Source organism: Carcharodon carcharias, chromosome 2 (genome assembly GCF_017639515.1).
Source record: "Carcharodon carcharias isolate sCarCar2 chromosome 2, sCarCar2.pri, whole genome shotgun sequence".
NCBI lineage: Eukaryota > Metazoa > Chordata > Chondrichthyes > Lamniformes > Lamnidae > Carcharodon > Carcharodon carcharias.
Genome location: NC_054468.1, coordinates 17,423,105 through 17,495,193, shown reverse-complemented (window position 1 = coordinate 17,495,193; position 72,089 = coordinate 17,423,105). Strand labels below are relative to the sequence as shown.

At 44.7% G+C, this 72,089-nt stretch overlaps 1 protein-coding gene across 1 annotated transcript; it reads right to left on the bottom strand.

Moving 5' to 3' along the window:
- Positions 1-39,389: 39,389 nt before the first annotated feature.
- LOC121274211 (succinate receptor 1-like) lies at positions 39,390-60,243 on the bottom strand. The gene is made up of 4 exons (XM_041181412.1): positions 60,076-60,243; positions 50,708-50,849; positions 45,205-45,257; positions 39,390-40,978 (listed from the first exon to the last, which is right to left on the bottom strand). Exons 3-4 carry the CDS (start codon positions 45,235-45,237, stop codon positions 40,025-40,027), a joined length of 987 nt encoding a protein of 328 aa, XP_041037346.1. The 5' UTR covers positions 45,238-45,257; positions 50,708-50,849; positions 60,076-60,243; the 3' UTR covers positions 39,390-40,024.
- Between the last annotated feature and the right edge of the window lie 11,846 nt (positions 60,244-72,089).

Here is a 72,089-nt window from a genome sequence, read left to right as displayed (position 1 = left end):
GACCAGAAAATCCTGGCCCAAGTTACGTTGCTGTATGAAAACTTTCCAATTTGGAAATTCTTGTTACTCAGCACATGTCACTGGGGCAGATGTTTCCAATGAACTGCCTGCTCGTTGATGGATGCTAATGGTTTACCCTGCGAGTGTGGAATCTGGGGGTGTCTGATAATTTGCAGACATTCTAACGCCCCGGGGAAAGGAAAGAAACTGCAATGTTTCACTCTTCCATTATCTCGTCACAATTTCTCCCACAAAGTCTTAGGATTGACTCCAAAGATGGGCGGTTCTTTCTCCAAGTCTTTTGACAGCTTCTGCTTGATGCTTTGAATTAGATACACATCTTTGTGAATCACTTTCCCATATCTGAGATCCAAAGCTACTTGATGATATTAATGTAGGAACGAGGATTAAGGTTTGTAATCCTCAGTGTTTGAATTGTGTGGAGGAGGGTTACCATGTAGTTCAAAGAATGGCAGAAGTTTTATTTCATGTATTTCTCTTCACTGTTGAAAGATTAAAGTTGGGCCTCCCAAAGCTGATAACACCTGCATGCAATTATGCTCCAGACTTTTAAATAAAGCTAGTCTGGTGATAGCAGCTCGCATTTATATAGTGCCTTTAACACACCAAAATGTCCTTAAGATGCTTCAAAGGGGCATTATCAAACAACAATTGACACACTGAGGAGATATTGAGACAGTGTTTGGTCAGAGGTATAGGTTTTAAGGAGGGTCTTAAAGGAGGAGAGAGAGAGAGGCGGGGAGTTTTCAGGAGGGAATTCCAGAGTCGAGAGCCCATACAGTTAAAGGTATGACCACCGATGGTGGGATGATGAAAATTAGGGATGCACAGGACACCAGAGTTGGAAAAACGCTGAGATCTTAGAGGGTGCAGGCTGGATGAGCTTACAGAGATAGAGAGGGGTGAGGCTAGAAACTTACTCATACGCATCAAATTTCTCACTCTGCAATTTTATTGAAGGCATTAGCAGGGCAGCAGAGGGGGCAGGAAATCAGGTAGGACCCAGAAATGTCAGGGGAATGATTTTGACAGCAGTAGGGGTTTACATCTCTCCATTGAACTCAATGGAAATAACCATCAGGAGCGAGGTAGAATGGCGGCTGACACAGAATTGCCTGAATTACATTATCACACAAGATCAAAATTATCCCCCAGGTCTCTGCTCCAGCAAAAGAGAGGACATCCCATCGAGGGATGGGGCAAGTGCTCATGGAGGATGTGATGTAAGGAACAATGCAGAGATGGTATCCCTGTCAAAGTTCCCATGGCTCCCACAGCTTGACAACCAGTTACATGGCATTCCAGTCAACAGAGGCTAGCAAGCGGAAGTCACAGGGCGTTCAGGCCTGGTATATGTGTGGACTGCAAAAATCCCAGGTTGGCATAATGAAATCGATTCTCTTAGAGAGGGGAGCTTTAGATTTTCAGCTTGTGCAATCCACACTCAAGTGGCTATGAAGACCCTCAGCTTGCTCACAGACCCCTCTAAAACGCGCCCAAGATGCGCACCTCACTGGAGGCCTCCTGAATTACTGCCTTCAGCTAATCTCAAACTGAATCCAGGGGCTGGAGTTTACGGCTGCAAATCCAGTGCGCTGTGCTCCTGCGCTGACCTGAAATATGGCGTGATGACATCGGTTTGGCAATCGATATTATGGACGGTGAGCAGGAGCTGAAGTAAGAAGCCCACCCACCATTTTTACTAAACCAATTAACTGGCAACTGACCTTGTTCAAGGCCCAATCGACTGCAATTTTATGTCGCCCACCCCACTTTTCATTAGGTACACAGGAAAATCATTGGGAATGAGTAGCATTAGGTACGAGGAGGCAGATAAAAAGGTAAGCAGAAGCATGGCTGCATGTAGCAATAGACTCTGTTGGTGAAGGTGGCAGTGTTTGGACCTTATTAAACTTTATCTATTCACTGTTTTTAAGCTGCCATAACAAATAAGGAGAGAATGAGAGGGAATTGGGGGCCTAGAGACAGGGATATCTTGGAAGTTCAGGACTCCAGGAGAAGAACAGAGGAGGTCGCTGTGCCCAATGGGCATTGTGCACTTCGGAGGAGGCGTCAGTGAGAAGGAAGAAGACAAAGGAGGCTCGCTTGTCCAGGGACAGGTGCACCTTGCGGTCCAGCTTGGTGAGGGACCTGCTGCTGCGCAAGGGCCCGCACATGTCTTACAGCAACAGCAACCAGCCTGTGGTTGGAAAAGACACTGTTCTGAATGAGACACTGATGGCACAATAGTCATCAGAATGGGAGAACACTGCTGCTCCATGTTTTACTGTCTGCGATAGGTTCTGCCACCTTGGCAGGTTGATTTCAAACCCTGTGGATCACCACACGTGCCTTTCTCCTGCAGCTGCCGCCAACATGACACTGGCATTGGCATTCCTTGGCACGTGTGACCCTGACTGCCTTCCGGTTCATGGCCCACCCCCTCTCCCGCTGGACATCCAACCCTACATTCACGATTGGGCTCAGAGCCCCTCCCCTCTCACTTCGCAGCACTGATTGGCCACCTTCCCACCTGGCGGCCACTAAGAGGCCACGCGATGCTTGATTGTCTGTGTTGAGATGGCAGGGACGGGTACAAGTGAACTGTCCACTTCTTGTTCTGCCTCCCTCAACCCTCCCAAAACCGTAAAATCCAACCTCAGGATACTACAGCGGGATTAAATAAGAGCATAAGAACATAAAAAAGAGGAGTAGGCCATTCGGCCCGTCAAGCCTGCCCCGCCATTCAATAAGATCATGGCTGATCTTCTCCAGGCCTCAACTCCTCTTTCGCACCAGTTCCTCATAACCCTCAACTCCCAGATATTTCAAAAATCTACCTGCTCCTCTTTAAGTACTTTCAGTGATCTGGCCTCCACAACTCTCTGAGGTAGGGAATTCCAGACATTCACTACCCTCTGAGAGAAGAAATTCCTGCGTATCTCAGTTTTAAATGAGTGTCCCCTTATTCTGGAACCATGTCCCCTAGTTCGAGATTCCCCCAATTGTGGAAAAATCTTCTCAACATCTACCCTGTCAAGCCCCCTCAGAACCTTGAACATTCCAATAAGATCACCCCTCATTCTTCTAAACTCTAATGAATAAATGCCTAAGCTGTTCAGCCATTCTGGATAAGTCAACCCCTTCATCCCAGGAATCAGCCTAGTGAATCTCTTTTGAACTGACTCCAATGCCAGTATATCCTTTCTTAAATATGGGGATCAAAAATGTACACAGTATTCCAGGTGCAGCTTCACCAACACCCTGTACACTTGTAACAAGACTCCCCCTATTTTTAAACTCCAACCCCCCTAGCAATACAGCCAAAATTCCATTTGCTTCTTAATTACTTGCTGCACCTGCATGCTAACTTGTTGTGTTTCATGTACAGGAACACCCAGGTCCCACTGTGCTACACTTTTTTGGAATCTCTCTCCATTTAAATAATAGTTTGTCTTTTGATTTTTCCTATCAAAATGCATGACCTCACACTTTCCTACATTGAACTCCATCTGCCAAGTTTTTGCCCACTTACTCAACCTGTCTATATGCCCTTGCAGATTCCTTATGTCCCCATCAGAACATGGCTTCCCACCAATTTTTGTATCGTTAGCAAATTTAGATAAATTACACTCTGCCCCCTCCTCCAAGTCATTATTATAGCTCGTAAATAATTGAGGCCCTAGGACTGATCCTTGTGACGCTCCACTAGTTATGTCTTTCCAACCTTAGGATCGGAGGTTCATCCTGGCATTTCACCCCTAGAATGCTTAAGATTGTATCTTGTAAGGTGTTTGACATCCAATGGAAGAAATCTAGTCTTGGCAATAATATTCTTATTTACCTGGTAGTCGCCTGGCCAAGATGTAATATTTAAAAAAAGGACTTACATCTCCATCATGACTTTCACAAACCACAGGCTTCCCAAAGTGCTATGCAATAGGAAATGTGGCACCCAATTTACACACAGAAAACTCCAACAAACAGGTTGAGATAATGACCAAATTATCTATCTTTTCAGTGAAATTTGGTTGGGGGAATTAATATTGGCCACGACAATGAGGAGAACTCCCACACTCTTTCTCATTAAGCCAAGAGGACAGACGTGGGGCTGCATTATCCTGCGCCATCAGGAGTCCCACCACTGAGGCTGGCATTTCAGCAGCCTGAGCAGCGTCATTCTAGCGGTGGCCAGATCTGAGGCTACAGCTGCAGTGAGAGCCTCAACCCTCGAGGAGGGGTCAGGTAGGTTGGGCGAAGCTGGCGCAGTCAGGCCCCAGTGATAGGGGGAGGCGGGGTTTATGGAACATTGGCGGTACCATTGGCACAGGGCCTGCCGTTCTCAACCATAGGTTGGGGGGAGTGGGGGGGTGGGTGGTGGTGCGGTGGTGAACTTTCCATGGGTCCTGGGGTGCCTATGAAGAGGGCTTCCCACCTGAAGCTCACTGGGAGGCCATCAGGTTTCACTGGACAGCCTCTGCATGAAGTGGAGGTGGAGGGCCTTCCGGATGTGAATAAAATGCCCATGGAGTGGGGAAGTGGTCCTTACTCGGCCACTTGGTGGGAAGCCAATCTGCCAACTTTCATGCTGCTGGCAATATGGCATGGTGACAGGTACCCCTCCTGATGCCTTCCCCCACCAGCCCTCTGGTATCCCAGCCCGTTGCCAAAAAGACCTGGAAAATTCCAGACAGCTGTGGCCTTGGCTCAATGTCTCACCTGAAAGACAGCACCTCTGACCGTGCAGCTCTCCCTCATTACCTGCACTGGAGTGTCAGCCTAAGTTATGTGCTCAAGACCCTGGAATGAGACCCAGCCCCATAAGCTTCTGACTCAGAGGTGAGAGTGTAACTCAGTGAGCCACAGCTTACATCAGGTCAACAAGTTAATTAGGAAAAAAGACAGGACGTGCGAGTTTGCAAAGGGAGCAGTTTCTCTTCAGGTTTACAGTAATGCAGTAATTGGTCGTGAGGGCTAAACACCTGGGTTGCCTTCCTCTTTCCTGGGGTATAGGGAGTCGATTTTGTACAAACAATGAAAGATGATAGGTTGGGATGGTGGACAATACCATGTTCTTGCATGCTATTGTAAATGATTGGTTTCCACGAGAAACTACGATTTTCGAAGTCTGCCAAGTGTGTCCCTTGAAGATGTACTTTTACTGGATTTGGGGTCAGGCCATTATGAAGTTACTCTGAATTTTAAGAAGTTGAAAATGAAACAGCTGCAAACAAGGAAGCGGTTTTCGCCCTCTGAGATTTTAAGGTGTTTCTTGACATTAACCTAACTGTACTGTGGCTTGGTTAATAGTGTTTCAACTGTCATCTGCTCCCACAGGTTTGCTGCATTTCTACTGAGTCATTCTCTTACTATTTTTAAACTTCATACAAAAATGAATACATTAAAATCCCTTATATATTCCTAAAATTAATTTGTTAGCCTCTTCTGGAGCAGTTTAGGGACTAAATTGAGGGATTGATTGCAATGGGTAAAGTATGGAGCTACCAGAATTGTTTGGGGCAAATCCAGGTCAACTCTGCTTATATCAGTTGGACCTCAGCTTGCTTTGGATAATGGGAACATAGGACTTAAGAGACAGGGTAGACCATTCAGCCCTTCGAGCCTGCTCTGCCATTCGATAAGATCATGGCTGACCCGGTTATGGTCTCAACTCTACTTTCCTGTCTGCATCCCAAAAACCCCTAACTCCCTTGTCTGTCAAACATCTGTGGTTGCGAAAACGATATTTACCTCGTCAGAGAGTAGGAAGTCAGGAACTTCAAATCCCGACAGACCTTAGAGTTTCCACACATGTGCTGACCAGGCGGTGGGCTGCGCACGCACAGTTCTTACTGTGTAAGTTCTTTGGGCTGAGGACAGACCCACCACACCTGTGCATAAAGGAAATCGGCGCTAAAACCCGGTCAGGTGATGCCATTGAAAAGAAGAACCCCAGGCACGGAACAAGGCGAGGGAACAGTGGGGGAGGCTGCAAAGGGAGAGGGGACAGGGAGCGGTCCCAAAAGCGGAGTCCCACAAGGGGACAGGGGCAGGACAAGGTCCAAGTTCTGTTAGAAAGAGAGGAGCAGAGAAAAAGGCTCCAAGAAGAGAAAGTCTGCTAACCGCAAAATGGGGAGGCCTCAGGAGAAGCCCCAAAGATCCAAGAAGGCAGCAGAAGGTTGGTAACGCTGTGCTGTGGTCTGTTGCGGCGAAGGTACCCTTTTGGAGCTGTAGTGTTCTGCTTGGTGCAGCCAAAGAGCTGAAGCTGTGCTTGTGGGTTGGTGCTTGAGGGCTTCCTCGGGAGTCCAGGGGAACAGAATTCCAGGAGACTAGATTGAAACCCTACAAAGTGGGACATCACTGATGTTGTCTGAGTTGGCGTAATTTTTGGAGAGAATTCCAAGAAAAGATCTTTGAAGTTAAGCACTGGAATCACTTGTGAGAGAGAATGTCAATGAGATTGGTTGACTCACAGTGTTTACTGATGTCTGAGTGGATTTCTGAGAAATATGTGGAATCTGTCTTGGTTGCATATGGCAAATATCATGTAATGTGTTGTGTTTGACCTCAGGTTGCCTGTTAATTCACACGTACCTCATACTTATTCTGAATGTTAGGGTATAAATTGTTTTATCTTTCTGACCTTGTGTGGTATTGTTTGTTCAAAATCCGTGAAACCTTATGGCTTTATTCACTCAGGAAATGACTTGAATTCTCAAACTTTGCCTACCTTAAACATAACATTATTGATCCCTAACTGTATCTTACCAAAAACTTGGTCTGGTCAAGGATCATAACACTATCTAACTCAGCCTTAAATAAATTCAGTGAACTGGCCTCCGCTGCTTTCTAGGGGAGAGAATTGCACAGAATATTGACACTCAAGAAAAAAAAAATCTCCCCATATCCATCTTAAAAGGGAGACTTCCTATTCTTAAAATGTGTCCCCTAGTTCTAGTCTCCCCATAATATATCATCTTCCTGCAAACACAACACACAACCTAAAGGAATGGGATTTCTTTTTATATGTTAGTTGAACTTCATAAGGGGATTTAAGAGCAACAAATTCCACGTTTACTCTGTTCTCAGAAGCTAAAGGAGACGAGGGAAGAATGTTATGGGCCTCAAATGTTGATCAGGGGTCCTGGCCCACACATCTCCACTCTCTCCGTGATTTTACTGGCAGCCGGGGAGGCATTGGGTGGGTCACCATGCTCCCACCCCCAGCCCCATGGCTCAGTTAAGGCCCTTAATATGGCAATTAATGCCTAGTTAAGGGCTTCATCCCACTGCTCTGATATGACAGATGGGCAAGAGAGGTCTGAGCACAACATGTTAGACACTGCAGGCTGCTTGTCAATAAAAGGGGGAATGCCTGCTTTCTGGGCTCCCTGTGTCAACTGGAGGGCCCTCTCCCACAGTTTGCCTCCCTACACCCACTCTCCTCCTTTATCCTGTCCAACAGGATAAGGTCCCCACATCCCCATCGGAGCCTGATCTCAGCAGGATCTCAAACTTCACTGACTGTCCGCGTCCATCCCTGAATACCACATCCTTGGCCTTCCTGCAGTATCAGCAGTGGGCACTGCTGGTGTGCAGAGCCGCCAGCTCATTATGGTGGGATGTTCTCATGGCAGGCATCCTCCTGGAGATGGACAGAAGTTTCACCTCATACGAATTAAAGGGCCAATATCCAAAGCATTAAAATGGCCAAGGGTGGGTGGGCTTGCCTCTGAATATGCACTGCGGAAAGAGGACCCCACCCACAGTATAAAATCCAGTGCTGGGTTGCAATGATATTGGTGTCAGATTCAAATGTTTTTACAATCATCAGTATTAAACCATTACTACTGCCCATTAGTTCCGCTCATTGCTAGTGTTACACCATCATTATTGACATAACTACTGTAATTTCTGTGCTTGTGTGCTAAAGGTGTGCTTGCCCATTTCTGACCTATTACAGGCATGAAACTATAAAACCCTCATTACTTCCCCACATGGCCATTGTTCACGTGTGTTATTCTCTGGGGTATCACATCGAAACCTGATCATTTCCACATCTAATGAGCACACAGATCCAATACGTGCAAGGGACCCTGGCTAACAATCGAAAAACTTAGACTGAATCCAGCCTGTCTAAAGCTGGTAAGTGATGTCGGGGGAGTGGATAGTGATCTTTTTTTATTCATTCACAGGATGTGGGCATTTACTGCCAAGCCATTTCAGGGGTTATTTAAGAGTCAACCACATTATTGTATCTGGAGTCACATGTAGGCCAGACCAGGTAAGGGTGGCAGATTTCCTTGCATAAATGGCATTGATGAGCCAGGAGCGTTTTTATAACAATCGATGATCGTTGTCATGTGTTATCGAGACTAGCTTTTAATTCCAAATGTTTTGTTAATTTGAATTCAAATTCTTTCTGCAGCTCTGGTGGAATTTGAGTCCATGTTCCCAGAGAATTAGCCTCGGGCTCTGGATTACGAGTCCAGTGACATTACCATGACAACACTGTCTCCGCTTGAGAAGATTCTAGCTCATAATGACGCACCAGATTAAACCCAACATCCCCTCCAGTTCCATTGCTAATACTATTGAATTTGTGTCTTGTGGTTACTGTTCCTCTTGAAAGTGGAAACAGTGTATCCAAATTTTATTCAAAGATCTACCACATTGCTCCATGTCATACCACTTCTCCCTCTGTCAGGATATTTCTTAAACAAAGAGTAATTTAGCGGCTTTTACTGTACAGTTCCTGATTGCGCTAACTGCATACGGAGCTACTCCAGATTCTGTGCTTGTGAATTTTAGGTTCTATGAACTCATGTGCAAAGGTGCAGTGGCGGGGGTGAGGTGGGGTGGGGTAGGGTCGTGTGAGGTGGGGGTGGGCTGGGACAGGGTAGGGATATGGGGATTGACCCAATACTAGGAACAGTACTAAATCCAGTGCACTCCTTCTGATCACTGATGTCAGTTGACAACTTGAATGGGATTGGCGATGGTGTAATGGTTTTGTCACTGGGCTAGTAATGCAAAAACCCAGGGTAATGCTCTGGGTACCCAGGTTCGAATCCTAGCATGGCAGAATTTGGATTCAATAAAATTCTTGAATTAAAAGTCCAATGATGACCATGAAACCATTGTCGATTGTTGTAAAAGCCCATCTGGTTCACCAATGTCCCACTGGAAGGACAGACCAAGCAGAGGTACTGGCACAGTGATATACAATCGGGAGGGAGTTGCCCTGGGTGTCCTTACCATTGACTCTGGACCCCATGAAGTCTCATGGCATCAGGTCAAAGATGGGCAAGGAAACCTCCTGCTGATTACCATGTACCGCCCTCCCTCAGCTGATGACTCAATGTTCCTCCATAACGAACACTACTAGGAGGAAGCACTGAGGGTGGCAAAGGCACAGAATGTACTTGGGTGGGGGACTTCAATGTCCATCACCAAGAATGGCTCGGTAGCACCACTACTGGACAAGTCCTAAAAGACAGAGCTGCTAGACTGGGTCTGTGGCAGATGGTGAGGGAATACCATACTTGACCTCATCCTCACCAACTTGCCTGCCACAAATGCATCTGTCCATGACAGTATCAGTAGGGGTGACCTCCGCACAGTCATTGTGGAGACAAAGTTCTGTCTTCACATCGAGGATACCCTCCATCGTGTTGTGTGGCACTATCACTGTGCTAAGTGGGATCTGGCAACTCAAGACTGGGCATCCATGAGGCACTGTGGGCCATCAGCAGCAGCAGCAGAAATGTACTCAAACACAATCTTTAACCTCAGGGCCTGGCATATCCCCCACTCTACCATTACCATCAAGCCAGGGGATCAACCCTGGTTCAATGAAGAGGGCAGGACAGCATGCCAGGAGCAGCACCAGGCATACCTAAAAATGAGGTGCCAACCTGGTGAAGCTATAATACAGGACTGCCTGTGTGCTAAATAGCATAAATAGCAAGTGATAGATAGGGCTTAATGATCCCACAACCAACGGATGAGATCTAAGCTCTGCAGTCCTGCCACAATCCAGTCATGAATGGTGGTGGACATTTAAACAACTCACCAGAGGAGGAGGCCCCACAAATATCCCCATCCTCAATGATGGGGGAGCCCAGCACATCAATGCAAAAGATAAGGCTGAAGCATTTGCTACAATCTTCAGCCAGAAGTGCTGAGTGGATGATCCACCTTGGTCTCCTCTGGAGGTCCCCATCATCACAGATGCCAGTCTTCAGCCAATTTGATTCACTCCACGTGATATCAAGAAATGGCTGAAGGCACTGAATACTGCAAAGGCTAAGGGCCCTGACAATATTCTGGCAATAGTACCGAGGAATTGTGCTCCAGAACTTGTCGTGCACATAGCCAAGCTGTTCTAGTACAACTACAACACTGGCATCTACCTGGCTTTGTGGAAAATTGCCCAAGTATGTCCTGCACACAAAAAGCAGGACAAACCCAACCAGGCCAATTACTGCCCATCAGTCTACTCTCCATCATCAGTAAAGTAATGGAAGGGGTCATCAATAGTGCTATCAAGCAGCACTTGCATAGCAATAACCTGCTCACTGACAGTTGGGTTCCACCAGGGACACTTGGCCCCTGACCTCATTACAGCTTTGGTTCAAACATGGACAAAAGAGCTGAACTCCCAAGATGATGTCAAAGTGACTACCCTTGACATCAAGGCAGCATTTGGCTGAGTGTGGCATCAAGGATCCCAAGCAAAACTGGAGTCAATGGAAATCAGGGGGAAAACTCTCCACTGGTTGGAGTCATACCTAGCATAAAGGAAGTTGGGTGTGGTTGTTGGAGGTCAGTCATCTCAGCTCCAGGACATCACTGCAGGAGTTCCTCAGGGTAGTGTCCTTGGCCCAACCACCTTCAGCTGCTTCATAATGACTTCCCTTCCATCAGAAGGTCAGAAGTGGAGATGTTTGCTGATGATTGCACAATGTTCAGCACCATTCGCAGACTGCTTCAGTATCTGAGGATCATGTCCAAATGCAGCAAGACCTGGGCAATATCTAGGCTTGGGCTGACAAGTGACAAGTAACATTCATGCCACACAAGTGTCAGGCAATGGCAATCTCCAACAAGAATGAATCCAAAAATCACCCCTTGATGTTCAATGGCATTAACATCACTGAATCCCCCACTATCAGCATCCTGGGGGTTACCGTTGACCAGAAATTGAACTGGACTAGCCATATAAACACTGTGGCTACAAGAGCAGGTTAGAGGCTAAGAATCCTGCCATGAGTAATTCACCTCCTGACTCTTCAAAGCCTGTGTACCATCTACAAGGCACAAGCCAGGAGTGTGATGAAATGGATGGGTGGGTGCAGCTCCCACAACACGCAAGAAGCTTGATACTGTCCAGGACAAAGCAGCCTGTTTGATTGGCATCCCTTCCACAAATATTCACTCCCTCCACCACTGTTGCACAGTAGCAGCAGTGTGTACCACATACAAGATGCACTGCAGGAATTCACCAAGGCTCCTTAGACAGCACCTTCTAAACCCACAATCATTACCATCTAGAAGGACAAGGGCAGCAGATAGATGGGAACACCACCACCTGGAAGTTCCCCTCCAAGTCACTCATCATCCTGACTTGGAGATATATCACTGTTCCTTTACTGTTGCTGGGTCAAAATCCTGGAACTCCCTTCCCATCAGCACTGTGGGTGTACCTACACCACATGGACTGCAGTGGGTCAAGAAAGCAGCTCACCACCGCCTTCTCAAGGGCAAGTAGGAATGGGAAATAAATGCTGGCCCAGCCAGCGAAGCCCACATCTCGTGAAAAAAGAAACAGAAATGGTTAAGAGACAAGATAAGGACTCATAGATTTGGAGGTAACATATTAGTATGGACTGGTTAAAGGACAGGAAGCAGAATGTGGGCACAAATGGAGTGCTTTAAAGTTGGCAGGCATTTAATAATGCAGTGCTGGAAGGATCAGTGCTGAGGCCTCAGCTATTGCGATCTATGTTAATGGCCCATAACCTCTGAGCTTTTAGGCATTCTAACATGGGGGTATCCCAAAGATGTGCTGGAAAAACTACACCCCCACCCCCCCACCCCACCACCTCTGCTTCACTCCGGAAATCCTCAGGTAAGGATTGCCTGCTAATTGCCTGGGAAATTCAAATTTCCGTTGGGCAATTGCCCTGTAATCTGAACCATGCACCAGTGTGATTTAAACTGCAAATTTCAGATGGTTCCAAGTGTCTTACAGTAACAGTTACCCAGAAGACGTTAGAGCAATTAAAATCACTTCTAACCTTCCCCACTGATCCCCTGACTCCCAAACACGCGACCCACTCCACTGACCATCTGACACCCCTCGACCGAACCCCCCCCCCACACTGAACACCCAACCCCCACCCCCCCTGCTGACCACCCAACCCCTCCCCCGACCAACCAACGCTCCCTGATTGATCCCCGTCCTCAATCTGGCACCCCTCCCACTCCACCCCACCCCAATCCCATCCACTCACCTTCTCCCTGGCTTGAAAGTGGCTGGACCTTTAAACTTACCTGCTTTACCATATCAAGTGCCATAAAAAGGGAGCATGGGCTCCTCACCTCCATGACTGAAGGTCTCAGCTGCGGTCTGCCCTACACAGTTCTAGCCTGACTTGAGTCAGAAGGCTGGGTGGGAAAGGATTGCCTGGACTTTAAGGTAGGAAACCAGGAGTGGAGTGGCAATCAAGAGTCAGATTGCCACTCTGCTAATGTTCAGGCCCTATGATTTAGATGAAGAAACAGTGTACATGTATCTAAATTTGCTGACGATGTAAAGCCAGGTAGAAAGGTAAGCTGTGGGGAGGACACAGAGAGGCTGCAAAGAGATATAGGCAGGTTAAGTAAGTGGGCAACAAGATGGCAAATGGAGTATAATGTAGGGAAGTGTGAAGTTATTCACTTAGGTTGCAAGAATATAAAAACAGAATATTTTTTAAAAGGTGAGAAATTGTAAGTCTTGATGTTCAAAGAGACTTGGTACAAGGAGCGCAGGAAGTTAGCATACAGGTGCAGCAGCCAGTTAGGAAGGCAAATGGCATGTGGTCTTTGCTGCACAAGAATCAAGAAGTCTTGCTATAGTTGTACAGGGTTTTGGTGGGATCACATCTGGAGTATTGTGTGCAGTTGTGGTCTCCATATTTAAGAAATGATATATTTGCATTGGAGGCAGTACAACGATGGTCCACTAAATTAGTCCCTAGGATGAGGGAGGGGGTTGTTCTATGATGAGGAGCTGAATAAATTGGGTCCACTTTCTCTGTAGTTTAGAAGAATGAGAGGCGATCTCATTGAAACCTACAAAACTCTGAGGGTTTTGATAGGGTAGCTGCTGAGAGATTGTTCCTGCTGGTCGGGGAATCTAGACATGGGCACAGTCTCAGGACAAGGGGCTGATCATTTAGGACTGAGTGCAGGACAAATTATTTTATTCAAATGGTTGTGAATCTCCAGAATTGTCTACCCCAGAGGGCTGTTGATGTTCCATCGGTGAATACACTTAAGGCTGAGACAGATAGATCTTTGGTCTCTCATGGGATTAGGGGACATGGAGAGCGGGCGGGAAAATGGAGCTGAAAGCCAAGATCAGCTATGATCATACTGAATGGTGAAGCAGGCTCGGTGGATCATGTGGTCTGCTCTTGCTTCTATTTCTTGTGCTCTTGTCATTGTGTTCTTGGATACGCACTTGGAAAAGAACAACTTTGCAGGGGACTGGGACTAACTGGGCGGTTCTTTCAAAGAACCAGCACAGGCATGATGGATCAGGGGTCTCCTTCTGGGTTGCAAAGTTCAATGATTCTATCAAGTAAACTTACCTCGCTGAGTGTGGTGCAGTTTTCCATTGTCATTGGTTGGTGATACATTCAGAGTCTCAGGTCCATCTGCCATCGTGAATTCTCAGATTTGTCCCCAGCCAAGCTCTCCCAGTATAGCTGCTTCTTCTTCAGCTTTTGGCTTCTTCCATTTTCACTCGAGAGTCACCACAATGCTGGCTGCGCACGTTCCTCCATCTCCTCCTGTCATTCACCCAGTCTCTCGCAACCGCATCTTTCCATCTGACCTTAGGCCTTTCTCTTCTCCTTCTTCTGAGCAGTCCCATCTCCATCACTCACCTTGCCATTTTCCCTCTCTTTCTCTGACCAAACCATTTCAATCTCTTCAATCCCTTCAGTCCCTTCCCAGCTACTTTGATGCTCCCACAATCTTCATTGACCTCCTGATGTGCTGGTTTTTGGTGTTGCCCTTTCTCGTCCATACATCCATCTCATTAGTATCCAGTTGCTGTTCCTCTCTTCTTGATATAGCCCAAGTTTCTGCACTATATAACAAGGCTGGTCTCACAACATAAGAACATAATATAAGAACTAGGAGCAGGAGTAGGCAACTCAGCCCCTCGAACCTGCCCTGCCATTCAATACAATCATGGCTGATCTCATTTCAGCCTCAATTTTAATTTCCCGCCCTCTCCCCATAACCTTTCAACCCATTACTAATTAAAAATCCGTCTATCTCCTCCTTAAATTTATTCAGCGTCCCGGCATCCATTGCGCTCTGAGGTAGTGAATTCCACAGATTCAGGACCCTTTGAGAAAAGTAATTCCTCCTCATCTCTGATTTAAATCTACCACTCCTTAGCCTAAAACTACATCCAGTCCACATCTACTTTGTCTATCCCCTTAAGCATCTTATATACCTAAATTAGATCTCCTCTCATCCTTCTAAACTCTAGGGAGTATGGGCCTAAACTGCTCAATCTCTCTTCATAAGACAAGCCCCGCATCTCTGGAGTCAATCTAGTGAACCTCCTCAGAACCACCTCCAATGCAACTACATCCTTCCTCAAGGAAGGGGACCAAAACTGTGTGCAGTACTCCAGGTGTTGTCTCACCATTGTCTTGTACAGTTGCCAGAACACTTCCCTATTTTTATGCTCAATTCCTTTAGCAATAAATGCCAAAATTCCATTTGCCTTCCTTATTACCTGCTGTACCTGTATACTAGCTTTCAGCGATTCATGCATGAGGACACTCAGATTCCTCTGCACTGAAGCATTCTGAAGTTTCTCTCCATTTAAATAATGTCGCCTTTTTATTCTTCCGACTAAAATGGATAATTTCACACTTATCCATGTTAACCTCCATCTGCCAAATTTTGGCCCATTATCCTAATCTGCCCATATCAATTCGTAAATTTCTTATTTCTTCATTGCAACTTACTTTCCCACCTATTCTGGTGTCATCTGCAAATTTAGTAGTACCTCCTATCCCTGAATCCAAGTCATTAATATAGATTGTAAATAGTTGGGGCCCAAGGACCGAACCCTGTGATACCCCACTAGTTACAGCTTGCCATCCAGAAAAAGACCCATTTATCCCGACTCTGCTTTCTGTTGGTTAGCCAATCTTCTACCCAAGCTAATATATTACCCCTAACTCCGTGTGATCTTACAACTATCTTGTAGTTTCTCCCTTCCAATTCCAGTGATACTTTGCTATCGTATAACACTCCAATGTACTTCAATTCGAGCTAATCCATTGCTTAATTTCCATTTCCACACTTCCATCTTCAGCCATCACTGACCCCATTGAAACTACTCAATTTCTTCAAGTCTTCACACATAATCTTTATATCTTCACTCTGATCCTCTTCCCTGGGCTCAAGCTGACCATCCATAAATTTGGTCTTTGGTCTACCAATCTTCAGACCTCTGTCTTACAGTATTTTCCTCCAGTTGTCCACAAACGCTATCATATTATCATCTTTTCCAATAGGGCTACAGCAGTGGCATTTACCAATGTGGAAGTTGGTCCAGCTGTTTCCTGTCTACAAAAAATAGGATGAATCCAATCTGGCTAATTACTGTCCCATTAGTCCACTCTCAATACGTCACTCGAGGTGTGACAAGTTAAGGAGCAACATTCTTCAGCACAGGTCTTCAGCACGTGGACTGTGGTGGTTCATCACCACCTTTTCAAGGAAAATTTGGGATGGGCAACATATTTGCCAGCGACACCCGCATCCAGTGAAATAATTTTAAAAAACCCTAAAACTGGGATGCTGTCAGGGCCCATTGTCTTTGCCGTATCCAGTGTGTGCAACCATTTATTGATAGCATGTGAAGTGAAGTGAATAGGCTGAAGACTGGCATCTGAGATTTTGAGGACCTCAGGGGGAGACTGAAAGCAACCATTCGGAACTTTTGGCTGAAGATGGCGTAGTTTCAGCTTTGTCACTTGCCCAGCTTTGAGCTGCTAGTGCTGTTCTGAATTTATCCCATTTCGTATGGTGATAGTCCCACACAACACAATGGAGGATGTCCACAGTGTGAAGTCAGGACCTTGTCTCCAGAAGGGCTGTGTGGTGATCACTCCTACCATTACTGTCATGAACAGATGCATCTGTGACAGGTAGATTGGTGGGGCTAGAGTCAATAGTTTTCACTCACCTTAGGAACATCAGAACATACAAACAGGGGTAAACAGTTAGCCCCTCAAGCCTGTTCCGTCATTCAGTGAGATCATAGCTGATTTGTGATCCAACTCGATATACTGGCCTTTGCTCCATATCTCTTTATGCATTTCGATAACAAGAATCTATCAATCTGAGTTTGAAAGTTAGCAATAGATCTAGCATCAATTGCAGTTTGCAGAAGAGAGTTTGAAATTCAACCCCCTTTTGCATGTAGATTTTTAGTTTTGTGCCTTCTAGTCCAAAGCATCCGAACCACTGGAGATATTTTCTCTCTTTATTTTCTATCAGTTCTCCTTAATATGCTGAAAACTTCAATCAAATCACCCTGGTTTGTTTAATCTCTCCTTGTAATTTAACCCTTGGAGTTAATGTATCATTCTGTTAAATCCATGCTGCACTCCCTCCAAGGTTAATACATCTTTCCTGAGGCCTGGTGCCCAGAATTGCTCACATTGCTCTAGGTGGAGTCTAATCTGTTTAGTTTATGCATGACTTCTAACCACTTGTATTCTATTGCTGTAGATATAAAGGTCAGCATTCCATTAATCTTTTAGATTATTTTCTGTACTGATCTATGATATTTTCATGATCTATGTACTTGGATCCCCAAGTCTCCCTGGGGCCTCCACTGTTTGCAGCTTTCACCATTTAGAAAGCATCTTGTGTTATAACACAGTGCTTATTCTGTGAGTAAAGGATAAGTCTGGAGCTAGTCTTTCCTTAACATAAGTTCATTCACAAAACCTACAGATCACAGGCACAGACTGCCTTTTCCTCCCACTCCAAGTGGAAACCTTTTCTAATATACACATAAGAATAATGCCCTAACCTTTCCCCAATTAGTAAAAGCTGCTCTCACAACCAGAGCATGCACTTCATTGTGACAGGATTCCAACCTTACCGCCTTGCTCTATCCTCTTTAGGACTAATGTAAATTAACTCATATTGCCGATATTGAAATCCATTCCCCACATTTTCACCCATTCACTTAAAAAAAGAAAGACTTGTATCTCTATAGTGCTTTCACGACCACCAGATATCTCAAAGTGCTTTACAGCTGATGGAAGAACTTTTTGACACTGTTATAATGTAGGAAACCCAGCAGCTAACTTGCGCTCAGCAAACTCCAACAAACAACAATGGGATAATAACCAAACAAAAACCGAATTACCTGAGTTCTGTTGAAGGGTCATGAGGACTCGAAACATCAACCTTTTTCTTCTCCACCGATGCTGCCAGACCTGCTGAGTTTTTCCAGGCAATTCTGTTTTTGTTTTGGATTTCCAGCATCTGCAGTTTTTTGTTTTTAACAATGGGATAATGACCAGGTAATCTGTTTATGTAATGTTCATTGAGGGATAAATATTGTCAAGGACGCTAAGGATAACTCCATAGTTCTTTGTAATAATGTCATGGGATCTTTTACATCCAACTGAGCACGCACGTGGGGTTTAACATCTCACCCAAAAGAGGGTACCTCTGAGAGTGCAGCACTCTCTCAGTACGGCACTGAAGTGTCAGCCTTGATCTTTGTGCTCAGGCCCTGGAGTGGGGACTTGGACTTTGGATTCAGAGGCTAGAATGCTATCTTAAACTATCAATGCTTCTTTGTAATGCTGCACTTTTTAAAAATTCTTTCATGGAATGTGAGCATTGCTGGCTGGGCCAGCATTTTTATTGCCCATCCCTGATTGCCCTTGAGAAGGTGGTGGTGAGCTGTCTTCTTGAACCACTGCAGCTCAGGTGGGTGTAGGTACACCCACTGCGCTGTTGAGTAAGGAGTTCCAGAATTTTGACCCAACAACAGTGAAAAGCAGGCAAGGCCCTCAGGCCTAGGCCCTCCAGAGGATGCCTGTCAAGGTCATCACAGACCAACAGGACTCAGCAGCCAGCAGGCTGCCTCCACCTCTGCTGCGGATGTCGGGGATGCACAACGGTATTGCGGTAGGCTAAGGAAAATTAGGAAATATTGAGAACACAATGGCGGCACAGGTGTTCACTCACTGTATATACTTTGCATATCTGTAAATATATTTTGCTTAATCTAAAGATCTCATCTAGTGAATGGCTCTTCTATCTGATGCAATGCACCGAGGTTGGACAAGAGTAACAGGTGTTCCCCGCAATCCTCCACAAACAACAGAGCACTAAAATGATGCGTGCTTCTCCAACCCAGACCCTACTCTAGACTAGCATTAACATGGCAGCCCATGCTACACAGCTATTGGGTCTTAGAGTCACGTGGTCAATCTGTTCACATATTCTTAAAAGTGTATTAGTGCTTCAAATTACCACCTCCCTCCCCCTTTACTTGAATGTGCATTTTACAATATATTAACTATTTACAAAAATGGACTATTTACAATTCCGGTCTCTCAGGGGGCTTTTTCAAACGTGTTCACCTTCATAGTTCTACCACTTCGGATGGTTTACCTGAGGCCTCCCTCTCAAGAGTTACCTGTCCAATAGGCTCCCCAGTAGTAACCTGTACGTTTGCCTTGTCGACTGTCTCAGGTTCAATGGGTCCTACAGGTACTTCCAAAGCAGGAGGCGTTCCTTCTACCTGTGGTGTAGACTCCAAAGGGAATGCTTGGTGCACCTTTTTTTTGTGGATCTGTTTTCCTTTTCCTGAGGTGATCTACATGTCTCCTGATTATCTGACCTTCAGCTGCTATATGGTAGGGCAGGGGTCCTGTCTCTGCACTGACTTCACCTGATAGCCATCTGGGCCCATCTCCAAAGTACTTTGCAATAACTGCTTCTCCTACAGTGAAGTTTCTTTCATGACTGTGGTAACCGTGTTCATTTTTTGGGCCTCCTGACTTGTCTTTACCCTCCCCCCTAAATTTTTCCTTATGAGGCTTAACCATGCCCTGAGACGTCTCCTCATTAATAACTCCATGGGGGCAATACCGATGATCATATGTGGCATAGTCCTATAGCTGAGTAGACAGCATGATAATTTTGTTGTTATAGAGTTCCCCTCTAGTTTATTCATTCTGGCCTTGAAGATCTGGACTGCCCTCTTGGCCAACCCATTGGAGGCAGGGTGGTATGACGAGGTCTTGACGTGTGTTATGCCATTGAGACTTGTAAATCTTTGGAATCCCCCTGCTAGTGAATGCCATTCCATTATCAGACACTATTATCTCTGGTAAACTGTGTATCACGAAACCCTGACGCTATCTGTCTATGGTGGCAGCAGATGTGGGTAATCTCACCTCATATACATTCATCCATGTGGAGTGGGAGTCGATAAATAAGAGGATCATTGTGCCCAAAAAAGGTCCTATGTAGTCAACATGGAAGTGGACCCATGGCCTTCCTGGCCATTCCCAAGGATGCAGTGGAGCAGAAGGAGGCAATTTCAGCACCTGTTGGCACTGCTTGCAGCTCTTGACCATGTTTTTGATTTCAGGGTCCATCCCAGGCCACCATAAGTAGCTGCGTGCCAACATTTTCATTCTGGAAATGATGGGGTGACCGCTATGCAATTCTATCAATAATGGTTGTCTTCCTCTGAGAGGCACAATGACTCTCGCCCCGCCTCTCCCCCCCACCGCACCCCCACCCCCCCACCACTCCCCCACAGTAAGATGCCATCCTGGCAGGTGATCACGTACCTCCTGTTAAAATAGGGATTCACGTCGTTCGACTTTGGTTCGTTAGACCATTCCTTGTCAAGAAGATATAATAATTCTCATAATGTTATCGGAATTTATTGTAAAATAGGGTAATGGCGGGATGAGTCTATGGGCAGAATTTTCCGAGCCGGCTGGTGATGGGTGTGGTAAGTGGCGTGCGTGGAAAATATGGCGGGACCCACTCCATGACGGCGTGAAGGCAGGTCGCGACCTTCTGCTCAGCCTGCCAATGGCGGGCCGCGTTTCCTGGTCAGCAGGGGAGCTAATTGTGATTCATTAGCATATAATTAAAAGGCCATCCTGCCAGGCTCTTGGAACCCCGCCGTATCGTCCGTCCACGTTGGCTGGCCAGCCTCGGAGGTGACTGCTGAGTGGGGGTGGGGGAGTGGAGGTTGGGGGGTTGTGAAGTGCTGCCTTGGTGCTGCACCCCGCACACAGGCAATCGAGGTGGGGGAATGGGGTAAGCGAGGAAAGTGGCCACACATTAGGGACACCTGTATAAACTGACCATGCCTGCAATTGAGGCAGTTCAGGCGCAGTCACAGTGATATGATTGGGGTCAGGCTCCTAGCCTGCCCACCCATGCAAGCATCACGGAGGTACCAAAGAGCCACCAATCGCTCCATACCTTATCCCACCCCCCAACCCCCCCGCCCCACCCCCCACCCCCAGCACAGACTTCGAGTCCGCCACCACTTTATTGGACCGCGGAGCAGTTGGCCTGCACACGTTGTACAATCTCCTCGGCAACGCTGGCCATGTCACAGTCACTGCTGGAGGTTCACAGCCCCTTGCAATCTCAGCATCCTGGTTTGGACCAGTGACCCCCATTTCACAGGTTGACAGAGCAGCCATGCAGAGCACTCACCTCTTGCCATCCGAGGGGTGAACAGCACTCTCCGGGAAGTGTTAAGAGGCGGTCACACAGAGACTCTTAACGGTGCTAAGTACAGCCGTGATAACCACGTCTCTCTCTCTCTCTTTCATGCTGCAGGAGGACCACGTCAAGATCATGGATCCTGGTGACCTAGCTGTATGCCTGATGGCCTACAGAGACTGTAGTAAATAGAGGAGAGAGTGACTGAGGCACCTGGCCGCACAAAGGCAGGAGCAGCAACCTCATGAAGAAGGGTTGGCGGGGGCTCGTGTACAGACTGCCCAGGAGTGACAGTGAGCTGTGGCTGGTCGATGCCTAGCGGCACCCAGGGTCTATAGATGCCGCCTGTCGTTTCTGCAGATGACTGAGAACCAGTGTTTCCGATGACTGCGCATGTTCTAGGGACCTGGTGTCTCACATCTGCCACTTACTGCAAGACTTGGCGCCAAGGGGACATGAAGGGCATCTGCTGCCAGTGGCTGTGAAAGTGACCATGGCACTCAATTTCCATGCCAGTAGCTCCTTTCAGGGCTCCACAGGTGCCGTCTGTGGGATTTCACAATCCGCCACCCACAAATGCATCCATGAGGTCACGGATGCCATCTTCTCCATGGCATTTCCCCCGGGACCAGGACAGCCAGGATGCAAAGGGCCATTGGATTCACTCTGATCTCGGGATTCCCACAGGTACAGCGTGCAAGTGACTGCACTCATGTGGTGTTCAGGTCTCCATTGCTACACTCAGTGGACTTCATCAGCCACAAGGACCTCCGCTCACTGAATGTGCAGCTGATATGTGACCACCAGAAACGCATCCTGCAGGTTTGCGCACGGTTTCCAGGGAGTGTGCATGATGCCTACATCCTGAATCGATCTCAGGTTCCTGCAGTCTTCCAGGGTCCACAGAGGCTGCAGGGACGGCTCCCTTGGGGCAAGAGCTACCCGCTGAAGCCATGGCCGATGACACCCATGAAGCAGCCTCAAACTGCAACAGAACGATACTATCATGAGGCTCATGCAGCAGCTCGCAACTTGGTGGAGCTGAGCATCGGGATGCTGAAGATGTGGTTCCGCTGCCTGGACCAGGCTGGTAGAGCCCTGCAATACAGTCCACAGAGGGTCTCTAACCTGGTGCTGCAATGGGGTGAGAAGCTGGCTGAGGAGGAGATGGAGGAGCTGGAGGCCTCCTTGGATGAGGAGGACGCTGACGGGGATGAGCGTGAGGGTGTCTTCGGTGGTGATGACGTTGGGGTTGAGTCTCTCGCACTGGCTAGATGAGGCAGGCGCACTTGGGAGGCCCTCATAGCTGCCAGATTTGTGGAGGATGATGACAACATGCAGTGAGGTGCCCCCATAGATCCTCACATCGCAGTTGTGAACATTTAACTCCAATCTGGCTTATCGCAGCACCAATACCCTCTGAGCGAATGCTCCTGTCATGAAGATGCAGTGGAGGCCCCAATAGTCACTCGATCTCAGGAGGATGATGACAAAATGCAGTGAGGACAACCCATAGATCTTCACATAGCATCTGAGAATGTCTGACTCCTGTCTGGCTGAGGGCAGCTCACTTGTGCTCCATGATCAGGGCCATCGCAGAGACACAGCCATAAAACTTTAGATGCATCTGATGCTGTGTCTGCCTTCAGCACCTCAGCCCTTCAGGAGCTGGTGCACAACATCACTGGTCACAGATGCTGGTGTGATGGGGGCCAGCCCCATCTTAAAGGTGGTGAGAGCACACAGAGAGAATGAGAGAACTCTTTGGCGCCTGCCTATTTTATTCTGGCAGCAATGACCAGCACCGCTGAAGTGCAGGCATCAGTAATGTTTCCAGGGAGTGTGAGGCTGGACCATCATTGTGGTCTGAAGGCTGCACAGAGCACAGGGAAGAGGCCCTGGACTGAGACACCTGCCTTTATCTTGTGCAGAAAGATTTCACATCTGAGTGACACAAACACTGCTCATCAGAACAAGGAACCATAGGCAGGGAGACATTCTTGGGAGTTTATTAACAATAGTGAACACTATGTACAAGTGATTAAAACCCATGCCCAGGCTATGCAACTAATTCTCCTTAACTTTCCTAACCATGCCGCTACGTCTTGGTTCTCCCCGGACATCCACAGTGGAGGTGGAGCCAGCCTGTTGACTGCGACGCCCTGTCTGTGATGACTTTGGTGGGTGTCCTCTGGAGGGCCGAGACTTGGTGGGACCCGCCCTGCTTTTGGGGTCCTGCTGTGTGGCAGTGACACCCTCAATGGCCTGTGAAGCTGGATCTGCGGAGGTCACAGGAAGAGGGCAATCAGATGGGCCGGTCACACCCAGAGTCACCTGGGTGGATGACCCCAGAGCATGCCCCTCCCGATCCTCCTCCCTATGGTTGCCCGAGGGCCCCTGGCTGACGCCATGAGCCGAAGGGGTAGCCAGAGTGAGATTGAGCTGCCCAGCACCCCTCTCGTGTACACACTGTTGGAAGCCAACTATGGCATCAGCAATGGAGTTAAGCCAGCGCAGCAGTGCTGGAGCGATGTCCTATACCAAAGTCTCCGTGGCGGCTGCCAAGCTACCAGTGTTGACCTTGGTGCGTTGCAATGCTGGAGCTATCACCTCAGAGTGAAGACAGATGGACTTCTCTATCGTGCCTTGCAATCTGAGGAGTGCAGTGGACATCCCTTCCGAATGTTCCCAAGCTTGCCTTTGCAGCTCCAGCAACTGTGACATGACCGAGTCCAGAGGCTCGTCATCTGACTCGGACTCAGCAACGTTCTGGCCTCCAGCAGTCCTCCGAGTGCCGGGGACCTGGGAAGTCCCTGCCTCCACCTGCTGTGGATCAGACAGTGCGATGTGCTCCCCAGATTGTGGTCCCAAGGCTACACTAAAGCTAGGCCCCATTGTGGTGTGTTTCCTTGTGCTGGTGGAGGGTGTTGGTGAGCGCTGTGACAGGACTTCAGGGATGATGCTTTCAGGTTCCTCTTCGGAGCTTGCTTGGAGATTTGGGGTTGTGGACTCTGTCGGCTGTTTCCCAGATGTGCCTGCAAAAGCAAGGAGAGATAATTAGTGCATGGCAGTGGCCTGTGAAAGAGGACACATCACTCATGGCATGGTTGTCTGATGGATGTTGCACTACTGGATCCTCACTTGGTAGAGCAGTGCCAACCTCACTGTCAACACAGGACCGGTCCCGGTCATCGCCGGCCTGCTGGATGGCTCTGTTTCCAAATTCTGTGAGAACTTTGAATTCTGGCATCCCTCCACCTGTCTGCGACCTTTCCCTCCTGTTGTGAACCAGGTTGTCCTGCAAACTAGATAGAGATGGGGAGAGTATATCAGGACACCTGCCGAGCCAGATGATAAGTATGCCTGGCCTATGTGGATGGTCGGTGGTCCCATGGACGGGATGAGGATAATGATGGTGCGTGTGAAAGAATGAATGGTGATGTCTCTTGAACTGACAGAGTGAGGGCACCGTGATGAGTTTGTGAGTGGGTGAGTCAGGAGTGATGAGAAGAATGACTTAGCCTGGTGGAACAGAGGAGAACATTCATCCTTTTGGAGCACTGGGTGGCTGACCTCTTCTGAAGGGCGTTGGCACTGACCACCGATGCCACCACCTCCCAATCTGGGTTGGTGACATTGCTGCCCATGTCTCCAGAGGAGCGGTGGTCAGCGCTTTGCTGGGGGCTGCCTTTTCAAGATGGCGGCCAGCGTGATGCAACAACGGGCGAATGAGAACCCGCCTGTCATGGGAATGGCCTGTTTCGCAGGAGCAGCGAATATATAATGGGGCAGACTCGGGAAGATACGGAGTGAAAACCCGCCGTTTTCATCGGCGGGTAGGACTCCATTTTACCCGCCCGCTGCCGCACTCAGTGCAATTCTGGGAAAATTCAGCCCTATGTGTCTATGTTTCTGTGTTGGGTGTGAGATTTAATTGAATTTGAGGCAGCTAGGGGAGGTGGTGGTGGCATAGTTGTATTATCACTGGATTGATAATCCAGTAAACTCTGGGAATATGGGTTCAAATCCCACCACATCAGATGGTGGAATTTCAAGTCAAAGAACAAAGAAAAGTACAGCACAGGAACAGGCCCTTCGGCCCTCCAAGCCTGCACCGATCATATTGCCCGTCAACTAAAACATTTTGCATTTCCGGGGTCCGTATCCCTCTATTCCCATCCTGTTCATGTACTTGTCAAGCTGCCTCTTAAACACCACTATCGTACCTGCTTCCACCACCTCCTCTGGCAGCGAATTCCAGACACTCACTACCCTCTGGGTAAAAGCCTTGCCCTGCACATCTCCTCTATAGTTTTCTCCTCTCACCTTAAATCTATATCCCCTAGTAATTGACTCTTCCACCCTGGGAAAAAGCTTCTGACTATCTACTCTGTCCATGCCACTCATAATTTTGTAAACTTCTATCAAGTCGCCCCTCAATCTCTGTCGCTCTAGTGAGAACAATCCAAGTTTCTCCAATCTCTCCTCATAGCTAATAACCTCAAGACCAGGCAGCATCCTGATAAACCTCCTCTGCACCCTCTCCAACGCCTCCATATCCTTCTGGTAATGTGGCGACCAGAATTGCAAGCAATATTGCAAGTGCGGCCTAACCAAGGTTCTGTACAGCTGCAGCATGACTTCCCAGCTTTTATACTCAATACTCCTGCCAATGAAGGCAATAAATATCTGGAATTAAAAGTCTAATGATGACCATGAAACCATTGCCGATTGTCATAAAAACCCATCTGGTTCACTAATGTCCAATGGGGCAAGAAATCTGCCATCCTCACCTGGTCTGGTCAACATGTGACTCCAGACCCACAGCAATGTGGTTGACTCTTAAAATGACAATTAGGGATGGGCAATAAATGCTGGCCTAGCCAGCAATGCCCACGTTTCATGAGCAAATAAAAAAACAAGTCTGGGTGCCTTGATCTAAGAAGAGAGGTTATGTTTAAAATGATAATTAGTTAAACATGGGGAAGTTGAGAAACATAGATGTCAAGGAAACATTTGCATTTTGAAATAGACCAGATGAGAGTGTTTTCAAAGAAGGGGTGAAGTGTGTCACCTAGCCAGGTGAAGCTTAGAAATAGTGTGTTTTTTTTTCCCAAAGATTACTGATAAAACTTAGTGCTTTGAGAGTGTTTTATTATCAGGGAGATAAAGCCCAAAGACATAGTGAAACAATGGGTATTTGCATTCAAAGAGAAAGATATGTATAAAGAAGGAGCAAGGGCTGTGTGTAAGGGAAGGCAGTTTTAAGATCTTACAAATGTGAAAAAGCCTTCAGCATCTATGCCTTAAGCTGATGTATTCAAAGGACCGAAGTTAAGAAAACTCACTTGGAAGTCGACGTGTTCAGGGTATCATGTTTCTTTGCCTGGGTCTTTTAAAATCTGTGTGTCTTACTGTTGCCTTAATGAAATTGTAACTGGGAGTTAAATTGATTAGGGGATTCAGAAATTATTATAGTAGCAATTTGTAGATCTATGTATGTATATAAAGTCATTTCTTCTAGTAATAAATGTTTAATCTAGTTTTATAAAAACCTATAAGACTTGGTGGTCTTATTACTACTGAATTCAGGGCACACATCTCAAAATTTATACAAATTGCAAAACAAGCTCTGGCAGTTGTTTCAAGTTTACCTTTGAGATTTGAACAACTCAGCATTTACCATCGGCTGTGCCATAATACCCTGCAAGACTTGTTCCCTGATGTGAGACAAAACTGGATCATGGTCTGTCCACTCTCTGATCTGTTTGACATTGACCGGTGATGAATCCAGAAGGTTTAATAACAAGACAAGTTCTTGAGGGATGTGGACATTCACATTGGTGTCCTTTAGAGGTAATCAGGTTAGTGTGCTGGCATTGGCAATCTGGCTTCCTGGCTGATGGATAAAAGTATATTCATAAGCAGCTAGAATCAGGGCCCACCTTTGGATGTGTGCAGAGGCAATTGGGAGTATTGCCTTATCTTCCCCAAACAAACCTAGTAGTGGCTTGTGATCGGATGCTATGGTGAAGTGGCGATCATGGATGTATTTGGTGGAACTTCTTAACACCAAATAGCCTTCTTTTTCTATTTGTGAGTATCTTTGTTTTGCCACACTGAGTGTTCTCAAGACGTAGCCAATGGGCCGTTCGGAGCCATCCGCCATCTGGTGGAGAGTACTGGCCCTACTTGCATCGCATGCTAAAGTCAATTCTTTCTTTGGGTTGAAATGTAGCAACAGGGCCAATGAATGTAGTAACTGCTTTACTGCTGTAAAAACCTGTTGTTATGGGGCTTGCCAAATCCACTTGAGTAACCCACATAATGGAACCATTACTGTCGACAAATTTGGGAGCAAACAATCATAGTAGTTAACCATTCCCAAGAAGGACTTGAGTTCTGTGGCATTTTTCAGGGCTGGCACCTCATGAATAGCTCTCACCTTGTCTTCTACTGGGTGAAGGCCCTGCGAGGTGACCCTATGATCCAGGTAAATCACTCTTTTTGCTTGGAAGATACATTTTACCTCTTCCAAGTTAGCCTGGTGTTCTTCAGCAGTTAGCCCTGTTACTAGGATACCATCGTGATAAACCATCACACGGGGTAGACTTTGGAGCAAATTTTCCATCGTCCGTTAGAAAATGGCACAGACCGATGAGAATCCGAAGGGTGACTGGGTATACTGGTAATGCCCCCTATGTGCGTTGATAGTCACAAAATCCCGAGAGGCCGTTTTTAGCTCGACATGCTGGTAAGCGTGGCTCATGTTGAGTTTCGTATATGCAGTTCCCCCTGCCAGCTTGGAGTACAATTCATCAATTTTCGGTATAGGATGCCTATCAAGTCTGGCCACTTTGTTAACGGTCAACTTGTAGTCCCCACATATCCTCACACTCTGGCCAGGCTTTAGTACTGGAACTATGGGCGCTGCCCATTCAGAAACTTGTACAGGTTGTAAGACTCCCAACCTTTCCAGCCTGTCTAATTCAATATCCACCTTTTCTCGTAATGCGTAGGGGACTGGCCCCGCCTTCAAATATCAGGGGGTTGCTCCGGGGTCCACGTGGATTTTAGTTTGCAGTCCCTGAATCTTCCCGAGCTCTTCCCTGAACACCGGGGCTTATTTCTGTTTTCATTCTTGTAGATCTTTCATTCTGAGTTGAAAAACCTCAGTCCGCTCCAATTCCATTTCCGTAAGCCAGTTCCGACCAAGTAGAGTTGGACCCTCCCCTGCTACCGCTAATAGGGGTAGGTTAGCAGACTGGCTTCCATATTGTACTGGAACCTTGTGTATACCTTTTACTAGTATGTTTTCAACAGTATATGTCTTTAGTCTGGCATCTGAGTTTTCCAGTTTTAGTGAGTGGCCTCCTCCAATCAGATCCTTAAATGTTGTTCCCCAGTGGCTACCGTGGATGCTGTATCCACCTCCATTCGAATGGGTTTTCTGTTGACTTCTACTGTCAAGTAGATTGGCTCTGTTTTACCCATTTTTAAGTTGTATAGGGAGTGAGTATCTGACTCTGTTTCTTCTGGCTCCTCCATTATATAAATATCACGGCTTCTGCCTTTTTGTTTGAAATTTTGCCCCAATCTTTCTTTACAATATTGCATAATGTTCCCATTGTGGTGGCAGTAGGAACACTTGGTTCTTTTAAATTGTTGTCCATTTGTCAGCTGTCTGGTTCCAATTCTGCTGTTATGAATGTGGTTGCTTTCGGTTAAGCCATTGCTTTTTGCTGGTCTGTTAATGGCGGCTGTTTCCTGCCTTTCTGTGGAACCCTGCACTTCCGCACCATTTCCAGCCAGTGCCTCCCCCTCGATGTGAAGGTCGGTGCCATTTTGTGCTCCCTTGATTTCTTCTGAACCCCTGACAGCGCTTTCCATTGTGAGCGCCAACTCCAGCACCTTGCTGAAGTCTAAATTTGTTTCTGACAACAGCCTTTTTTCAACGGAAGCTTCATTAATCCCACACATTAATTGGTCTCTTAACATGTCATTAATCGATGTCCCGAACTCTCGGTCCTCTGTCAGTTGTTTTAAGGCTGTTACATAGCAAGCGTCTGTCTCTCCAGGGGCGCAACACCTCGAATTGAATTTAAAACACTACATTGCTACTGAGGGTTTCGGCTGAAAGCGCCCTTTCACAAGATTCACCAACTCATCAAAGATCTTGGCACCCGGGGTGTTGGGTGCCGTTAGATTACAAATTAGTTCATTACTGCCACATGTTAATAAGAGGATCACCTGTCTCCTCTCCTCCCCCGATATATCATTGGCCAAGAAGAAAAACATGAGGAGTTCAATATGATGTGACCAGACATTGGTGGTCTGATCAGGTGGCTCAATGAGGCCAAATTGTGGCATGCTGGAGGGCGATAAGTTCGACGACTATGGTGAAGGCTGTGCTTACAATCGGCCTGCAAGACATGGCTGAGTTTTCATGGCTTTCCTTGGTGTCATTGACTGGTTGTGTTTTGCCGTGTTGCCAGTTGTTATGTTTTACTGTGGGATCATTTTGCTCACGAATTGGTTGCACGCTTACCTGTTGGCAGGTGAGTCGATAACAATATACTGCAGACATGGAGGACTCCTCCTCGTCTCTGTGGAAAAATTAAATGGAGACATGATTAAACATAACCCTGCAATGATCACCATCCATCACCAAGCTAGGGAGCCATTGTGAAGACTTTGGGCGGCCCTCATTGCAGACATTCCATCCCCAGATCCTGCCTTGCAGCTGTGCCACAGCCCTAAGGATCACTGGAAGCTGAGTACCCCCAGCACCCCCCACACAAACACCCCAGGCGTGACAGCACTTTCACAGAGGGGTTTGGATCTAGATGAGTACAACCAGGCGCTATGAGCCTCTGTCAGGACATTGTCAGGCTGCCTCCTTTGGAGTAGACTAGAGCCCAACCTCGCACTAATGTAATGACTGTAATCATTGAGCTGTGTAAAGCCTGAACCTCTCAGCTGTGATGCCTAGGGATCTTTGGAACATTTTGCATATGTACTTTAGCCATGGCCCCTTTACAGTTGGATCCTCTGACCTTTGTGCATTGCTAAGAGAGGGACAAATGATCATTCAAACCCATTCAACATTTGGCCCCAATAGTAATCGATTCCTGTAGGAATGTACACCATGAGTTAAGGTGCCCAAATCCTTCAACTGACATTTGAGTCTTCCTAACATGCCTTGCTCTTCGTGTCCTGAAGAAGAAATGATTAGGTGCCCCTTCAATCGGAGAGTGGTCAACTCTTCCCACAATCCCTCAGATCCCTCCTCTGGCAATATTTTCCTAGGTTATTTTTCAACTGTGTCATTGCATTAGCTGTCGAAATGATGCTTCTCCTCTTCTACAATGAGACCAGTTTCTAGTCCTGTCACCGTCCAAGTCCCTCCTATCGCCCTGGAAGAGCATCGTGTGCAAGTTTCTCTCCCTCCGATCACTCTCCTGCCTCCCCCTTTGATTCTGGAGCCCATCATTATTCTAGTCCATTTCCCTGCCCTCCCCTCAAGCCGTTTCCTCTGGATGTCTCGATGCCCCATGTCGGCCTCACCCCTTCCCATCTTGAGGCCCTATGCACAGCGATCTACCGAGTTCCCCCTCATCCCCCGTGAGACCATCAAGTGCCCCACTCTTTGAAACCAATTTCCCATCTACAGGCCCCTGACCATGATTGTGCCAACTGTGGTCCAGTATCCAGCCACCAACCCCCAGGACCCAAACGTGTGAGAGACTGAGTGCACCCTGCACACCATACTGTGCACAACTGACACTGCACAGACAGTCCCCACCCCCTCCCCATCTCCCTGGACTGGGCCCAGGACATGCATGTCAGGCACAGCCTTGTAGCATGTTGCACACTGCCCCAGGACTGCCTCAGACTTAAGCCCCTGTTATGGCACGGCTGATGGTAAATGCCGAGCTGTACAAATTAACTTAACTACCCTCAGAGCTAACCTTCCCCCTTTCTGTTCAACAACTATCCTAATAAGATTTTAGTATCTATAGAAGTCCAATAATTTTTATCACACAGTGCTTTTTCCTTGGGGTATTCTCTGAGGCTGACAGCAACTGGTTCTTTCAGCCCGGCCTATTTCACACTGTCTTCTGGGAGCTCTGACCAGCTAACCTGCTGTCTTTTGTCTATCCAAGCAGCTACCTCCTCACCTTGGCTTCAGCATTTCCTTAAATACATTCCTTCCCTTTGATTTCTATTATCTTAACCAGTCTCTTCAGAACTACTTTCTTCCCAGGCTTGATTAAGTTGCTCTTAACTTTAGCTCTTAGACTTGTAAAAGCAAACTTACCCTATCTTTACCTCACTTCCTTACACATTTTTACAACTTGCATATATACCCCTCCGAACTAAAACACCTCAATTCAACTTAACCTGATTATTCCTTTATGTAAAACTCTGATTGAAGTTCCTTTTGGCTCATTAACATATCAAAACCACTCCTTACTGTTGACTTCAGATCCTTTCTGTCACTCTAGCTCTTAGTCCAATTACAGCCCGATTTCCATTACATAAGAAAATATGCCAGGGTTATTACCAGAAAAAAAATGACAATTTCTTGTTTTCTTGACACCCCTCTTCCTTTCACCACCCCTCCCCTTCCAGATATGTGTTTCTATTAACCCCTTTCCCCCTGGGCTCCAGGTAAACCATCCCCACCCACCCCAGTCAAGTATATACCTCCCAGCCCCTTCCCTTGCCTCTGTCTAGTCTCAACCCCCAACCTCAAGTCAAGTGTGTGCCTTCCAGCCCCTTTCACTTCCCTCTGCCTAGTCTCAGCCCCCAACCCCGAGTCAAGTGTGTGCCTTCCAGCCCTTTCCCTTCCCTTCCCTCTGGTCTTGGCACGGAGTTGGAACAGCCATGAGTGCAGCGCAGTGAAAGTGAAAGGTAGGCGACCGCTGCACGGACAAACCTCGAAGTCAGAAGTGAAGTGCAGTTCACCAGGCGCACCTCAGTTATCCCCGGCCTAACTATCCGCCGGCGTGGCCATTCCGTTTCGAGTGGAACGTGATTCCGGTGAGCTGATCTTTTAATGAGCATACATAAGATGCAAAGGCACACAAATACTGTTCCCAAAATGTCGCAGCAGAAACCCCAACCCGCCATGAAAACTGGGAGCAGAAAATTGCAACCCCTTTTTACGCTAGTGGGAAACTGACTTTTGGCCGCAGTCCTAATTTTCCTGTTCCCCCCCCCCCCACCCCCCCCCCCCCCCCCCCCCCCACCTCACCCCCCCCACCCCACCCCACCCCCTCCCCGCCACGGTGCCCTCTGCTGGTGGGACAAGGAAATCCCACCCCATGTGCTCGTTATTCTGTTTTTGGCTCTGCCCTTGTGCCATTTAAAATCTGTTTTTAACCCATTAAATTGGTCTGTAATTACCTTGTTATCCTTCACAATACAAGTCAGTGGGTTCACAGTTCACAGCTTAAACACAGAAGCTGTCTTCAGTAGGTTCTCCCCCACAGCTACACACCTTTCCTTAAATATCTTTTTTCCATTTTAATCTCAAATTCCGTTGTCCTCACGCCTCTTTGAGCTCAAATTCTCCAAATATGAAAATCTGTTATGTTCTCCTATTGTCCCAGTCATGGGTCAATAAAATTTAATATACTTGGAGGAAGTATATGTTTATGAAACCTTTGTAAATTGTAAAAGTTCCTTGTCACATCTAAACTTCCCTTTGAATTAAACAGCTGGAAAACCAAGACTCTACTTACCTTATAATGCAAATTTTAAATCCAACATATTTACTTGTAAATTCAAACTCACCATAACCTCTCATTACAAGTGCATGAACCTAACTCCTCCTCTAACTCCTTTTATCTCTCAGTTCTCATAAGCAAGGTGTCCTTATTAACCGCCCCCAGTTTAATTAATCATGGGCACACACACACACACACACAAACCTTCTATACAGAATAACACCATATTCCCAAAAATATATTAAAAAAAGCATCCATTATCACACCTGGATCTATGCTATTTTTGGTTTTGATTCTCTCATCAACAGCTGGAGGCCCAGCCTGACATATTTCTCCCTCAGGATTAGGAATGTTCAGTCAGTATTGGTGCTATCATGTTATTCTTGGTGAAGGACATTGAAGTCCCCTACCCAGAGTACATTCTGTGCCCTTGCTACCCTTAGTGCTTCCTCCAAGTGATGTTCAACATGGAGGACTATGGTAGGTGGTAATCAGCAAGAGGTTTCCTTGCTCATGTTTGACCTAATGCCATGAGACTTCATGTGGTTTGGAGTAAATGTTGAGGACTCACCAGGTCACTCCCTCCCGATTGTATGTCATTGTGCTGCCACATCTGGTGGGACTGTCAGTGGGACAGGACACTCAAGGATGCTGTGGGAAGCATCTTGGACATTGGATGTATGGTATGAATTGGTGAGAATGACTATATCAGGCTGTTGCTTGACTAGCCATGGGGGACAGCTTTCGCAATTTTGGCACAAGTCACCAGATGTTAGTGAAGAGGACTTTGCATGGTTGACTGGGCTGAGTGTGGCGTTGTTGTATTGGGCACCTGGGTTGATGCTGGGCAGTCTATCTGGTTTTATTCTTCTTCAGCTTCTCTGTAGAAATTTGATACAGTTGATTTGATACAGATGGCTAGGCCATTTCAGACGGCAGTTAAGTATCACATTGCCATGGGTCTAGATTCACAGATTTCCTTCCTTAAAAGCTGCTAGTGAACCATTTGGCTTCTACAATAACCCCATAATTTCATGGCCACTATTTCTGATGCCAGCTTTTTACTTTAGATTCAATTGAATTTAAATTTCCCAGCTGCTTTAGTGGGGTTTGACCTCACATGGCTGAATTATTAACCCATGCCTCTGGATTAGTCACCCAGTACATAATCGCAATGGTACTACTCCTAGCATCTTGGCTAATTATGCTGCAGAAAAATAGACTGATAGGGTTCAAGGAAGAATGGTGGGAAGAAGCTCATGTGGAACATAAAGACCTACAATTGGGTTGATCTGTCCCTGTGCTGGAAATTCTTTGCAATTCTAAGTAATGCTTGCAGCTAACATCCTCACAAATTGTCATCCAGCAGAGGTCACTTGTTAGCAACCCAGAGCCTGAACTCTGACTGATTTATGCTGAGTGTGAGTGACATGTTGCTTCGGGTGAGGAATACCCAAGCGAATGTGGTGCTAAGTTCACGCCACTCTGTCCCAGCTTCTGAAGAGTGTCTTCCAACTCTGTAACATTTTCCATTTCCTCATCAGCTTCTCTGACTAAGGTTTCTGAGAGAGCGACAATTTGTGTCACATTATTGGTACATTATTGCACAGTAGGTTCACATCCTGTAAGAGTTCTGCTAAGAACGAAGCTCTTGAGTCTGCCTTGTTGAATATCAAGTTAGGAACAAGGGAAAAGAGGAGGCCATTCAGCCCCTCAGGCCTGCTTCACTATTCCATTAGATCATGGATGATTTGTACCTTGACTCCATTTTACCTCGCCAACCTCCTGACTTTGTTCCATATCCCTTGATATTCCAACACAACAAGGATTTGTTAATCTCTGTTTTGAAAGCTCCAACTGTCCCTCAGCATCCACATCCTCCTAAATTCTCACCCTGGTTTTCCAATCTTTCCATCCTGAACCCTCCATGCTTTCTGTCTGTCTGACCCCGCCCCTTCTAATCTCAGCCCTTGCCACGTATTCACCATACCCTCTGATCTTGCCCTCTTTGATGCTAAATGTTCTGTACTCAGCAAAGGATTCAGTTTCTTCCCCTTACGCCCTCACCTCAATGAATGTCGAGCTTGGCATGATGCTGCACTTTGCTTTCGTCGCCTTCGTCTTTGTGCTCACTTCTTTGGGCAGATGTCCTCCCCTGTTCAGCGGATTTTTTCATCCGACTTCAGTATTCTCCCTTCACCTGAACCCCTCCCTCTAGATTCTTACTTGCTCTTAATCTTTTCTTTGAGAACTGTCAGCGTGACATTGGCCATCTCAATTTCTCTGCTCCTCTCACCCACTCTAACCTGTCTCTTTCTGAACTTGCTGCTCTCTGTTCTCTTAGGTCCAACCCTGACTTTGTTATCAAACCTGCCGACAAGGGTGGTGCTGCTGTTGTCTGGCTTCCTGACCTCTACCTCGCAGAGGCTGAGCGCTAACTCTCAGACACTTCTTCCTACCTCCCCCTGGACTATGACCCCACCACAGAACATCAAACCATTGTTTCCAGGGCTATCACTGACCTCATCTCCTCTGAAGATTTTCCCTCCAAATCTTCCAACCTCATAGTCTCCCAATCCTGGACAGCCACTTCTACCTCCTTCCCAAAATCCACAAACAGGACTGTCCCAGTAGACCCATCGTGTCAGCCTGTTCCTACCTCATGGAACTCATTTCTTCCTATCTTGACTCCAATCTCTCTCCCCTTGTCCATTCTCTTCCCACCTATATCCGCAATTCCTCTGATGCCCTATGTAATATCAACAATTTCCAGTTCCCTGGCCCTAACCGCCTCCTCTTCACCCTGGACACCCAATCCCTCGACACCTCCATCCCCCACCAGGATGGTCTAAGGGCTCTCCGCTTCTTCCTTGAACAGAGGCCTGAACAGTCCCCATCCACCATCACTCTCCTCCGTGTGGCTGAACTTGTTCCCTCACTGAACAATTTCTCCTTTAACTTGTCTCACATCCTCCAAATAAAAGGTGTGGCTATGGGTACCCACATGGGTCCAGAGTTATGCTTGTCTCTCTATGGGGCATGGGGAACATTCCTTGTTCCAGTCCTACTCAGACCCCCTCCCACAACTCTTTCTTTGATACATCGATTACTGTTTTGGTGCCACTTCATGCTCTCATCTGGACCTGGAAAAATGTTTCAATTTTGCTTCCAATTTCCACCCCTCTATCACCTTCACATGGTCCACCTCCGATGCTCCCCTTCCCTTCCTTAACCTCACTGTCTCCATTCCTGGTGACAGACTGTCCACCAATATTCATTACAAGCCCACCGACTCCCACAGCTACCTCGACTACAGCTCCTCATGCCCTGCATTCAGTTCCTCCACCTTCGTCGCATCTTTTCAGATGATCCCACCTTCCAAAACGATGCTTCTGGCATATCTGCCTTCTTCTTTAACCAAGGTTTCCCACCCATCTCCCGCGCCTCTACCCTCAGGCCTTCCCCTCCCTCCCAGAACCATGATGGGTTCCCCCTTGTCCCCACTTTTCACCCCACCAGCCTCCGCATTCAAAAGATCATCCTCCGCCATTTCCTCCAACTCCAGCATGATACCACCATCAAGCTCACCTTTCCCTCACACCCCCATCAGCATTCCGTAGGAACCATTTCCCTTGGGACACCCTGGTCCATTCTCCATCAACTTCCACATCTCACCCCCTTCCCACGGCAACTTCCCATGTAATCGCAAAAGGTGCAACACCTGCCCCTTTATTTCCTCCCGCCTCACTGTCCAAGGGCCCAAACACTTCTTTCTGGTGAAGCAGCTCTTCATTTGCACCTCCTTCAACTTGGTCTACGCATTCGCTGCTCCTCTACATTGGGGAGACCAAATGCTGATTCTTTGAGGAACACCTTTGGTCTGTCCACAAGCATGATTCAGACCTCCCTGTCGCTTGCAATTTCAACACACCATCCTGTTCTCATGCCTACACGTCTGTCCTTGGCCTGCTGAAATGTTCCGGTGAAGCCCATCGCATCTCATCTTCCAATTAGTCACTTTACAGCCTTCCGGACTTAACATTGAGTTCAACAACTTCAGACCATGAACATTCTCCTCTATCCTCACCCACTTTTTAATCACCTTTTAAAAAATTTAATTTTAATTTTATCCACTTATTTTCACTTTTATTTTTATTCATTTACTCGTTGTTTTATCACCTTTTCTATTACCTTTTTAAATCCCTTTTTCTGTCCTTTTTCCCACAACCACTGCTCCCTCCCCCCCAACCCCACCTCCAAAAGGGCCATCTGTTACTTGTTCCATGTTGTTCTTTCACAGAGCGCTGACCCTTGTTCTGCTATTAACACATTCTGCTTTCTTACCTTTATGCCACTATCCATACCTTCTTTAGCCCTTACCACTACCATTAACACTCCCTTTGTCTTTTTGTCCATAACATCTTTGTCAATCTCTCCTTAGCCCTCAACTAATGCTGGTCTTCTATCCAGCTTCCATCCCCCCCCCACCACCCCTTAAACATTATAATTTTCAACACATTTCTACTTCTCCTTAGCTCTGAAGAAGGGTCATACAGGCTTGAAATGTTAATTCTGTTTCTCTCTCCACAGATGCTGTCAGACCTGTTGGGTTTTTCCGGAATTTTCTGTTTTTAACTCAACAGCACCATGTTCTGGTCACCTTGGTACAAACACTCAGGTCTTTAGCATGCCCACATTATTCACACTGCTTTTAGGTTTCAGTCCCTTTCAGCTCACTTGCATATTGCTTCACCAAGAACTCCAGTAGTTCTGTGTATTCTTCTTACTGTCAATCAGAAAACTGTAGGGTTTTGCTTCTTCTCCTGAGCATCAGTTCTGTCTGTTCGTTCCATCATGAGCTGAAATCCGAGCCTCATTGCACACTTAGCTTCTACTTGGCTTTTTTGGGTTGCATAGCTCTTATCTCCATAGGAATCATCAGGTTCACTTCTCAGAAGTGGTATCACAGCTAGGAATTCCAATTATGAATTCCCTTCATAAAGCTAGCTTAGTTTAGTTTTGATTTTGGTTCAGAGGATGTCTCATAAATACAAGCTTTTTACCGAATGCGGAGTTCATCACAATAATGAGAAAAAAAAGCAGAATATTTTTTAAAAGCAGAAAGCTCTTAAATCTTGATGCTCAGAGACACTTGGATGTACTTGTACAAGGAACACAGAAAGTTAGCATGCAGGTAGAGCAAGAAATTAGGAAGGCAAATGACACGTTGACCTCTATTGCAAGGGGATTGGAGTGCAAGAACAAAGGAGCCTTGCTACAATTATACAGGACTTTGGTGAGACCATGCCTGAAATATTGTGTGCTATTATGGTTTCCATATCTAAGAAAGGATATAGAGCATTAGAGACAGTACTGTGAACGTTCACTAGATTGGTTCCTGGAGTAGAGACTGTCCTATGATGAGAAGCTGAGTAAATTGGCCTGTATATACTCTGGGGTTTTTAAAAGAAAGATATGCGATCTCACTGAAACATGGAAGATTTTGAAAGGGTTTGACAGAGTAGACACTGAGAGGTTGTTTCAGCTGACTAGGGAATCAAGAACATGGAGGCACAGTCTCAGGATCCCTAGATAGAAAAACACAGTGCTCAATAAACTTTTAAAAAAAATATTCATTCAGGGGATGTGGGCTTCGCTGGCTGGGCCAACATTTATTGCCGGTCCCTAGTTAGCACTAAGAAGGTGGTAGTGAGCTGCTTTCTTGAACCACTGCAGTCCATGTGGTGTAGATACATCAACAGTGCTGTTAGGAAGGGAGTTCTAGGATTTTGACCCAGCGACAGTGAAGGAACGGTGAAATATTTCCAAGTCAGGATGGTGAGTGACTTGGAGGGGAACTTCCAGTGGTGGTGTTCCCATCTATCTGCTGCCCTTATCTTCACTAGTGTTCAATTTTAAGGTATACAAGATCAGTTCAGACCGTATTCTTATTTCCCAGTTTTTACTGTTTTTTGCATTCTGGGTTAAGAGTCAATCATTTAGGATCCTGGTGAGGAGAAATTTCTTCACTCGAAAGGTTGTGAATCTTTGGAATTCTCTACCCCAGAGGGTTTTGGATGCTCCATTGTTCAGTATATTCAAGGCTGGGATGGATAGATTTTTGATCTCTCAGGAAGTCAAGGGATATCGGGAGGGAGTGTGAAAGTGGGATTGACTCAGAAGATCAATTAGGATAGTACTCAATAGCAGAGCAGGCTAGAGGGGCTGTATGCTCTACTCCTGCTAATTTCTTATGTTCTTATACTCTTATGTGGTCTTTGATTTCTTCTTCGTTTCCCTTGATGTCAGGTATATAACATAAATAACATATTAACCTAGGAACAAAGCCTGTATCTACCCACGTGGCCCAGGTAGACAAAAAAAAGGCAGATTTCTATACAAAACAAAACAAAGAACAACATATACCTCTAGCCAGAAATTCAGGGAAGAAAACATATTTTCCATTAATATAGGTAGTAAAAGGAAGAATTAATTGATACAATGATCCATAACTAATGTTATGAGTTTGACATTGGAAACATGCTCTGTGTAAGCCTTTTGAAGTGTGGTGCTTTGAACTAACAAAGGCAGTTAGATTTTCTCTGCAAAAAAGTTATATTTATCTTTAACAATGCTTTACTGAACTACAGAAAAAATTATTCACAATGTATGTCAAAATAAAACAATTCTGATTTCATGATAAATAACTCTCGGGTTCCATCATATCAGCCACAAATATGTTTTTCTCAGTTGTGTTACCAGCACTGGATGGATCTGGAAAACACTGGCATCTTTCCCATTCTTTCTTATCTGCTGACCCAGTGGTGATTTCTTGACAAGCCATGAATAGGCCAACATCCAGGATTTCCCTGGTGGAGGAAGATCAGCTTCAGGGAAATTCCCAGTTTTAGTTTCCCTGTTCTTTCCTTATAACCCAACCTACTGACAATAGCTAGAAACAAAACTTCAAAATAGAGAGTTGTCTTCTTTCTGGCACTGCCAGTTTCCATGACGACCGGTCAACACATTTTAGACCTGGAGTGATGAGTTTGAAAACCCATCGCCGTGAACCAGGAGATCAAGTCAAACATCCTCAACTATTGGCAAGTCTCTGTGACAGCATAATTAAACTTTGAACATCCTAGCCTTTTGGGGCCACCGTTCTCCCAACTAAAAGCAGGAAGTCCTACCTCTGCCCAAAGTGACGGGCCTCTGTTATTAGCGCAGCCTTATTTTGCACATTGCAGTGGATTTCTTAAACGAGACTTTATGCTGCTCATAATTGTTTCTCTGAATTTATCTCCGGAAAGGAAGTAGAAAATGGAGTTTGTGATAATGCTGAGGAAGGCAACAGGCCTTGATATAGTGTAAACTGCCTTAATGCCCTCAATAGTGCAATGTGAAAAGCTGATATTTTCCAACCTGGACACCATGCGGACATTTCGCATGATATGATAAGGAGTGAAAAATATGGAGAAGATAACAATTGCCAATATAACTAGCGTGAGAGGCTTTTCAAGAGTAACGCTTCGGGTTTGGTCTTGACTTAATTTCTTTAACATGCGAGCGGTTTTCACACAGAAGACTCCCATGATGCACATTGGGAGCAGAAAACCGAAAATGGTGAGACACACGTTATATATCAAATTGTGGATGGCATTTCCAGCACTCGCATAATCGACACACTTGATGATGGTATTGTTATCATAAGCAGTGGCACCTATGAATGTTAACATAGGGAGTACTTCCAGGGTGACAAAAATCCACAAACCGATACAGATGATAATGGCAACCCTTTTCTTTTGAAACATGTGGACCCTCATTGGGTTGCTCACCAGCAAGTATCGGTCAATGCTAATGCAGGCCAGAAACAGCATACTTAAGTACATGTTGGTGTAAAGAATGTATCTGTTCAGCTTGCAGAGAAGACTGCCAAATATCCATTTTTTACCATTAGCATAATAGACCACAAACATTGGAAGTGTACAGATAAAGACCAGATCCGAAATGCAAAGATTGAAGAGGTAAATATTACTGCACTTCCATTCCTTTAGGCAGAATATGTAGCCACTTATCACAATGACATTCCCTATCAATCCCAAGATGAACTCAATGGCATACAATGTTGTGAGGTAGTAGGTGTCCAAGAAGTCATTAATCTTTGAGCATGTCTCATTCATTTCCTATAATTTCAAACAAAAACAAGCGAATAGGAATATTGTGAGGTAAGGAAAAAAATCACAGTCTAGAAGCATTAATAAAAACAATTGCAGCTTATCAGCATTTTTCTAATCATTCGCCTGATGTGGCAATCACTGGCAAACCTGCATTGATTGTCCGTACTCAATTGACCTTGAGAAGTTGGTGGTGAGCTGTCTTCTTGAATACAGCTAAGTGGCTGGCTATGCAGTTTCAGAGGACAGTTAAGAGACAGCCAAATTGCTGGAGTTACATGTAGGCCAGACTGGTTAAGGATGGAGGATTTCCTTACCTATAGGACATTAGATAACCATAGGTGTTTTACAACATTTTGGTAGTTACCTGGTCACCATTATTGAGACTAGCTTTTTTCTCCCTAGATTTATTTAATTAATTGAATTTACATGCCTCAACTGAAGAATGAGATTTGAAGCCTTGTCTCTGGGTCATTAGGTCAGGCTTGGGATTACTAGCCCAGTAATATAATCATTATGCTACAATACCATTATTTTACAGATAGCAAGTGGGTGTACAGAGAAACAATTATAAGCAAGTCGCATTTAAAGAATTTAAAACAAACTTCAAAGATTTTCTCCCTTAAATCATTTGCTATTTTGATGGTGAGGCTTGATGTTGTAATTTTAAGTGAATTTCCTCTATTGTCTATCCAAGGTGACCCTATGTAACAGAGCAAGTGACACTTCTTGTACTATTAACACTTTTAATTGTGATGAATATCTAGTTCATGGTTCATGTTAATATTTTCGAGGTAATTTTTAGTTCTGGGAAAAATAAAGTTTAACTGCAGGAAATGGGACAAGTATAACTAAAGCAGCTTGGAGTCTATTAATCTTAAAAGGTTAAGGCCATTTTGACTTAGGGGGTTAACAGCTAGAAAGGTAAGAGGCATAAAACTGCAGGTGGGCTTACTTAGCTGGAGAACTGGAGTCATAATGTCTACACTACTTGCAAAGAAGTGCAATCTAGAGAAATCTTTTGTTTTTGGAGTTAGAGCTAAATTAATTTAAAAACATTCAGTAAACCCTGAAAGGCAGCATTGTCATAGAGATGGCTGGAGCTTAAGAAAGTTCTCTAGTTTCAATTTATCTGTGTGTTTGCTGGGAGTGGGGGATGGCTGCAGTTTGGACCTCATGTGGTTTGTAGCTTGCAGAGAAGCCCTGGGTTGGCTCCTGGCAGTTAGGGTTCATGTAAATCCTGGGGAGCTAAGATGGTTGTAGAAGGTCACTGGTTCCATGCCAGGCAGTTGGGCTTAGAGAAGTCCTGAGAACCCTTTATGGTTCTGCACAGCCCGGAGACTGGAATTCGGAGAAACCCAGATGCAGTGCCAGTGCAGTGAAGCTAGAGGTTTGTGAAAGAATGATAAGTGTGCTGGTAATTGGAGGTGAGAGTACAGCTTTGTGAATTCTCTGGAACATAGTCCCAGGAGAAGAGATTGGTGTTTAGTCATTGAAGCAGGCTGAGTCAGGGTAGCCTTTGAAGGACTTCAGAGACTAAAACTTGGAAAGTGAAGAGCTGAATTTCCTCATGAGGGAGGTAGCGTTTTAGTGAGATATTTTGACTCACAGTGATCACTGGCATCTGGGTGGGTTGCTGAGAAACCTGTGGGATCTGTCTTTGTTGCATTTGCTATTTAATGTGCGATCTGGTGTGATCGACAACAGTTTGCCTGTTAATTTATATTTATCTCATTTTAATCCTGAATGTTAAGAGTATATGATAGATATAGTAGGTTGCTTTACTTTTCTGACTTTGTGTAGTAAAGTTTATTTTCTTTGTTTAAAACTATGGACTCTTATGACTTTATTCTCCTTGTGGGTAACTGGGATTTCAAACTTTGACTGTTCTAAACAAAAAGTTAACCAGACCATAACACCAGTCAGCTTGGAACTCCCTTGCTACCAGGACTGTGGGTGTACCTACACCACATGAACTGCAGTGGTTCAAGAAGGCAGCTCAACACCACCTTCTCAAGGGCAATTGAGGATGGGCAATAAATGCTGGCCTATCCAGTGATGCCCATATCCTGTGAAAGAATAAATAAAAATAAACTCTCCCTTTGAATTAATACCCATAATACTACGTTGGTTGTGATCAATTATCTTAGGGCAAGAGCAAGGATTGAACCTGGGTCTTATCTCTCCTCATTTGTGAACTTTAGTTACTGTTTTAACTGGCCAATGTATCAGCTGAAGTGACTGACATTGCAGAGGAGGAACTGTCTTCTGCTTTGTACTTCCCATCAGTACATTATCAAGGGTTTAGTACCTGGGTAATCCAAGTGAAAACAAATGTGTCATCATAGACATGGTGTTCTGATTGTCATGAAGCTATTAATGTATATAATATTATTGGAAAGTATTTTTCTTTTAAAATAGAGGTTTAGTCTCTGGGTGTGTCTTAATTTGATTAAAGCCAGCTAGTCTGGGTGCTTTGATGTGTACTAGTTTTGAGAACAGAGAGGTAGAGTGCATTTGCATTTTTTGAATAGAGCCTTCAAGAAGGGGAGTGAAATCTGACACCTAGCTAGCTGAGACCAAGCAATGTTTATATTACTAATAACATTATGAAAAGGGTTTTACTGTTAGAAGAGGCTGGCGATACAATGGGAATTTACATTCAATGAGATATGCTAGGTATGTCAGAGGGCAGTTTCTTGTGTGCGGACCAGAGACAATGTAAAATTGAAGTAGCTGTAAGCCTATAACTGTCTCCACAGGATCCAAAGTGAAAGGAACCTCACTTTGAATTTGAAAGGTGAAAATGCTTTGCCTGGTGTCTTGTTAAGTCTATGGGTTGCTGTTGCCTCAATGGAGATTAGTTTGGGAATTTGTTATAGTATATAGTATATATTATATATGTTAGTAGTAATTTGTAGCCATGTGTATATATTTAACTTGTGTAAGTTAATAAAATGTTTCATTTAATTTAATATAAAACCTCTAGAGAACCAGTTGTCTGAATCCTGAATTTAGAGTTGCATCTCAAACATACCACTGAAAAAATAGGTTATGACAGTTGTTTAAAGTTTCCTTCTGGGATTTTTAAATAACTCAGCTCTACCGAAAGGCTGTCTCGTGACAGATGTCTGGTTCTGTTTATTTACATTATTTGGCTTATTTGCTTTTAATTTCTTTGAGGAACTTCCAAAAAAAAGATCGAGAAACATCCTATATAGCTGTGTAGTTGCTTGGAACAAAAGCCAAAGGGAGTGGAAACGGGTAAACTAAAACAACAACAAAAACTGAGCCTAAACTAATGAAGTGCAAATGGCTGGATAGCAGCTGTCTGAATGCTAAGTAAAGAAATAGAGAAAGAAGCAAGAAAGAACTGAGTCAGCTGTAAAAAAAAACTCAAAACAAAATGGAAGCAGAGGTTATGGGCTAGAGCTGTTGAACTCAGTGTTGAGTCCAGAAGGCTGTAGAATGTTGAGTCAAAAGATGAGGTGCTATTCCTCGAGCTTGAGCTATAACATGGGCCTGAATCTTCTGTTCAGCATTTGGGGGCGGGTCATGCACACTGGCATGTAAAATGACGCACAGTGACATCCAGCGTGTGTCCCGATGTCACCACATGTCATCCCGATCTTCAGCCGAACTGTCAAAGGCCAATTAAGGCCATTATTAAATGACGCTGTCACATGAGGGGCCATGTCTGAACTTTTAAAAACTCTTCTTTCAACTTTTCATAATCAAAGGCAACTCCGTGCCTCAGGGAGATGTCTTCGCTCTTTCACGCGCACGCCCCGACTCTGCCTCCTCCCCATACCCACACAGGTAGCGCTGTGTGCTTCTGGGTGCACATCACGCAGGGCGGGCCTTCATTGGCCCACCCACGTAAGATGGTAGCTTGCAGCCGATTGCGGGCGGCGATTGTCTGCTCGCCTGCCCCACACCCACTCTTGCCCAGCCTGCCTGACGGGGGGAAAATTCTCCCCATGAAGTTAAAAGGTCCCTGGGAGAAAGGGCGGAATTTTACTCCGGTGGGATTTTACATTCCTGCCGAAGTCAATGGACTTTTGAATGACTCGCCTCATGCCACGATGAAGCCTAAAAATTGCACCCAAAAGAAACAAAGAACAAGCAGGTAAGTCAGTACTTATTTCAGAAGAGATAGAAATAGGAAGTTCTAAGGGAAATAAACAGTTAGATTTATATATTTGAAGGACAAGCCAGCTCAATTGAATACTCACAGACACAAATAAATTGGGATTACTTTCATTCATTTGAGTATTTTATTCACAGCCTGAGGGAAAAAAAAAGAATAATGGTTATTATCTGTGACATATACATAGCATGTCTAGGTTAAAAATGACTGAATGGAGTTCTACATGTGAATGAATGTAGTCAGCTTGTTACTATCACCCAAACTTCCATCCCAAACTGGTGAACTCTACCATTTAGAAAGACAAGGGAAGCAGATGCCTGGGAACACCGCCACCTCTAAGTTAAAAACAAAAACAGAAACAGAAATACCTGGAAAAACTCAGCTGGTCTGGCAGCATCGACGGAGAAGAGCACAGTTGACGTTTCGAGTCCTCATGACACTTCAACAAACAGCCACCTCTAAGTTCACCTTCAAGTCACAAAACATCCTGACCCAGAATTATGATAGCAGTTCCTACCTCGCTGCTCGGTCAGTACTCCCTACCTGACAGCACTGTGGGAGAACTTTCACCACACAGATTTCTGTGACTTAAGAAATTAGCTCAAGGGCATCTAGGTATGGGCAATAAATACTGGCCTTACTAGTGATGCCCACTTTACATGAAGGAATATTTGAAAAATCGTATACATTTGGAATTGAGACAACGCTTAAAAAAATAAATGCTTCCATTTACATAGCACCTTTCATGACCTCAGAACCTCCCAAAGTACTTTACAGCCAGCAAAGTACTTTTGAATGTGTAGCCACTGTTAATAGTGCAGGATACTCAGCGGTAAATTTGTGTACAAAGTTCCACCAAAAAAAAACCAATGTGATAACTGCCAAATATCTGTTTCTGTGATGTTTATTGAGGGATCAACATTGGCCAGGGCACAGAGCATAACTCTCCTGCTCTTCTGCCACTAGTGCAGTGGGATCTTGTACTTTCACCTGAGAGCAGTCAGTGCCTCCTCCTAACATCCCTTCCCACTACCGACAGCGCAGCACTCCTTCGGAACTGGACTTGGGGCGTTAGCTTTTGATTTTTATGTTCAGGTCCTGGTGTGGATCTCTGCAACCTTGGCCGGGATTTCCCGGCCCCCTTGTGGGTGGGACCCGCTGTGGGTGAGGTGGCACCCCAGCCAGAAGTCTATTGACTTGCGGCGGGACTGGAAGATCACAGCGGCGGGTGTGGAAAATCCCACCCCCTTGACTCAGAGGGAGAGTGCTACCTGCTAAGCTATGGCTGACATGTGTTGGATACAGTACCAGATCCACTACACATTCACTGGGAGTCACTCCCACTCTGCCAATGGCTTCATTGCCTGGCATCGCTGCTAAAGGCCCCCATACTTCTGGCTATGTTACAATGGAACCACCCATTCGTACAACAAACTGCAGGTTTGTGTGGAAGTTCAGGGCTCATTTTTCTCCTTTTTGGTCAGAATCTCTCTCCATTGCCTTTACAAAATCTCTGATTGAGGTACTTATTCCCTTTCTTTACATTATTTGCCTTTCTGCCCCTTTTAAGAATGGAACTTGACGAAAAATAACAGGAGAAGCACCTTTTTATAGGAATTGCTTCAGTTTTGCTACCATTTTCCTCCCCAATTACTTCATCGACTTCAACAGAATTACCTGGAAAAACTCAGCACGTCTGGCAGCATCGGCGGAGAAGAAAAGAGTTGACGTTTCGAGTCCTCATGACCCTTCAACAGGGTTGAAGGGTCATGAGGATTCAAAACGTCAACCCTTTTCTTCTCCGCTGATGCTGCCAGACCTGCTGAGTTTTTCCAGGTAATCCTGTTTTTGTTTTGGATTTCCAGCATCCGCAGTTTTTTGTTTTTATTACTTCATCGACTTGTTTGTTATGCTTTGTTTATGCAGAAAGAAATGCTCCCTCTCAATGCAGTTGAATAGCTGATCAAGGGATTAACTCCATGACACAACATTAGCTTTCATATAACAAAAGGATTAAATTGATTTCCAGAATAGCAGGTAAGTGGCACCACCGACTCGAATATCATTGTAATTTTGGAACAAATTGTTTTAAAGGGACTGGACTTTACATGTCAATGGAAAGCAGATTTGAATTGAGTGTCCCAAAGACATCTATGGGTCAGATAGATGGACAATTTCTGCTTGTACAGAGGCAGTTGTATATACTGATGGTCACAAAATACATCTCCCTGCTCTGGTAGGGTAGTTTGTAGGAGAGAATAGCCGCTTTTAATTGATGTGCTGATGGGGACTTTCCTTTCACATAATTGGCTTACATTTACAGTTAGCCTTGCCAGACATAAAACCAGTCAATATTTATTCCTCAACTAACATCACTGAAAAAAGATTGCCTGGTCATTATCACATGGCTTTTTTGCGACCCCTTGCTTGGCACTACAGTGACTACATTGTTGGCTGTATATTGTTCTCGGACATCCTGAGGACGTGAAAGGCTCTAAAACAAATAGGAAGGCAAAGAGGAATGATGTAATCAAATTGGCAAGGAACATAAAACAAAATAGCAAAATATTTTACAGGCACATTAATAAATACATGAAGGCTGTGATGGGAATAGGACTATTAACAGATGGATAGGATATCATAGATAACAATAAAGAGATGGCAGAAATATTAAGCAATTATTTTGCTTTGGTATTTACATGGAGATAGAACAGGTAGACGTGGCATTGAATGATGAGTTGAGCAATGATATAAGTGCATTTAAAAGTAAAATAAAAAGGATGTATTGTATAAACAAACTGAAACCCTGGGGTCTGGATGATTGCATCCATCTATCTTAAAAGAATCTTGGGTGGAGATTGCAGAGTCATTACTACATATATTTAATAATGTATTAGTAAAAGGTGCAGTGCCAGAGGATTGGTGGATAACTTATGTAATCTCTATATTTAAGAAGGGGGACAGAACATGTCCAGGGAATTATAGGTCAGTTAGCTGAACTTTAGTGGTAGGAAAATAATGAAATCCTTACAAAAGGAGAACATAGAGGAACATCTAGAAATGAGAAATATAACAACACATAGTCAGCACGGATTTCAAAAGGGAAAATCTAGCTGATCCACCTTATTGAAATTTTTGAGCAAGTGACAGAGTAGACACAGGTAATACAGCAAATTTTATTTATCTGGACATTCAAAATAATTTGATAACGTGCTCCATGACAGATGGATAAGGTCAGAGAATGTCAAACAGGAGATAAATAAGTGACAGAATGGATTGCTGGCTGGCTCCAAGCCAGAGAGCAGAGACTGGGTGTTAAGAGTTGTAAGTGGTGCTTCACAAAGATCAGTGCTGTGGCCACTGCTGTTCAAAATTTATATAAGTGATTTGGCCTCGGGGATTAAAGACATAATTTCTAAATTTGTGGATGACAACAGATTGAGGGGGATAGTCATACCGAGAAGAGGTGCAACAAATTACAGCAAGACCTTGGTAAACTTGCTGAATGGGCAAATAATTATCAAATGAGGTTCAACACAGATGTAAGGTTGTCCATTTTGGTAGAAAGACTAGGAAGGTCCTATTACTTGGAGGTCAAGGTGGGGTAGAGGAGCAAAGGGATCTCAAAATACAAACACACGAACTACTAAAAATAGTGTCAGAGATTAGCAAGGTCATGAAATGAAAAAGCAAATCAAGCACTATATTTACTTCTAGAGGGATAGAATTGAAAAGCAAGGAAATTATGCTAAACCCGTCTCGAACCTAGGTTAGATCACTCTTAACATATTGCATGCACTTCTGGTAGCCATAGTATAAAAAGGATATAGACTGGAGAGACTGCAGAGAAGATTTATAAGATTGGAACCAGAAATGTGTGGGTGCACATATCAGAAAACGATTAGCAGGATGAGTTTCTTTTCTCTTGTAAAAAAGAAAGCTGAAGGGGTTAGCCTAATAGTCTTTTAAATTATGAAAGGTTTGGATAGAGGATGTTTTTTCTTGTGGGGAACAGCATAACTAGAGGCCATCAATATAAGATAGTCACCAAGAAATCCAGTAGGGAATTCAGAAGAAACTTCTTCACCCATAAAGAGTGGTGGAACTCGCTGCCACAAGGAGGGTTGAGGAGAATAGCATAGGTGTATTAAAGAGGAAGCTAGACAAGTACATGAGGGAAAATGGAATAAAGGGTTATAATGGTAGAGTTAGATGAGGCAAGATGGGAAGAGGCTCGGGTGGAGCATAAATGTTGGCATGGACTGGTTGGGCTGAATGGTCTGTTTCTGTACCATATATCCAATGCAATATATAAATGTAAGTTTAGAGATTGGGACACAAGAAATAGGATCAAGAGCAGGCCGTACAACCACTTGAGTTTTCTCTGTCATTCATTAAGATCATGGATAATGTTCTAACTCAACTCCACCTTCCAGCCCTATCCTTCAATTCACTTGACTCCCTTAGTTCTCAAAAATCTATTGATCTCTGGCTTGAACATGCAGAGTGATGGAGCAGCCACCTTTCTGGGAAAGAGAATTCCAAAGACACACAAACTACTGAGTGAAGAAAATTCTCCTTATCACAGCCCTAAATGCTAACTCCTTGTTCTGGGAATAAGTTCTAGACCCTAGTTATAGACTCTCCAGCCCCCTAGCATCCATCCTGTCAAGTCCTGTAAGAAAGTTTTACACTTTAATGAGGTCACCTCTCATTCTTCTAAAGTCCAGGGAATATAGGCCCATTTTACTCAGTCTCTTATTATATGACAATCCTCTTATCCCAGGAAACAATCTGGTGAATCACTCTCCTCCTTTGGTGTATGTAGCTTTTCTATATCGAGGAACTCAGTGACAGATATGCATCAGCTATACGGTACTTATAGGCAATCCAGGCAACATTTCTTAGTGTCAAAATAAAATGAGGCTCAAGATTGTCCTTTCAACTTTGATGTTGACAAGATTGAGTGTTGCTTTTTAATTTGAGGCTCCAGAGCGTGAAACTGGGTGTTACTTGTTACCAAAATCACCCAGTTTCCACTTCTTTTGGCTTGATTAAATTGGGCAGTTTCCATAGTGGCCTGTCAAACTGGATCGGCTATTTTAAAAAGTATCTAGGAAGGTAAGCTGATAACCTACGTCCCAGGGAATCTATGGGCAGGACCCACCACAGGCGAGGCGACGGCCCAGCCAGAGGTCCATTGACTTGCAGTGGAGGGTGGGTGCGGCAAATCCATGTGGAGGGGTTATTTCCTGTCACAATATCAGAGCGGGATTTGCTACTGTCAAGGCAGTATGCCTTCATTTGTTCACCAGCAATTTTCCAGGACAGGGGAAATTTAATCAGCCACCCAGCTTACAGACATTTAAACTTCATGGTCTCTCCGTCCACATGCCCAGCACAGCGCTGGTATCACCAATAGGAGGTGCTGCCAGCACCCACCTTCACACTTGTCAATATGGAGCGCTCATCTTCACTTACATAGGAAAAGGAAGAGGCAGTTCAGCCCATTGAGCATGATTCCCCATTCAGCTAGATCACGGTTAAGCATTAAACCATCTTTGCCTGATATTCTTTGACATTCTTACCTTATCAAAATCTCATCGATCTCATGCAGGCTTGGAATGAAAGTTGACTCAGCGCCATAGAGCACCAGGTGTCCTCTATCTTTTGTATTCTCCCACAGGGAATTCTCAAAGTGAGCACTCTGGCTGATTTTCCTCTCAATCCCTGCAACAAAACAAAGAGGAGGTACTTAGAAGGTTGGTAGCACTCTGGTTAGAAAAGTCACCTGGCCTGGATTGCTGAGGGAAGTAAGGGTGGAAGTTGTCGAGACTCGGCTCACAATCTTCCTGTCATCCTTAGATACGGGGGTGGTGCCAAAGGACTGGAAGATTTTGCAAATGTTACACCTCAGTTTAAAAGAAAGCGAGAGGCATAAACTGGTAATATGAACATGCGATCATACATATGAACATATGGAATAGGAGCAGGAGTAGGCCACTCAGCCCCTCGAGCCTACTTTGCCATTCGATAATATCATGGCTGATGTGTTTGTAACTTCAACCCCACATTCCTGCCTACTCCCAATAACCTCTCAACCCCTTGTTAATCAAGAACCTCTCTAGCTCTGCTTTAAAAATATTCAGAGACTCTGCTTCCACTGCCTGTTGAGGAAGAGAGTTCCAAAGACTTACAACCCTCTAAGAAAAAACATTTCTCCTCATCTCTGTCTTAAGTGAGCGACCCCTTAATTTTAAACTGTGACCCTGTAGTAATTATAGCTTTGATAAACTTAGGACTGGACTTTAAGAATATTCCTGTGTTGTAAGATAAAATGATCTGTGTAAACCAATGAGTTAGCAGTGCAGGGAACCTCTAGAAGAGATTTCTTCTTTAGTTATTGAGTTAGATGCACACATGTTGCTGCTACTGTCTTGTAAATAAAGTTCAATGTTTCCAATAGGAAAAGTTGCCTGGAAAATCAACTCTATAATAAATTGGCGACAAGGGTAAATCAGATCTGGTACTGTTCCTTGCCCAGCAATTGTGAGTATATAACATAATTAAAAAGAAAGGAAGATATACTCATCTGAGATACCACAGTTTGGCAGAATCGATCCCTTTGAACCAGCCACAGACGACTGGTCTCACTATATAGAAAGTCTTGTGTTCTACTTTCAATCTAACAAAATCATGGGGTGGAAAAGAGGAGAGCAATTCTCCTGATTATTTGTGGCAGCAAGACCTCCAGTTTAATTCGAAGCTTGAGGGCCCCCAGTGTCCCTGATTTGAAGAATGTCAGTGAATTAGTAGACCTCGTTAGGGGACATTTCCAACCCAAACCCTCAGTCACAATGTGGAGGTTCAGGCTCAATTCATGGAATAGAACCTTGGGAGAGACCATTGCTGCCTACATGGTGAAATTAAAACAATTCAGGGAATATTGTGATTTCGGTGAAACCCTGAATGACACCCTCAGCGATCATTTGGTATGTAGCGTGAAAGAGGATGCTATTCAGAGAAGGTTGCTGGCTGAAATGGGTCTTGATTTTAAGAAAATGTTAGAAATAGCACTTGCAATGGAAAGCGTTGTAAGAGATTCACATGCAATTCAAGGTGTGCAAAATGGTGCTGTTCTCCTAATTGGGTGGGAACAGTCAGCCGAAGGTGGTGCAAAAAGCCGGGACTCTGCCATGTAGCAGGAAACAGACCACGCTAACCAAAAATTTAGAAGAAGCAACTTAGCAGCAAAATTGAAAACTAATTTTTATCCACATGACAACAATCATAGTACTAACGATTGGCAATTTAAAAACGTAGAGTGTTATTTTTGTCACAAAAGTTGACATACATGAAAACATTGCAAAGCGAGCTTTAAACAGGCTTCTCGGCAACAAATGAAGCCCAATTAAATATATAGTGTGGAAGAGTCAGAAACGACCAATTCTGACATTTATTCATTATTCAACATGAAGGTTGGGAAGACAGCCAATTATTATCATAGTGCAATGGTAAACTATTAAAAATGGAAGTAGACATGGGTGCTTCTACCACCGTAATAGAAGAACACACTTTCAGATATTTAAATAAAGGTGCTCAACAATTAAATTTGGAACAAACCTCTGCCAAGTTGAAAATGTACACAGGCAAAGAAACCCAAGTAAAATGTATCTAAGTAACTGTTCATTAGAGAAACCAAACAGCACATCTACCAGTGATGGTGGTAGAAGGTGAAGGACCAATCCTTCTAGGTCATGATTGGTTGGGGGGAATTAAATTAAATTGGCCCGAAGTCTTCCAGTTGCGAGCAAGCGGGCTGCCAGAGCTGCTAAAATAAATGACGTTGTCTTCAAGGCTGAACTGGGAAAAATCCAAGGCCTACAGGCCAAGATTTACGTGGACCCAGGAGCAACTCATTGCTTCTTGAAAGCAAGACCAGTGCCATATGTTCTGAGGGAGAAGGTTGACCTGAGTTGAACTGGCAAGAGAAGCTGGGTTTCATAAAAGCAGTTCAGTTCTAGAGTGGGCAGCACCCATAGTCCTTTGTCCTTAAAACAGACTGGACCCTCCGCATCTGTGGGGCTATAAACTAACTGTCAAAAAAGCAGCCAAGCTGGACAGGTACCCTATTCCCAAGGTTGAAGACTTGTATACTAAACTAGCAGGAGGGACAACGTATAGAAAGCTTGACATGAATCGCGCATGTCACGCTACAAGGACTACCTCAATTTATGGTCTATCTGAATGATGTGCTGATAACTAGATCTAGAGAAAAGGAACACTTGGCTGACCCAGAGGAAGTCCTGAAATGATTTTTAGAAACAGAAGTGTGCCTAAAGAAGGAAACATTGACTTTTCAGGCAAAAGAAGTCATTTATTTGGGCCACCGGGTTGATGCCCAAGGATTACACCCTATTGAATAGAAGGTTAAAGCAATCAGAGAGGCACCTGCACCTAAGAACATCTCTGAACTTAAATCATTTTTAGGGATGGTAAATTATTATGGCCGATTTCTATCAAATTTATCAATGGTTTTAGCCCCTCTACATTCACAGCTAAAGAAAAACCAACGTTGGTTTTGGAAGTCGCCCCAAGAAGAAACTTTCATGAAAGTAAAACAGCTCTTGCACTCTTCAAATTTGTTAGTGCATTACGACCTGAAAAAGGAATTGGTGCTAACCTGCAGTGCAATCCCCCTATAGAGTGGGAGTGGTACTATCTCACAACATGGACAACGGTACGGAGAGGCCAATAGGCTATGAATCCCGAACACTTACCACAGCTGAAATAGGATATTCTCAGATCAAAAAGGAAGGTCTGTCGATTATTTTTGTTGTAAAAAAAATTCCACCAATACTTGCATGGGCATCATTTCATGATAGTATCAGACCACAAACCACTTTTGGGTCTGTTCAAGGAAAAGGCCATACCTCCCATAGCTTCTGCACAAATTCAAAGATGGGCTCTAATTTTGGCAGAATATGAATACACCTTTGCGCAGCGACTGGGAATTCATACAGCCAATGCCGATGCCCTAAGTCACCTTCCTTTGCAAGAGAACAATGACCATGCACCAATTCCCCAAGAATTTGTATTAGTGATGAATTTCCTGGATTCCTCACCAGTCTGTACCAGGCAGATAAGATCCAGTCCTGCCTCAAATGAGAGACCAAGTGTTACATGGCTGGTCTCAGTAACCAGTCTCTGATGAATTGAATCCATTTTTTAACCGAAGACGTGAGTTGAACAGATGAGATGGTATTCTGTTATGGGGCGCACAAGTAGTAATTCCTTCATAAGGAAGGGAACCACCCTTGGTAGAGCTACACAGTGCCAACTTTGGTTTTTCTTTAGCAGTGAATGTAGAGGGGCTAGAACCACTGATAAATTTGATAGAAATCGGCCATAATAATTTACCATCCAGGAATCTCACGAATGAAAACGATAGCGCAAAGTTATCTTTGGTGGTCAGGGATGGATGGTGATATTGAAAATGTAGTAAAACACTCTGTACAATATCAACAACTACAGAAGTTGCTAGTGGCAGCCCCATAACATCCATGGGAGTGGCCTGGTAGACCCTGGGTGAGATTGCACATAGATTACATTAGTCCTTTCCTTGGAACCATGTTTCTATTGATTATAGATGCTCATTCCAAGTGGTTAGACATTTATGAGGTAAAGTCACCAACGTCAGGTGCTACTATAGAAAAACTATGCTACAGCTTCGCTATCCATGGATTGCCAGAGGTTTTTGTCTCAGATAATGGTACTGCGTTTACGAGTGCTGAATTTCAACGGTTTGGCAGCCTAAAGGGTATCAACACCATGAAGACTGCATCATACCATCCATCATCTAACGGACTGGTGGAAAGGGCAGTACAAATTTTTAAGGCGGGAATGAAAAAGTTAACAGGTGAATTGTTGGAAACTAAACTTGTTCATTTCCTATTTTGTTACAGGACAACCCCCACAAACTACGACAGGTGCAACGTCTGCAGAATTACTGAGGAGACATTGTTTTTGAACAAGACTAAGCCTGATACTTCCCAATTTGGAGGGTAAGGGGGAGAAAAATTAAGGGAACCAAAAAGCGTCTCATGATTAGCATAGTCGTGAGTGACAATTTACTGTTGGAGAAGTAGTATATGTAAGGAATTTTGGTGGAGGACCGGTGTGGTTACACGGTAAAGTAAGCTGTGTGACCGGACCATTGTCATACCATGTGGAAGTGGAGGGTTGGATCACCTGTAAGCATGTGGATCATTGAAGAAGAAGGGAGATACCCCAACAAAATGATATTCCACCTGTAACCATTGCTGAACCTGTGGTTCCTGTTGAAGTTGCTCAACCAAGGATGGATATCCCAACATCTCTGTTGGAATAGAAGACCCTGAACTGCCTATGACTAATGAGGTACCTGTTGTTAATGTGGTTCCAGAGAATGTGTTTCCTGCAAAAGAATCGCAAGTCATGGAGCTACAACGTTCCACATGGATCAAGAAACCACCTGAAAGACTGAACTTCATTTCATAACCTGTGTAAATATTGTAATGTCATGAGATAAATATCCTTGTAAATACAAAATGTACAGAAAAGTTAAAGGGAGAGGAATGTAATAATTATAGCTTTGATAAATGTAGGACTGTAGCTTTAAGAATAATCCTGTGTTGTAAGATCACGTGATCTGTGTAAACCAATGAGTTAGCAGCACGGGGAACTCTAGGAGAGAGTTCTTCTTTAGTTATAGAGCTAGATGCACACCTGGAGATGCTGCTGCTGTCTTGTAAATAAAGTTCAATGTTTCCACCAAGAAAAATTGCCTGGAAAATCAACTCTATAGCGGGCCCCCAATTTTAGATTCTCCCACAAGAGAAAACATCCTCTCCATGTCCACCCTGTCAAGACCCCTCAGGATCTTAAAGGTTTCAATCCAGTCATGTCTTCTAAACTCCAATGCATGAAAGCCTAACCTGTCCAATCTTTCCTCATAAGACAACCCACCCATTCTTGATATTAGTCTAGTAACCTTCTCCAAACTGCTTCCAATGCATTTACTCCTTTCCTTAAATATGGTGACCAATACACAGTACTCCAGATGTGGTCTCACCAGTGCCCTGTACAATTGAAGCATAACCTCCCTACTTTTGTAATCTATTCTCCTCACAATAAACAATAATTGAGGGCCTATCAGTGTCAGTGATGGGAGACATTAACCTTGGACAAAATTATTTGGCATTTGGAAAGATATTGGTGAACAAATTAAAATCAGCATGAATTTGTTAGTTAATTTTGTTTGACTGACTTGAATAAGTTCTTTAATAAAGCAACAGAAGTGGATGAGAGCAGTGTAGTTGAGGTTCTCTGTCGGGACAAAGCAAAATTGGAGCCTGGGGATTAAAGGGCAGAGTGGCTACATGGATATAAGGTTGGCTAAGGGACAGAAAGCAGAGAGTAGGGAAGAATGGTTATTTTTCAGATTAGATTTCAAATGTGAAGTTGTGTCCCTCAAGGGCGATGCCAGGACATTGTTCTTTTCTGATGTATTTTAATAACCTGGACTTGGCTGGAGGGCATCATTTCAAAGATATAAAACTCCAAAATGCAGTAAACAATCAGAAGGATGGTGACAAACTTCGGCTGGATATAAATAGACCAGTGAAATGAGCAGACACATGCCAGATGAAATCTAAGAGAAATGTGCAGTGATTCATTTTTGTAGGAAGAATAAGGAGAGGCAATCCAAACTAAATGCAACATTTTTACCAGGGGACAAGAACAGAGAGACCAAGGGACTCTGCCTCCGCAGGTCCTTGAGGAGAAAGTTAAATGGAGGTATTCAAAATCTTGAACAGAGGTCTGGGTTTTCAATGCCAGAAGATTCCATAACCAAAGGACTAAAGTGTGTTGCAAAGAAACTAGAGGTGACATGGGGAAAAAGAAAATGTCACACAACAAGTTGCTGGGCTAAGGGGGAAAGGAGAGTGAGGAGTTAGATCATAAGATGCAGGAGAGGAAGTAGGCCATTCGGCCCATCAAGTCTACTCCGCCATTCAATGAGATCATAGCTGATCTAATAGTCCTCAGCTCCACTTTCCTGCCTTTTCCCCATAACTCTTGATTCCCTTACTGATTAAAAATCTGTCTATCTCAGCCTTGAATATACTTAAAGACCCTGCCTCTACAGCCCTCTGCGGTAAAGAATTCCACAGGTTCACTACCCTCTGAGTTAAGAACTTCCTCCTCATCTCTGTCCAAAATGGGTGACCCCTTAATCTGAGGTTATACCATCTAGTCCTAGACTCTGCCACACGGGGAAACAGCCTCTCAGCATCTACCCTGTCAAGCCCCCTAAGAATCTTATGGGCTGAATGTTGCCCCTGTCGGGGGTGGATGTTGATGGGCGGGCGCGCTTCCGATCGGTGCCCCCGATCGGAGGTGCGCCGCCATTTTATGTGGGCAGGCCAAGTAAGGCTATGCGCTCCCTGTGCGGGCGGGGGAGGGGGGGAGAGTGCGCTCTTTCGCGCATGTGCATGAAAGAGCGCGTTCATCTCCCTGAGGCTAAGTGCAGCCTCAGGGAACTTGGCTCTAAATGTGAAAAAGACAAAAATAGAAAAATAAAATTTCCCTTTCATGTCCCCTCATGTGACAATGTCACATGAGTTGGGACATGACAGTAATTTTCACAAAACCTTGATTTAAATTTTTTAAAGCCTACATGAAACCTCATCCCGCCTGTGGATGAGGTTTTATGTTTTGTCTAGTTCCCACCGGGGCTCCTGGCCTGCCCACCAGCCTTAAAGTTGGACGGTCAGGTCCTTTAATTACTTACTTGACCCTGTTGATGGCCTCAATTGGCCACTGAGAGGTTGGCGGCCGCGCATCTGATTTTGCTGCACTCCCGCCTTCCTGAAAATTTAAAAGGGGCGCCGTGGTGTCGGGGGTTCTGCCCGACGTCACCGCGTGTCATTTTACGCGTCGGCAAGTGGGCCCCGCCCCTACTCGCTGACTCGTAAAATTCTGTCCCATAAGTTTCAATAAGCTCGCCTCTCATTCTTCTAAATTCCAATGACAAATTGTAATTGGGGGACAAATTGGATAGCTCTCTCAAAGTGCTGGCACAAATATGATGGGTCAAATGGCCTTCTCCTATGCTGTAAGATTCTATTATGATTCTGCGGTTCTCTATTATCCTTACATTCATCCCGCTCAGACAAAATAGAAGAGTAAACCCATCTTTCCATCTCTGTGCTGTGGCATTGTACAAGCTTATTGCATACCGGGTGAGATCAATAATAAAATAAACTCAAGTAACAAGCAGGATAACAGCAGTTCATAAACTTTGTAAGTATATAGCATCAGATTCACAGAGTTTCATCAATAATTTTTTGTTTAATTTGCAATTGTGCCAATGTCCTAAGGTTACAGATACTGAATCTATAGGATGCGTGTAGAGAATTACATTGCACTTCTATTTCGCTGGAATATAAATCATGCAACTATTAATGTTTCTTTCATTAACGTAGTTCAGCAAACAGGTTTGATCAGCCTGTTATTTGAAATCTGTTCATGCATACATGGTTAGCCATGGCATGCTTTGGCGTATTCCCAAGCAAGTTTGGCATGATTGCGAATATAGTGAAGTTAGCTGTTTGGCAATAAAAAGTGTTAAACGTGTGTAGGAATCAACTGCCAGCTTTTTTATTGCTTCTAATAGAATCTCGTTTTCTGAAATTGGTGTCAAATCATATCCCAACATGCTTGTCAGTTTATTTGTTGAGTTCCATAAGCAGCAAGCAGCTCATTTGGTGGAACAACACAACCTGGAAGTTCCCTTCCAAGCCACTCACCATCCTGACTTGGAAATATATCGCCGTTCCTTCACTGTCGCTGGGTCAAAATCCTGGAACTCCCTTCCTAACAGCACTGTGTCTGCATCCACAAAAATTGGACTGCAGCGCTTCAAGAAAGCGGCTCACCGCCACTTTCTCAAGGGCAGTTAGGGATGAGTAATAAATGCTGGCTTAGCTAACGATGCCCACATATCATGAATAAATTGAGAAACATTTCTTCTGCTTAGCAGCTGGGTACACAACAATTTGCATTCATATAGCACCTCTAATTTAATAGAACCTTATCAGCCAACATTTTGACAGCCAGCCACATAAGGAAATGTTAGAAGTGGTGACCAAAAGTTTGGTCAAAGAGGCACCTTTAAAGGGGCATCTTGAAGGAGAAGAGAGATGAAGAGGCGGAGAGGCTTAGGGAGGATATGGGTGTTCCTAGACACTGGACTCAGGACAGTTAGTCCCAGTGTATTAACTGACCAGCATTTTAAAAAAATTCACTTTCTGACTGACTGAACAATATAGTATTGAATCTACAATATCTTTTAATTGTTTCACTGTTGCTTTGCATGACATTATTGAACAAATCCCTGGGGTGTAATTCCTTTTGACTGAAATTTTGCCACATCAAACAATTAGTTCATATAAAGACCTGTCCCTGTATTTATGTATCAAAATAGTGCAGACAGCAAGTTATGTGGGCAGATGATGCATGGATGCAGGATATAAGCCCATAAATTTTGAGCCATCATTTCCAGCCAGAATATCACACTTACCCCCCCTATCCTCATTTGTCAACTCACACTCTTGCTGAGAGATTCTTTCCTGGATCACTTTTATAAGATGCCATTCCCACTGCCATTCTCACCTCAGTAAGTCGAGTAACCAAATGGTAATACAACATTTAGACCCTCACCTTTCTGCTTGTAGTGACGCCCTAAAGCCTTGCATACCATAAGTAACCATATACATTCTGGGTTACATGTTGAAAAATAAACCACGGTGTTCTACATGCATTTAAAGCATATTGGTATGAAAATTATGGGTGCATTCAGTTGATTTAATTATAATTTATCATTTTGTCAAAATGAAAGACACACACTTACCCTTAAGAAACGTATCCTTATTTGGAGGCTTTTGAGGTTATGGTGCCACCTGTAGCGGTGCAGGTTTAAAATGAATAGCCATTTCCTCCTCAGTGTTGTGTTGAGTCAGAGCCAGGTCTATTACCATAATTATTCGACCCAAAATGGAACATACCACACTGTCGTTTATAGTAGATCGAGAAATTATCTTTGAAAGAGGTGTGCCATATATTTTTGACTTCACATTTCTTGTTTCCTGAATTGTTAACATAGTTCCTCAAACAATTCTTACATGATGAATGCAGGGTAGCAACCTTTGTATTAAACAAAGAACAAGGAAACAATAGTCAAATGTTATGCAAACAATCAAAACAACGAAAAAGTTTCACACTCTGCAGGGTGTCCCATGGGTAACTCCCTGAATCTTCTTTAAAATAGTACTGTGGACTTTTTTTTACATCCACCTGAAAGGATGGGCAAGGCCTTGGTTTAATATCTCAGTGTGAATCCCTGGCTTGATATCCAACTTGCTGCCTGGGCATGAAGCTGGCAATGTGGAACTGCCGCCTGGCATAGAGACAGCCCAATTTTCATCAGCTTGGTTTGGATTGCTTGGACAAGTGACTGGCAGAGACCCGCCTATTCTTGCGGGAAAACACAGCCCGGTGTTTCAGGTGGCAGGTCGCTGACATTGGGGCTGGCGAGGTGTGGTGCGTTAAATGGGCAGCCTTGTGAGGCCTGTGGTTTTTATTCTTTAACGGCAGGTGGGCATCGCTATCTAGGCCAGCATTTATTGCCCATCCACAATCGCCCTTGAGAAGGTGGTGGTGAGCCGTCTTCTTGAACCACTGCAGGCCACGTGTTGTAGGTACATCCACGTTGCTATTAGGGAGGGAGTTCCAGGATTTTGACTCAGTGACAGTAAAGGAACTGCAGAATATTTCCAAGTCAGGGTGGTGAATGGCTTGGAGGGGAACTTGCAGGTGGTGGTGTTCCCAAGCATTTCCTGCCCTTGTCCTTCAAGGTGCTAGAGGTCATGGGTTTGGAAGGTGCCGCCGAAAAAGCCTTGGTGACTTGCTGCACTGTATCTTGTACATGGTACACATTAGGCCCAATGTGCATCAATGGTGCAGAGAGTGAATGCTAAAGGTGGTGGATGGGGTGCCAATCAAGCGGGCTGCTTTGCCATGGATGGCGTCAAGCTTCTTGAGTGTTGGAGCTGCACTCATCCAGGCAAATGGAGAGTATTCCATCACACTCCCAACTTGTCAGTTGAGTTATTCGCCACATAATTCCCAGCCTCTGACCTGCTCCTGTAGAAACAGTATTTATATGGCTAGTCCAGCTCAGTTTCAGGTCAATGGTGACCCCCAGGAAGTTGATAGTGGTGTCTTCAGCAATGGTAATGCCATTGAAGGTCAAGGACCGATGGTCAGATTTTCTCTTGTTGGAGATGATCATTGCCTGGCATTTGTGTGGCACGGCTGTTACGTGCCATTTATCAGCCCAAGCCTGAATGTTGCCCAAGTCTTGCTGCATATTGATACAGACTGTTCTGTATCTGAGGTGTTGCAAATGGTACTGAATATTGTACAATCATCAGTGAAATTTGCTATGTAAATGCATGTCTTTCTATCTTATTCTTTCCTTGGAACAGTCCAGGTGAGGGCACTTCACGCTGTTCCAAAGAAACTCTCACACTGGCTGCAGCAATTAAGATTGACTCCCTAAACTGAAATTTGCAAACACATCCTGAATTCCAGAGATTGAAAATCAGGAAGGAAAACTGGGTTCTTGCCAGTGCCATTGGGACTGATGCAGGAACTGAATTCTCACTGGTATTTGATTTCGTTCCCGCCCCAAGCAGACATATAATTTTGCTTTCTTCATTTACTTAACTTAAATACAGAATTTGCATTGTTGTCAATGGATCTTCCTTTCTTTCTTTTTTCCCCCTTTCCCTCTTTCTTTCTTTCCCTCTTTCTTTCCTTCCATCCTTCCTCCCTGCCTCCTACCCTCCCTCCCTTCCTCCCTTCATCCTTTCCTCCCTTCCTTCGCCACTCCTTTCCTCCCTTCCTTCGCCACTCCCTTCCTTTGATCCTCCCTTCCACACTCCGTCCCTCCCACAATTGCCCCCACTTTCCTTTGCTCCCATCCTTCCATCCTCCATCCCTTCCTTCCTCCCATCATCCCCTCCTGTCCTCCCTTCCCATCCACCCTCCCTTCCTCCCTTCATCCCTCGCTCCCTTACTACCTCCCATCCCCCCGTCCACCCATCCTCCTTCCCTCCCTCCCTACCTTCCTTCCTTCCTCCCCTCCTCGCTCCCCATCCACCCTGCCTCCCTCCATCTCTCCCTTCCTTCCTTCCTTCTTTCCTTCCTCCCTCCCCCTCTTCCCTTCCTTTCTTCCTTCCTTCCTTCCTCCCCTCCTCGCTCCCCATCCGCCTTGCCTCCCTCCCTCCTTCCTTCCTTCCTCCCTTCCTCCCTTCCTCACATCCTCCTTTCCCATCCTCCCTTCCCATCCTCCCTGCCTTGCTCCCTCCCATCCTCCATCCCCATTCTCCCTTCCTCACTCTCCATCCACCCTCCCTCCCTCCTTCCTTCATTCCTTCCTTCCTCCCTTCCACCCACCCTCTCTCCTTCCTTCCTTCCTTCCTCCCTTCCTGCGTTGCTCCCTCCCGTCCTCACATCCCATCCTCTCGCTCTCCCTCCCTTCCTTTCTCTCTCCCTCTCTCCTTCCTTCCTTCCTTCTTCCCTCCCTTCCTCCCTTCCATCCTCCATTCCTCCCTCCCCTTCTCCCTCCCTCCCTCCCTTCCTTCTTGCCATCCCTCCATTCCTCCCACCCATCCTCCCTTCCCGTCCTCCCCCACTTCCTTCCTTCCTCCCCCCTTCCTTCCTTCCTCCCCCCTTCCTTCCCGTCCTCCCCCCTTCCTTCCCATCCTCCCCCCTTCCTTCCCTCCTCCCCCCTTCCTTCCTTCCTCCCCCTTCCTTCCCGTCCTCCCCCCTTCCTTCCCGTCCTCCCCCCTTCCTTCCCGTCCTCTCCCCCTTCCTTCCCGTCCACCCCCCTTCCTTCCCTCCTCCCCCCTTCCTTCCCTCCTCCCCCCTTCCTTCCTTCCTCCCCCCTTCCTTCCTTCCTCCCCCTTCCTTCCTTCCTTTCTTCCTTCCTTTTTTCCTTCCTCTCTTTTTCTCTGTTTCTCAGTTTCTTTCTTTCTTTCTGTCTCTCTTTCTCTCTTTGTTTCTCTCTCCCTTTCTTTCTCTCCCACTCTCTTTGTCTTTCTCACTCTCTTTCTCTCTTTTTCTCTCTTTCTTTCCCTTTCTCTCTTTCTCTCTCTCTCTTTCTATCTTGCTCGTTCTCTCCTTCTTTCTCTCTTTATTTTTCCCCCTCTTTCTTTCTCTCTCTCTCTCTTTCACACTTTCTTTCTCTCTTTCTTTCTCTCTTTATTTCTCCCTCTCTTTCTTTCTCTCTCTCTCTCTCTTTCACACTTTCTTTCTCTCTTTCTTTCTCTCTTTATTTCTCCCTCTCTTTCTTTCTCTCTCTCTCTCTCTTTCACACTTTCTTTCTCTTTCTTTCTTTATCTTTTTCACGCCAAGCCCCACTGATATCCTAGCTCTCAGTGTACTGATCTTTTTTCATTTCCTTCCATGTTTGGTTCTTCTTTATTTGGGACACAGTCCGATAGCTGTATTTCCCAGGCCCTTTCCTTCATTCCCCTAACTCTGTATTGCTGCTCATTTGGTATTTCTTCTGTTCCATTATAGTGGGTCAATCCTTCACTTATTATGGCCCTGCACAGTCAAACTCTTTCTCAAAACCTGTCTAATGTCAAAGTACTACAGTGATCATGGGGGATTTCACTATGCAGGTAGACTGGGAAAATCAGGTTGGTAGTGGATCCCAAGAAAAGGAATTTGTGGAATGTCTACGAGATGGCTTTTTGGAGCAGCTTGTGGTGGAGCCCACTAGGGAACAGGCAATTCTAGATTTAGTGATGTGTAATGAGGCAGATTTGATAAAGGAGATTATGGTGAAGGAACCCTTAGGTGGAAGTGACCATAATATGATAGAATTTGCCCTGCAATTTGAGAGGAAAAAGCTGGAATCAGATGTAACGGTATTACAGTTGAATAAAGGCAACTACAGAGGCATGAGGGAGGAGCTGGCCAGAATTGACTGGGAGATGAGCCTAGCAGGAAAGACATTGGAACAGCAATGGCATGAAGTTCTGGGAGTAATTTGGGAGACAGCAAAAATTTATCCCTGGGAAGAAGAAGCATACTAAAGGGAGGACGAGGCAACCATGGCTGACAAGGGAGGTCAGGGACAGCATAAGAGCTAAAGAGAAAGCATACAATGCAGCGAAGAGCAGTGGGAAACCAGGGGATTGGGAAGCCTACAAAGACCAACAGGGGACAACTAAAAAAGAAATAAGGAGGGAGAAGATTAAATATGAGGGTAAACTAGCCAGTAATATTGCAAGAATGTTTTTAGATATATAAAGGGTAAGAGAGAGGAAAAAGTGGACATTGGGCTGCTGGAAAATGATGCTGGAGAAGTAGTAGTGGGGAACAGAGAAATGGCGGAGGATCTGAATAGGTACTTTGCGTCAGTCTTCACGGTGGAAGATACAAGGAACATCCCCAAAGTTCAAGAGAGTCGGGGGGCAGAGGTGAGTATGGTGGTCATTACCAAGGAGAAGGTGCTAGGAAAACTGAAAGGTCTGAAGGTGAATAAGTCACCTGGACCAGATGCATTACACCCCAGAGTTCTGAAGGAGATAGCTGAAGAGATAGTGGAAGTGTTAGTGGTGACCTTTCAGGAATCACTAGAGTCAGGGAGGGTCCCAGAGGACTGGAAAATTGCTAATGTAACCCCCCTGTTTAAGAAGGGAATGAGGCAAAAGAAGGGAAATTACAGGCCGATTAGCCTGACCTTGGTTGTTGGTAAGATTTTAGAGTCCATTATTAAGGATGAGATTTCAGAATACTTGGAATTGAATGGTAAAATAGGACAAAGTCAGCATGGTTTCATCAAGGGGAGGCCATGCCTGACAAATCCGTTAGAATTCTTTGAGCAGGTAGTGAGTAGGTTAGACAAAGGAGAGCCAATGGATGTTATGTACTTGGACTTCCAGAAGGTCTTTGACAATATGCAGCACAGGAGGCTGCTCAGTAAGATAAGAGCCCATGGTGTTAGAGGCATGTTACTAGCATGGATAGAAGATTGACTGTCTGGCAAGAGGCAGGGAGTGGGGATTAGGGTGTCCTTCTCAGGATGGCGGCCGGTGACTAGTGGAGTTCCGCAGGGGTCAGTGTTGGGACCACAACTTTTCACTTTATACATTAATGATCTAGATGAAGGAATTGAGGGCATCCTGGCTAAGTTTGCAGATGATACAAAGATAGGTGGAGGGACAGGTAGTATTGAGGAGGCCAGGAGGCTGCAGAAGGATTTGGACAGGTTAGGAGAATGGGCAAAGAAGTGGCAGATGGAATACAACGTGGGGAAGTGTGAGGTCATGCACTTTGGGAGGAAGAATAGAGGCATAGACTATTTTCTAAATGGAGAGAGAATTCAGAAATCTGGAGTGTAAAGGGACTTGGGAGTCCTAGTCCAAGATTCTCTTAAGGTTAACTTGCAAGTAGATGCAGTAGTTAGGAAGGCAAATGCAATGTTGGCATTTATTTTGAGAGGACTAGAATATAAAAGCAGGGATGTGCTGCTGAGGGTTTATAAGGCTCAGTCAGACCACTTTTAGAATATTGTGAGCAATTCTGGGCCCCATATCTCAGGAAGGATGTGCTGGCCCTGGAGAGGGTCCAGAGGAGATTCACGAGAATGATCCCAGGAATGAAAGGCTTAACATATGAGGAACGTTTGAGGACTCTGGGTCTATACTCGATGGAGTTTAGAAGGATGAGAGGGGATCTGATTGAAACTTACAGAATACTGAAAGGCTTGGATAGAGTGGACATAGGGAAGATGTTTCCATTAGTAGGAGAGACCAGGAGCCGAGGGCACAGCCTCAGAGTAAAGGGAAGACCTTTTAGAACAGAGATGAGGAGAAACTTCTTTAGACGGAGAGTGGTGAATCTATGGAATTCATTGCCACGGAAGGCTGTGGAGGCCAGGTCATTGAGTGTATTTAAGACCGAGATAAGATAGGTTCTTGATTGGTAAGGGGATCAAAGGTTACGGGGAGAAGGCGGGAGAATGGGGTTGAGAAACCTATCAGCCACGATTGAATGGCGGAGCAGACTCGATGGGCCGAATGGCCTAATTTCTGCTCCTATGTCTTATGGCCTAACTGTACTGGGGGATAGGCTGTAAATACATGAAGCTTCATTCTTGAAAGGAAGTGAGGAGCAGGGGCATCTTCAAGATAAAAGAGACACGAAGCAGATTAGAAAAGTTGATTCCAAGCCATGTTTTGAATTGAACCTTAGTTTTGAGCCCAGGGATTGTTGGCAAAAACTGGATAAAGGTGAGTTCAGAATTAATACCATAAGACCATAAAGCATTGGACCAGAAGTAGGCCATTTGGCCCATCGTCTCTGCCCTATCATTCAATGAGGTCATGGCTGATCTGATAATCCTCAATTCCACTTTCCTGCCTTTTCCCCATAACCCTTGATTCCCTGACTGATTAAAAATCTGTCTATCTCAGCCTTGAGTATACTTAACGACCCAGCCTCTACAGCCCTCCGCGGTAAAGAATTCCACAGGTTCACTACCCTCTGAGAGAAGAAATTCTTCCTCATCTCTGTCTTTAATAGGTGACCCCTTACTCTGAGATGATGCCCTCTGGTCCTAGGCTCTCCCACAAGGGGAAACAACCTCTCAGCATCTTCTCTGTCAAGTCCGCCAACAATCTTGTATGTTTCAATGAGTTCACCTCTCATTCTTCTAAACTCCAATGAGTATAGGCCAAACCTACTCAACCTCTCCTCATAAGAAAATTCCTCCATGCCCGGGATCAACCTAGTGAATCTTCTCTCAACTGCCTCCAATGCCAATATATATTTCCTTAGATAAGGGGACTAAAATTGTTCATAGCATTCTAGATGTGGTCTAACTAGTGCCTTGTATAGTTTAAGCAAGACTTTCCTATTTTTATGCTCCATTCCCTTTGAAATAATGGCCAACATTCCATTTGCCTTCCCTATTACCTGTTGAACTTGTATGTTAGCTTTTTGGGATTCATGCACAAGGACTCCCAAATTCCTCTGTGATGCAGCCTTGGCCAGTCTTTCCCCATTTAAAAATTTTTCATCTCCTCTATTCTTCCTGCCAAAGTGCATAACTCACATTTCCCCACATTATATTCCATCTGCCAAGCTTTTGTCCATTCACTTAACCTGTCTATATCCCTCTGTAGACTCCTTGTGTCATCCTCACCACTTGCCTTCCTGCCTATTTTTGTGCATTCTGCAAACTTGGCGATAGTACATTCACTTCCCTCATCTAAGTCATTAATATGTATTGTAAATAGTTGAGGCTCCAGCACAAAGCACAAAATACCACAAATCAGTTCTTCATATGAAGAAAGAAAGACATGGATTTATATAGAGCCTTTCACAACTACTGGACATCTCAAAGCACTTTAGAGCAAATCAAGTACTTTTGAAATGGCATCACTGTTGTAATTTTGGAAATATGGCAGCTCATTTTAACACAGCAAGATCCCACAAAAAGCAATGTGACAATAACAAGATAAGCTGTGGTTTTACGGGATTGGTTAAGGGGTAACTAATGGCCAGGATATTGGAGGTGATTCTCCTGCTCCTCTCCAAAGCAGTGCTCTGGGATCTTTTATGCCTGCTGAAGAGAGCAGGCAGGGCCTCAGTTCAATGTCTGATCTCAAAGGCAGCACAGCAAAGTATTAGCTTTCACTTCTGTGCTCAAATTCTCTACTGCAACTTGAACCCACAACCTTCTGAATCAAAGCCACAAATGTGACTAACCGAGCCATGGCTGACACGGAGTGTGTGGTTAATAATTGAAGTGGCCTACCACATAGAGCAACAAAGGATGACACAGGCTTCATTTGCATTCTAGTTGCAGCGTTGGTGAAAATTAGTATGGCTTTGCATTGATACTGCAGTAGGGTTGCTAATTTAACCAGAATCAAACATCAGAGATTGACAGTGTGGCAAAGTTGGCTGGGACTTCCAGCGGAGATCACTTTGGGTTTTATCAGCTGACCTCCATTGTGTGGGTAACAACTGTTTGCACTGATAATAAGTTTGCATGGCAATTGTACCCTTAGATGATGTATTGGTAGGTCTGGGGAACTGTAGGGGATGGCAGAATGAATGTGTGAGATGGGTTAAATGGCCTCCATCATTATTTCTTATTTTTTTGAATTCAGGCTGCTCTTGGGATGAAATTTGCCCTTATCTCTTGCTCTTGCAAGTGAGGTCTCTATCCCTCACTGAAGGGCTATAAAGTCCTATTGAATCAAACACATTCAAACAATACAGCAGTCCATTGCTGTTCATATGAATGGTGAGGGTCCCTATTTAACACCCCGCTATTAAACAGGGTTTAGTTACATGCTGTAGTGCAGGTGATGTGTCATATTATTATGGTCTGGTCCCAGTATAAAAAGGCATATAACTATGGCTACAACAGGGGAGTGAGGACATTTAATAAGATATGAGAAGTGAAAAACAGATTGTTAAACAACATGTCCCACAAGTAATATTAAGCCTAAATGAAAAGTCAGTAACTTTCCTTATGGATAACTTCATAAAATGACATTTTGCAACAGGATAAGGACAGCTGGATTTTTCTAATAATCATTTGCAGATGCACATGTTGAAGAGTTGAGAGAGGCTGAAATCACTCTCAATGTGTTATTAGTAAGAATCTGTATCAAAATCGTATGAAATGCTCCAATCTCTCACAGAGTGCCACCCAACTGTGAACTGTTGCCTCTGTCTCAGCCCATCTGCTGCTGAATCCCTCATCCACTCCATCACTCTGAACACAGTTATTTCAATTCACCTCTAACCTGTTCTCCAAATTGTGTAAGCTTTAGCTCATAACATACTATCTTGCTCATCCATCATCCCACTTCTTGCTGACCTATATGGGTTCTTGGTTTCCGCCCATCACCCCTCTTTCCCTAGAATGACTTCACTCCCACCCCACCCTTCACTCTGCCCATGGCTGACTCTGCCCTCTTGCCCATTCATGACCTTAGGTGCCTGTCATTGGAGGCTGTGCCTCCATCCTCTGGAATTCCCTCCCTAAATCCTTCTATCTCTCTGCCTCTCTCCCCATCCTTAAATGTCCTCCTAAAACTCACCACTGTGGCCCACCCCTCTTAATATGTCCTTTCTTGTCTCCACCTCTTTTTGTCTGATTACGCTTCTGCAAAGTGCTTAGAACCATTTTTCTGTCTTAAGGATGCTATATAAATGCACTTGTCATTGTTAAGGATTTACAGATCTGAAAATAATAAAATAAATACTGCAATGGTGATAATTGCTTTCAAATATTTGGCTGCCACATTACTGTAAATGCCAAGAAAAATTGCACTTCAGAAGTACTTCATTGGCTGTAAAGATCTTTGCGATGCCCTGAGGTCATGAAAGTTATCATATAAATGCAAATGATTTCTTTCTTCTTGTTGTAGATCAGAATGAAAAGCTTCAATGTGCCATATTCATTGTCCTACAACTGACGTAAGCATGGGAAAAGTTGAAATTAGTAAGTAATTGCATGATGTATTAGATTACCCCCCCCCCCACCGTTAACTTCTCAGAATGGGATTTATTTTTATTATTGGGTTCAATTTGCTGGGATTAAAGTTTTCCCTTTTGTAATGGGATTCATGGTGCTGAATCCAGATATGCAGGTCTGGTACAACCTGGGGATCCACAACATGAACCTAATGAACTTGCCAAAGTCTTTGTGCCTGGTCTTATTGGATCTGACAGGTCTAACATAGACCTCCAGATAGCTCTTTAAGAATGGCTCATTTGGAGCTGGTGTCACTCTCATGGGTGTCTTGTGGCTTAAGGATCCTTTGTGAACTTAGTTTAGATACTACCCATTCTTATTCTCCAACTGAGCACCGAGTCAACCTGTGCCCAATCTATACAGACGTTGGTCTGTTAGTTCCTCTGCTAAATTCATGGCCTTGTATTTTTAGGTGCCCAGGTTGAAGCCTTCCCTGCTCAGAATTTTCAGTAACCCCGCCAGTCAGCTATCAAAGATAGGCAGTGACATTTTCTTTTTAAATTAAGCAAAAAAATTCCCAAACAGTGGCAGGATCATGAGTGCTGCCTTGACTTTGCAAGCTTCACAATTGCTCCCACTGTCCTGGTAGCTCACTTCCACCACCCCAAACCCCTTCCACACAGAATGAAGTGCCTCAACATAATACTCTGTTATGACGTGGTAGACGATATGTGCCAGGTGGACCAAATCCACAAGGGAAACTTGGCCACACTGTCACAATGGTTTTGAAATTTGTATTTATTACAAGAAGATGTGTGCACTGAATTCAGAAGTAACATGTCCACTAAGATCTTTAGAGATTTTAAAAACTAAATTGAAGTATTTATTAACAAAATAAAAGCTATCAAGCACAATTACCTAACACTATAACAGCTCCTAAAACTCCCAATTAACCTGACTGCCAGTTACACACCTCCCTTAAGGCAAAGTCCAAAATAGAGTTTAGATTTAAAAACAAAACAAGCGAATTAACTCAGTACCCATTTGACAGTGGAATTCCAAATGGCTTTCTCCAACTTTAGTTACTGGACGCAACAGACTTATGCTGGAGGCTCCTTCAAGGCTGTTTCATATACTCCTGTTAGATCTTTCATGACCCCCAAACAGGGCCTTTCATTCTTCTTTATATATGCTTCTCTCTCTTTAATATGTAAATTCAATTGATCCATATGTCTTTGGAACTGTACCTTTCCCACAATATAAAAAATTTCATGCTGCCAATATTGTCAGTAACCTTTGGGAAAAATAAACACACTGCTTAGCCTTGCTCATCTGGCTAGTTATAAACATACTAATAACCCTTTGAAATCCAAACAACCCCTTCACTTATCTAAAAATGCAAATTCCCTTCACACCTTACATGCTAAGACAGCATCCATGTTTACTCATTAGCATTTCAAGTACATTTCTACACCTGGCTTCTTTTGATAATGTCAAGCTTGTAGTCTACTTGACTCCAAGGTAATTAAATCACACAGACAGAACCATCTACACTCACACCCATAAATCTACTTTACAATAAACCAGAAAAATATTTTCATAATAACTCTCACAGAGGGACAATTTACCATAGCCAATCCACCCAACCAGCACCCATTTGGATGGTGAGAGGAAACCAGAGCACCCAACAGAAACCCACACAGGCACCACAAAAACATACAAACTCCACACAGACAGACACCCAAGATCAGGATTGAACCCAGGTCTCTCAAGCTGTGCAGCAGCCAAACTAACCACCATGCCGCCATGATGCCCCCAGAAAGTAGGCAGTGCCCTTAATATTGCTAAATTTTAATTTCTAAGTGGGAAATTAGACATCGACAGATGTTGATCCAGCAGCTGCCTTTTAACAGATGCAAACTGATACTAATTCAGTCACCTTCTCTGAAGATCTCTTCCAGGTGCCCACTATCCTTTGAAGATACAGTGTGTTCCTTTTCTTTAACTGCGTTTGAGATGATGTAGAATGATATGGATTACGTTGAGTTCACTACAGGATAGGTAACTCATGAACTCTGGAAAAAAACAGGTTGCCTGCATCAAACAGCCTTTCCTGGTCCCTAAAACTCTTCTTAATGTAACCAAAATAATTATGCTCAGACACAAATAATACTCCACACCACCAAATAGCAAATGATCGTTTATTTGAATTCAACTGCATAATAGTTTCTAGGATCATGCTAACATTCAAATAACTGAGTTAGAAAAGTAATGCATTGCACTGCATATCAAAATATTTCCAAATAGAAATCTTCAAATTGCAAGAATACTCCAATCTTAAATGTTAT

What these genes read in the sequence shown, in the direction of transcription:
- LOC121274211 (XM_041181412.1), bottom strand. Translation starts at nt 45,237, where the DNA reads ATGAATGAAAGTAATCCCAATTTATTTGTGTCT. An exon ending in ATCCCAATTTATTTGTGTCT is followed by an intron (nt 40,979 to 45,204) that starts GTGAGTATTCAA and finishes TTGAAATTATAG; the next exon opens with GAAATGAATGAGACATGCTC.